At 37.3% G+C, this 72,089-nt stretch overlaps 2 protein-coding genes and 1 pseudogene across 2 annotated transcripts in view; all 3 read right to left on the bottom strand.

Moving 5' to 3' along the window:
* Positions 1-603, bottom strand: part of LOC132270587 (protein FAR1-RELATED SEQUENCE 5-like) — a 4,351-nt gene extending 3,748 nt beyond the window's left edge. The window contains exons 1-2 of the mRNA XM_059771766.1: positions 396-603; positions 1-302 (exon numbers count right to left, since the gene is read on the bottom strand). The exon at positions 1-302 is cut by the window's left edge and continues 288 nt beyond it. Coding sequence (XP_059627749.1) covers positions 1-302; positions 396-603 — 510 coding nt within the window. The remainder of the gene's footprint in view (positions 303-395) is intronic.
* A 16,862-nt stretch (positions 604-17,465) lies between these two features.
* LOC132268266 (BTB/POZ and MATH domain-containing protein 4-like) lies at positions 17,466-55,964 on the bottom strand. Its single transcript, XM_059769093.1, has 4 exons — positions 55,282-55,964; positions 36,455-36,800; positions 35,964-36,240; positions 17,466-18,025 (listed from the first exon to the last, which is right to left on the bottom strand). Exons 1-4 carry the CDS (start codon positions 55,674-55,676, stop codon positions 17,838-17,840), a joined length of 1,206 nt encoding a protein of 401 aa, XP_059625076.1. The 5' UTR covers positions 55,677-55,964; the 3' UTR covers positions 17,466-17,837.
* Positions 55,965-65,010: 9,046 nt separating this feature from the next.
* Positions 65,011-65,109, bottom strand: LOC132272018 (small nucleolar RNA R71; annotated as a pseudogene).
* Between the last annotated feature and the right edge of the window lie 6,980 nt (positions 65,110-72,089).

Below are 72,089 nucleotides of genomic sequence, written 5' to 3'. Positions count from 1 at the left end.
CGTATTCATTTGCTCAGTATCCAGTTGCAAGGAATAGAAGAACGAAGGATCTTCACAACCACGCATCTCAAAATAATCCACAAGCCATGCCGCCTCTCCATAAAGAAGTTCATTTTGTCTTTGCGTCCTTAGATAATTTTTAAGATCCATTTTCAAGTATCCAACTGATTCTTTGCCACCAGACTGCCTTCCCATCAACTCATATGCATTACAAACCGAAACTCCTAAATCCAAAGCCAACTCAACATCAATGGCCTGGACTGAGGAAATTCGTCGCTGGGACGGCATCATGTGGCTGTATTCTGCAATTATGAATGAATGGTTGTGACTTTCTACAAATTTAGAAACTACGTACTTTGCCTCTGTCTTGTCATATATAATAACCATTCATGCACCGCAATTGGTTAGTGTTTCAGCCCGGGGAGTCTTTCTAAATACATCCCGTTTGTCAGTCCCCTTCACACCTTCCTCGCTACAAATAAACGCCCTCGATGTAATTCTTCCATTAACTATATTGCCATACTCCTTCCGGATGCTAAAACCAATTCGACCACCATATGCATTGTAAAAATCATATGCCTTTTCCTCACTATCAAACTCCATTTTATACCTTGGTTTCCATTTCATCACTTCGGTTTTATAACAGCAACATTTCGTCTGTTTGTTGTGTTTTAAATATTATTTACTTCACCTTCCATCTGAACGACTCAAATACAAAACCTTTTCTCACATATGCACAAAATATTGAATTAACAAAAAATAATTTTACTTCTACATCCCAAGTATGTTCCATCTCAATGTCTCAAATACAAAACATTTTCACATGTATGACCAATCAAATAAAAAACCTTTTCACATGTATGAGAAATTAAATTTGACATATATATATCTCATTCATTTCATTTCTTTGCATGTATCAATCAAGTATATCCCAGACAAACAACGATAAAAATCCTCGTTGGCACAACAGAACATATATGTCCAACCAACTAATGCTAATTTCACATACACTTTCTGAACATGTTGGGATTAATATTACGCAAAATTTGGGATTTACGTTACCAAACAGTTGGGATTCACCTTACGAAATAGTTAGGACTCACCTTAGGAAAAATTTGGGATGTACCTTTCAAGAAGTTGGGATATAATTTACGAAACCTTTGGGATTCACATTAGGAAAATTTTGGGATTCACATTAGGAAAATGTTTGGATATATTACACAAATACTTTGGGATTTAAATTACGAAAATTTTAGTATGTAAGCTAGGAAAATGTTGTGACTTACTTTACAAAAATATTAGAATGTAGATAAGGAAGAATTTGGGATGCTTTTTAGGAGAAATTTCGGATCCAACTTAGGAAAATGTTGCGATGTAAGCCCAATGACCAAACATTTTCTTCACATTGTAACATTCACACTCTGAAACACTCTTTTCCAGCCAGTCATGTACCCTAAAAATCCTCTCATTTTTTATCCTCACAAATAAACATTCAAACCCCTCATAACTGCACAATAAAATAGCGATCAATTCAAATTCACCAATAATTTTCTATTTCTGGGTTTTGGGATGTACACTAAGAAAATATTGTGACTCACTTTACAAAATTATTGGAATGTAAATAAGGAAGAGTTTAGGATGCTTATAAGGAGAAAGTTGGGATGCACTAAGAAAAATGTTGCGATGTAACCCCAACGACCAAACATTTTCTTAACATTGTTACACTCACACTCTGAAACATTCTTTTCCAGCCAGTCATGTATCCTACAAAGCCTCTCATTTTTTATCCTCACAAATAAATATGGAAACCCCTAATAACTGAACAATAAAATAGCGATCAATTAAATTCACCAATAATTTTCTATTTCTGGGTTTCTTACCAAAATTGTGTTTATATATATTTGTTTCTGCCATTCAGTTCATATGGAAATCAGATGATTTCCTAAAAAAGTCAAATCTCAAAATTATGAATCATACCTGATTAGAGTTGGAAACAAGGCGATTTCCTGCTTCGATTTGGAAATGCATTCCCGCTTAGCTTTGGAAATACACTGCTGCTTCATTTTGGAAGGAAATCAAAATCTGCAATTTCATTGCGACTGACAGAACCGCGGCTTCTATTTGGAAATAATTTGTAAAATCCAAATTTTGGGTTGATTCACACAACAATCGCTGCTTCTGGATTCTATTTGGAAAGAAATAAATTTCTAAAATGCCTTCATTCATATTGTGGGAGAGACGAAAGCTCAGGCGGGATTTTATTTCTATTTCAAATGTCGCCTAAAATGAGGGAGGGAGGAGGAAGAAGAAATAAGGGAGGGAACACAAAATGGGTATTCTACAACAGTATGTACACATATATATATATACACCAAAATTCTGTATTCTAAAAATATATTTTTTACCCAAATATAGTTAACACTATTCATTGACCCAAATGGAGGAAATGGGACACTGATACAGAGAGGTGATCCTGGTCCAAACACGTGTGTGTGTGTGCTGCGCGCGTCCGCGTTCGTGTGCACGTGTAGGTGCGTGGATATACACATCATTATCATCATCATCATCACGATGCTCTCTCTGTATCAGTCTCACATCTATTCCCACTTTCTCTTTATTCATTTTCTCTTTCTATATCACCACCACCTTTTCTTCACAACTCTGCCACTCCAACCTCCCACCACCATTACCACCACCCACCACCATCACTGTCACCCACTACCCACCATTAGAACCTAACATCTAATGAGCCCATCTCAACAACGGTTGTAGAGAGAGAAAGAGCAACACTCAACTATTTTTTCTTCTTTCTAACCAAAATCAATGACTTTGTAAACCTTCAAGATTCATTAATTAATTTCCACCAACCCCCAAATCAAACCCCTCTACCTTATTTTCTCTCTCCTCCTCATCACATTTGTAAGTACCTGTCATTCGAGAAGCTGACCACCATGAACGTGGATCCCACCATGAACGGTTTGATGGTGATTGGCTACAAGAGCCAAACCGATCACATTCACATCTATTTATGGGTTTGTTGAAGATGTAGTGAATAAATTATAAATGGGTGAATCTGTTTCATGAACGAATTAGAAGGTTTGGTTCATCAGTTTAAACATGGTTCATTGTTTCTTGGTGGCAAAGATACGACAAAGTACACAGTTAGAGAAAGAGATGATGAGGAGAAAACTAAAATCAATTACTTTTGGGAAGTAGCACATGATGAGATTAGGACCTTATGCAATAAAAGTGAATATAGTGAGATAAATGATATACAAATATATATTTTTTCAAATGGGAGTGAGATAAAAGTTGCACACGATGAGTTAATACCAGGACCTTATAAGACAAAAGAGTAATATAGTGAAATAAAAGTTATACAAATATATTTATTTCAAATAAGAGTGAGATCAAAGTTGCACATTCTGAGATAGTAGCAGGACCTCACGGGATAAAAGATGAACATAGTCAGATATAAGTTATACAAGTCAAGATTTTTATTTTTTTTGCACTGGTGCAAATTTAGTATTTCTTAATGATGGCATTCAGAATTATTTGGCAGCAGAAATAGTGCACCGATGTTACATTTTTTTGTACTAGTCCAACTTGATTTTGTAGGTTGTTGGTGAATTAAAAGTTGCACACACTGAAATAACAGTACAAAATTTGGGGATAAATGTTGAAACAGTGCAGTAAAATTTGTACATATATATTTTTCGTCTTTCATACATTGAGAGTAGAAGGATTCATTTTCTCCGGCGACCATCTCTCTGTGTGTATACATATATACACACGCGCATACACATTTATGTATATAAATACTAACACCGACCAGAACCCACCCATTATCTCTACTCCACTTTCTCTGTACTGATTTTAGCTCACTGGTTGTGACTTTGAAACCTCAGAGGTGGGCCTTGACAGCTTGGAGCTCCCAGTTGGGTCAATCGAGGTTCACCGGAAATGGGTGGGAAGAGCTAGTTGTTGGGTCTGTCTTCACTGGAGCAGAAGGATTTGGCCAATTAATAGAGTATGGGAGAAAAAAGATTAAGAAATTATTGGATTATTTTATTAGATAAGATGTGGTGGTTGCCGGAGATGGGTTCCACGGGTCATCAGGATGTCTTGCCGATAGGTGGTGGTCGAGGGTGGTGGTGGATTTTTTTTTTCCCTTTATACATTTTGATAGCCCCTAATAAGAATAATTGGTAATTACAATGGTGGTGGGTAGCGATGATGGTAGTGGGTGGTTGGAGTGATATAGAGAGAGAAAGTGGTGGTGATATGATTATATGGAGAAGACAATGAATAGATAGAAATAGTATATTTATATGAAGAGGGCATTTGGACCAAAATGGAGGGTATATGTGTAAATGACTCAAAAGTGATTAAGCGCAGTTTGGATTAAAATAGTAGAATTCCTTGTTTGGTAATTACTTTAATTTAGTGACTCTTTCTGTTGGGATTTGTATGCCCTGGCATAACGAATTTCTATTTGCATTAAAGTGACATATCTTCGTAACATATTTGAAATATTTATACTTTATACAATTAATGAATTCAATGTATTATGTTTCAATTCATTATAGAATTGACAATGTCCACTTGATTAAGAGATATTTATATGTATGTGATTACGATCAATACATGAACATAAATAGTAATCATAAATAATTCATAGTTGGTAATTATGGATGGGCTCATTATTAACTAAGACTTGAACCGAATCTGCTTTAAGTTGAGATATATTGCAAGAATTATCGTATGCAATTACTCCCTATCACTGTCATGGCATTTGACTCTTAAGCATGAGCGAAGTATAGACTCTTTATTAATTAGTAATTACTTTAATTTGTTCGGCGGATTCTTCGGAATCCATGGAACGGCATTTTGAGTAATTTTGTAATTAATAGTTAGAGAGTTAGAATTTCAATATTTGCATCATTGCTACTTGTATTTATTTTTAATTGATTATGATTTATTACAAAGTATATTCGAAGACTTTCGCGTATTTTAGACAAAATAATTTTCTATATATTTTTTTATTTAGATTATTATTTTTGTCAAACAAATGTTTTATTGTGATCAAGCCGGAAATAATCATAGGTACCAAAATAAATATATTAATTTAGTAGTCGGATTGATAGCTTTATTTATTTGATAACTAATTATGCATAGCAAAGTCAAAATGCAACATTAACTTAGAGGTTATTTATTATTTAATTGGAGTTCAATTAATTTATTTTAGTGGAGTAGAAATTAATTTATAAATTAATTGAATTGGGTCTATGGTATAATGGACTAGGCAATTCTTTATTTATTGTAACCAAGAAAATAATAAGCCCACAGGATTCTCACTCATATCCCAACTTGATATTGAAGGCCCATTAGATTTGAGTAATCACATGAATTTTAGGGATTGAGAAAAATATATTGTCTTCAATTATTATTTTTATTTTTCCTATATATACATGGGGTCCATGTATATTTTAGGTTACGCCTTTATGCATTAATTTTTGGAAGACAAGAAAAGATTTTTCTCTCTCTAAGATTTTAGGGTTAGTGTTCTCATCTCATGAAGGCTCCCACAAGCTAAGATCTCCAAGGTCATTCATGGAGACTTATGGGTGATTCCTAAAGGTAAGATCATTACCAAGAAGATGAAGATTCAAATAAAAAGCATTTAATTAAGGGATCTATAATAAGTAAAAACATTCACTCAAACCTTGATGTAAGTTTTATATCTCTAATTTAATGGATCATCATGTTCTTCATGCATAAAACTTGTCTTTACACATAAATGAAGATCTTTATTTAAAAATCTCTCTAAAAGTTTTTAAAACTTTCGTTTCCCCAATAGTGGTATCAAAGCTAGATTTGATTCATATCTAGAGATCAAATTTTTATTGAAGAAAATGATCAGTCATGGATCCAAATTTATATATATATATATAAATATATGATGATGATGTATGTATGTTTGTGAATGAGTGATGATGATGTATACTTGGGTCATGAATGAAGCTTATAGGTTAATTGAATGTAATTTTATCTTTGAATGAATTTAATTTTATCTTTGCTTTAGCCATTTGAAAGTTCAATGATGTAATTTTATTTTTTTTCCACTATATTTCAAATGTAAAATTTATTTAAAGCCTTGTAATATTCATCAAAGGATGCTATGAAGCTTTAAGAAGGTTCAAAAGGGTTTAAAATTTCTCTAGACAAATGAATTGATCGAGAGATTTAATTAAATCGTGGAGCATATGTTTGAGGCATATATCCTAGGTTTTGTGGATAATTGGAAGCGTTTATTTCACTTTTCAGTTTTTGTCTGTGGTAATGTTGGCACAAGGAGGTTGGATGACAACATTTGAGGTTTTGTATATTACATGTGCAGAACTCTCATTTGTTGGTTTGAAATGAAAGCAAAGGTTGTACAATCAGACCTTGACTTCATTTAAAGATACGTCGGAGAGAAATAATCTCATTTGTTATGGTCTACGCGCGGTTTTAAGGCGATTGTAGGATTTTGTAAATAGTAGAACTCGTATATTAAAGTTTTTCTATCAGGAAACAGTTGCTTGTGATGTCTTCTTTATAGGAAGCTATAAGATTGTTGGAGGAAGGTCACTTTTACTTATTAAAGTGACTTTTCGCGAATTGTGTTTATTAATTGAGGTGGTAGCCTATAGCTTAGTGTTACCAAATTGTTAGCGCTTGGTGCATAGAAGTTTTGTGCATCTATGCTATGGAACTTGGAGGAATATGGATCGCTACGCTTGTATAAATATTGGGTACAATTGAGTTGTTGTTAGATACAACCTGTGTGTCATACGGTTATTGGATTTCTTAAAAATATAGGAACCATGTAAATTATTTGATACATTGGAGTTAAGTGGCACCATCATAATGAGACTGAGTCTACTTGGGAACGGGAGGATGTCATTCGCTCACAGTTTTCAGAAATAATGGAAGAAAGTAAGGGCGAATTCTGAAGACGGAATTCTTTTTGTTAGGAGGAAAGAATGTAATACCCCTAATTTTAAAAGGATAGTCTCGGTATTTATTTATTTATTTTAATTGCATTTTTAATTGTTTAATTGGTTATTTGGCTAATTGCTTATGTGTTTAATTGATTTAAGTGTTACTTGGTTATTTGGCTACTTGTTTATATGATTAATTGAATTGATTCTTTAAATGTAAATTGTTTGCTTAAATGCTTGATTTGAATTATGCAATTTAACTGATGTACGTACTTAAATGATGTGTTATTAATTGTAATTATTTGTTAGATTATACATTTAAATGTTTGTTGTATTTTATATTTTAAAAGGAGATGAATTTGGATAGTAGTAATGGACCAACCCATGAGTAGCATGGACTACTTGAAAAGGAGGTTTAAATGGGTACAAATACTACACGTGGATAGTTATACATATATATATGGGTATTTATGTATATCTATGGATATTATAATTAATAATATTTTAAATGATTAATATTAATTATTATAGTTAGTTATCTATGTATAGTTATAAGTTAATTATATATATATATATATATATATATATATATATATTTATGTATCACGTTTGGGGCAGATGACCTATATGGTTATATATATATATATATATATATATATATATATATATATATATATATTCCTTTGTATTTTTACTTTTCTTTTCTTAGTCCTTAAGTCAGAGAATTGGTTTGGGACTAAGAAACGAAAAATAAAAATACAAAGGAATATATATATTATGTTCTGTGAGGGAGGCTAAATAATTTACGTTATATATATTACACATAGAGAGAGAGTAACAGAGAAGGGAAACGGAGAGAACTGAGAGGGAGAATAAGAAGAGATTCGGCCAAGAGGGCTGAACCAAGGAGGAGGAGGAAGAGGCTGGCTTATGGGTTGAACCAGAAGCAGCAAAGGGGCTTTGACGGTAGCCAAAGGTAGCCGGAAAAATTAGAAAAGAAAGAGGTTTGAGAGTTTCAATCTGAAAACCTTAAAGGTAAGTTATTCACTTACTCTCTCCCTTTGATTTCTGTTTCTATACATACCTAGGAGATTCCAGGTTACTTAAACAATTAAAACTAAATAATTATGCATGATTAATCGGATTAAAACAGAGGGTTGTATGATTTTATTTTCATATTCTTGTTTTCAAATGATTATTAAGTTTTGATGCAGGATTATATGTTTAAGTTCAATCTTTTTACGTTAAAACATCTAAAATGAATTAACATGGGCGTATGGGACTTGGATTGAAGCTTAGGACCCTTAACAATGGAGTTTTTAGGGTATACAGGGGCTGTAAAATGAAGAAGACGACTTTCAGCACTAACCAAGCTGACTCAGTTGGTAAATGAGCCAACTCGATTGGTAACCAAGCCGACTCAGTTGCAACCGAGCCTGCTCAATTGTAACAGAGCCTGCTCAGTTAGGCTGCTTCTTGGATTTTGGATTTTTTCTTGCCCAGATTTGTTTAAATTTAATTTTTATAACATTAATGGTTTTAATTGGACATGGGAGAGTTCCAGAATGCATAAAATACATATATATGCTAAGGATATGAATACTTTGGAAGTTAAATAACTTGTATGTTGTTTAATTTGATGGATGGATTAATTTAACTATTTAAACAAATTAAATAAATGTTTAAATAATCTTGAATGATAATTACAAATCTTTGTCTAATTTTATTTGAGATGTAGGTTAATTACTTGGAAAGTAAGTTAACTACATGCTATTTAAATTGTTGTATTTGCTTAAACAAATGCAAATGAAGTTGTTTAAATAGGATGAATTGATTTATTTAATTATTTTAACAATTGAAAGAAATGTTTAAATGATTTTATTCATGATTATGAGTTTATATAATTTATCAGAGATGTAGGTTAATTACTTGGAATGTAAGTTAACTACATGCTATTTAAATTGTTGTACTTACTTAAATAAATGCAAATGATTATCTGTATGATTTATATCATGTTATGTATGGTTTATTTGATGTGACATTATAACTGTAGCATCATTTATGGATTGTATGCATTATATGCACCAGTATGGGATGGTGGCATATTAGGGACAAATTAACTAAAAACGTTAAGTCCTACCTATTCATGTATATCCTACATATTTTCATGTCAGGTCAACTGAATCAGTTGGATGACATACCAGATATTTATTTTATGTTTGGATAGGACGAATTATATATATATAGTTATCTGCCGTGATACGAGCTTGAGTCTTAGGATCATGATTAGGGTGCGTATATTGCCTAGGATGGATAACTAGATATAGTAGACATCTGCGTGCCCTAGTAGGTCTGGGTACTCATGCCCACTTTATGTGCGATTTACATGTTATCTACTATTCAGGTTGAGACAGACCTATAGCCTTGTGAACATCCTGTAGTGTGCATATATATATATATATATATATATATATATATATATATATATATACAGACTATTAGTTATTGTTGGATTAATTATGATGTATACGTGTATCGGATCTCTGCTTGGACTGTAGTAGAGTATAACTTGTTTATGGGCTCGACCCACCATTATTTTTTAGGTGTTCGTCAGGAGTAGAGGTTGTTCGTGCTGAGCAGGGATCAGTCTACTTCCTTTTTCCAATTCTATTTAGGAGATCCGTTTATGTTTCAGTTTTCAGTTGCAGACATTATTTCAGTTACTTATTCAGTTTGGATTTTTTAGGGGCCACATACTATAGATTCCCGAGTTGTATTATTTTGGAGGATTAATTGTATCAGAAGGATTTATTAATCAATGAAAATTTATTCTGAGGTTTTCATTATTGGATTATCATTTTAATTTTCTATCAGTAATTTATTTATTCTTTTGTACTCTGTATTCGTTTATTACCAATTTGTTTTTTATATCCTCAGGTATTCAGGCGTAGGCCTGGCCAACCTGCATTCGGAAATCTGGGGTTATCACAGTTTATTTCGAATACGCTCCAAAGTTAACATTTGCATTATTTTATTTTCTTCAAGTATCATGTTAAATCTCAATGAGATGTTTTGGTGAGATTAGATAGAGCGCATGCCTAAGTACTATGCCAGACTTGAATACCATCAAGATAACCTAAAGAACTCCAGTAAGAGATCGTATTTTGAAAATGATTATTTATTATTGAAAATTAACTAGAGGTCAAAGGGCTGACTTGGGTGGTAAGTTTCAAGTTGACATGATTATTGCCTTGCTACCAAACTCATTCGACTCTTTTAGAGTTAACTACATAAGGAACCAGTTTGAGTTCACACTCACTGGTATTTTTATAGAGTTGGTAACATATGAAAGGATAATCAAAATTATGGGCGTTCCTATCAATCTAGCATAGTCTATACCATCTTCTTCTAGGCCCAAGTGGAAGGGCAAAGGAAAAGAAGAAGGATGACAATAGGACTTGGCTAGCACAAAATATAGGGATCCAAAAGGTTAAAGGCAATAAGGTAGTGTATGTTGAGGGCGAAGAAAACTGTTTCTTTTGCGGCCAACTAAGGCACTCAAGGATGAACTGTCTAAGCAATGATGTGACATAGGAAAATGTATATTTCATCATTCAGCCATGTTATGTGATTATATCTATTAATTTCTGATGGATAAATTCTGGAGCCACTAAACATGTTTGCAATTTGTTACAAGGATTTTAGAAATCCAGAAGCCTCGATGATATGGATATATATATATTTGTCTTTTGGACCTGATGTCAAGGTTGTAACTAAGTCAGTGAGAGTATTATATATGACATTAGAGAGTATGAAGGTATTAGTATTAGAGAACTATCTTTATGTACAAATATTTGACACAATCTCATTCTAGTTTCACTTTTGGTTTATAAAAACTGTGCTGTTACTTTTGGTAAAACTGCTTTTATAAAATTGAATAGACGTGCGATTACTTCTGGTGCATTGAAAGATGATTATTTGTTATTCCTGACTCATTGTATTTTTAGTGTCTATTATTGGGTTATAATCAGTCAAAATGAGATTCAAAGATTGGTCAAAGAAGATTTATTACCTAGTGAGGCAGGGGAACCTAAACCAACTTGTGAATCATGTATTGAAGGATAAATAACCCAAAGGGCTTTAATCAGCTAAATGAAATAGACATAAAGAACAATTAGAGTTGGTACACACTGATATGTGTGGTCTTATGAACATTCAAGCAAGATTACTCACGTTTTGGATACATTTACCTAAAGTGACACACAAGTCTTAAACTTTTGGTATATTCCGAGAGTGTTAAAACTGAGGTGGAGTACATATTAGGTAAACTTATCAAAACACTTCGATCTGATCGTGGACGATTTGATCGTGGATATAAGTATGTCTTGGGATAATACAAAGACTATATGGTCAATGAAGGTGTTGTGTACCAATTTTTCGCAATTGACTACCCTCAATGGATTGAGGTGTCAAAGAGGAAAACAGAATTCTGCTTAACATGGTTAAATCTATGATCAATTATGCTACATTATCTCTTTCATTTTAGAGTTTAGCCTCAATGATATCGATGCATATTATGAATTGCATTCCATCTTAGTCTGTCTTAAGAATACCTTTTAAGTTGTGTTTTTTACTAAATCTTAGTTTGAATCACATACACATTTGGGGTAGTCTTGCACATGTGCGCTTGATATGGACAAGTAAGTTGGAAGCAGATCATAGGCATGCTTGATTTGATGGCTACACTAAAGGCACTAGGATGGATTATTTTATGATCTCAATGATAAAAGTTAATTGTTAACACTCACTGTTTATATATAGAAGGATCATATTATAAATCACATACCTAGTAGCATAATAATGTTATAGGAGATAGTCGGAGTACCAATTGTACCACATATGAACACACTTATTATAGAGATTAAGAATTATATATGAATTCCCTATTGATGCGTCAACATCATCTAGTACACAGATTCCTGCATCGGTACATTGTTGTAGTAGGAGGATTATCATCCAATCTAATAGAATCATGTTTTTAGGTGAGACCTTTATGGACATCTTTGTTAAACATGAGTTGGACTCAGTAAGCTACACGGAAGCGTGAACCAATATGGATACAGATCGTTTTGGCAAGTTACTATGAAATCAGAGTTGGAATCTATGTATTCTAATAAAATATGAGATCTTGTAGAACTTCCTAGTAGGGTGATACCTATAGATGGCAAGTTAATCGACAAGAGGGTACTAAAAGATTTCTTAGTGAAAGACTTAAATGATCGTGTGGGCAAGTTGCAAAGGTTCATTTATGACCTTAAGCGAGCTTTACACAGTTGAAACATTCGTTTTGATCAGGCAGTCAAATTATTAACTTTGAACAAAACGTGAATGAATCATGAGTGTACATGGTAATGTCACTATTTTTCTTAATTATATATATAGATATATATATATATATATATATATATATATATATATATATATATTGATGACATCCTACTCATTTATAATGACGTGGAAGTTTCGTCATCAGTAAAGAAGTAGTCGTTCAATTACTTTGAAATGAAGGATTTTCATGATGTAAGCTATATTCCTAGGATCAAGCTTTTGCAAGATTGGGTTAAAAGAAAAATAGCCTTATCTTAACAATTCTACATTGATAAAGTTTTGACCAAGTTTGGTATGCAAAACTCAAAGAATGAGTTCTTGTTTTATTTACATGGATTGCTCTCTCTAGTAAGTAGTTTTCTAAGGCTAACAGAGGAGGTTGAGCAAATGAGACTGAAATAATACGCTTCGGCATGTGGGAGTCTCATATATGCCATAGTCTATACCAGACGGGATATCCGCTACAATGTAGGGATAGTCAGTAGATATCAGGCTAATCGCGGACTTGATAACTAGTTTGTTGTGAAAAATATCATAAAGTACCTTAGGAGAACCAATGATCTCATACGCATTTATGGATGTGATGATATGGTCCCAGTCGGGTATACTAGTTCTGATTTTTAATCAGATGTAAATAGTACGAGATTCATGACTTGGTGTATGTTTACTCAATGGAAGTGAAATTAGTTGGTAGAGTGTTAAGCAGATTTTGACTGCTGACTCAACCCTGAAGGTGGAGTACATTGCAGCCTTAAAGACAGCAAAGGAAGCATTTTGGTTTGATCTCACTAATTTAGAGGTTATGGAGCATACTAACCTGCCTATCAAGCTAAATTGCAACAATAGTGTAGAAGTAGCCCAAACCAATAACCCAAGATTCCATAGAGGAACAAGGTACATTGAGAGGAAGTATCATGTCCTACATGATATTGTCCAGTAAGAAAATGTACTCGTGGCTGAAAACATTGCATCGAAACACAACTTTGTTAATCCATTAACAAATATGTCATTGATTAATAGTTTTAATCATCAACTGGATAACATAGGAGTTAGATATGATACAAATTGGCTATGAGGGCAAGTGGGAGTTGTTGGGATTTGTATGCCCTGACATAGCGAATTCTTATTTGGATTAAAATGACATATGTTCCTAACATATCTGAAATATTTATGTTTTATACAATTAGTGAATTCAATGTATTATGTTTCGATTCATTATAGAATTGATAGTGTCCACTTGATTATAAGAGATATTTATATGTATGTGATTTCAATCAATACATGAACATAAATAGTAATCATAAATAGTTCATAGTCGGTAATTATTGATGGACTCATTATTAAAGAAGACTTAAACCGGATCCGCGTTAAGTTGAGATATATTGCAAGAGTGACGGGCCTCTTGCGAGTACCACCTTTATTGTGAGGTCGCTTCACAAGGTCAAAAATATGAATGTGGTTTTGGAAGCTTAGAAAGTCAAATTTACATTTATAAAACCACTACTATTACTAAGGAAGTATAGCAAGTAGGCATCTGTAGGAATTAAACACATAGTTAGAATCTAACTTCGACTCTAGTGTTTCACAAGATTGTAAAGAGACGATTTGTTTGGTTATTTACTCTAAAGTTCAATTAAATGTAAATGCAAGTAAATTAAACTAAGTGAGCTAGGGATTTAAGAGATAAGAAGAGAGGTCTTAGGGCATTGGAATCCTCCCTAAGCTCATTCACTAAACCACATACTTTCAACTAATTAGGGAAAACATTCTTGTAATTAAAATGTGATTATTAATTGTGATATTAAGTATGAACCATCAAATTCAAGTATGAATTGTCTACCTAACTACAAGTATGAATTAAGGTGAAGCACAACCCATCAAGTCTAAGTATAATCCATCAAAGTAGTCAACAATTGTAGCACACATCAATCTAAAGAATAATGAAATTTGCAATAATAAGCCATGGACTATCAAATTCAAGCATAGATTGTTTACCTAACAACAAGTAAACTAGGGTGTAGCATAACCCATCAAACATAAGCATAATCCATCAAATTAATTGACAATTCTATCCAATAAAAACCATGTATAGCCATCACTAAATACAATTACAAAAAGTATCTAGTGTAAAGCATAATTCTTAATTAATCACACATAGACATGCAACCAATATAGAGAATTAGTAGGTAGAATTTAACCATAGAAATCCTTGGTACAACCAAGTTTCATTATATACACAAGGCCATAACACTAATCATAAGATATAAATCCCCAAAAAGATGAAAGACAATGGTTTAGATTACAAGCTTAGGGCTCATCCAAGCCCCAAAGAGAAGTTTAGCCAATCATGGAGGAGGTGGATGTGGTCGTGGAACCCTAAAGGGCAATCCCCAAACATGGCTTCATCTTCTTCCTCTTCTTCTTGTTGAATTCTAGAGAGAGAGTGTGTGTAGATCTTGAGATGTTCTTTCTGGTGCCTCCATTCTCCTCTTTACTTCTAACCCTAATCTCTAACTTTTCTACAGAGAAAACTACAACTAAAAAAATAAAATATCTATGTAAAATGAAAGCTCATTTACAAAATAGTTCAACCCCCCTTTTATACATGACCCTTGGAGCCTAAAATAGGTCATAAATAAGCCCCAAAATAATTCAATCCCATAGCCATTTGGTAGGTGAAGTTCGGGCGAAACCGGGTGAAAAACAAGCTTCTACCAGCAAGGTTACAATCGATCACAGGGAGTTACGATCGATCGCAAGTTCCCTACGATCGATCGTAATGCTAACTGTACTTCTTATCTTATCCGCTAACAACTGGCCGCCTTATCTGCTGACTAAGATTTGCGATCGATCATGATAATGACGTGGCATGGCTAAATGGCTTATCCACTTGTGAACGATTGTAGAATATTGCGATCAATCGTGCCATGGCTACGATCGATCGTAGGCCATTTTGGCAGATTTCTGAACTGGATTTTTCTTGGTGTATTTGCTTGACTCCAAAAAGGGTTTAATAAACTGTTTTTAGCCTGTTTGAACCTTATTAACCTAAAATAAACAAAAACACAAATAAGAACTAAAACAGGATAATAAAGATAGATGCAAGGTTTAAAATACCCGAGATTAGAGCTAAAATGTGCAATATTTCAACACTTCTCACAGTCTTATGCCATTACTCCCTATCGCTATCATGGCATTTGACTTTTAAGCATGAGAGAAGTATAGACTCTTTTATTAATTAGTAATTACATTAATATGTTCGGCGGATTCTTCGGAATCCATAGACTGGCACTTTGGGTAATTATGTAATTAATAGTTAGAGGGTTATATTTTCAATATTTGCATAATTGCTACTTGTATTTATTTTGTATTGATTATGGTTGATCACAAAGTAAATTCGAAGGCCTTCGTGTGTTTTAGATAAAATGATTTTCTATATATTTATTTATTTAAATTATTATTTTTGTCAAACAAATGTTTTATTGCGATCAAGTCGGAAATAATTAAAGGTACCAAAATAAATATATTAATTCAGTTGTCGGATTGATAGCTTTATTTATCCGATAACTAATTATGCATGAGGGGTCAAAATGCAATATTGACTTAGAGGTTATTTATTATTTAATTGGAGTTCAATTAATTTCTTTTAGTGGAGTAAAAATTAATTTATGAATTAATTGAATTGGGTCTATAGTATAATGTACCGAGTTAATTATTAATTCATTGTAGCCAAGAAAATAATAAGTCCAAAGGATTCTCACTCATAGCCCAACTTGATATTGGAGGCCCATTAGATTTGAATAATCCCGTGAATTTTAGGGATTGAGAAAATATATTGTCTTCAATTATTATTTTTATTTTGCCTATATATACATGGTGTCCAAGTATATTTTAGGTTACGCCTTTGTGCATTAATTTTTGGAAAACAAGAAAAGATTTTTCCCTCTCTAAGATTTTAGGGTTAAATGTTCTCATCTCATGGAGGCTCCCACAAGTTAAGCTCTCCAAGGTCATTCATAGAGATTTATGGGTGATTTCTAAAGGCAAGATCATTACCAAGAAGATGAAGATCCAAGGAAGCGACATCTAACTAAAGGGTCTATAATGTTATAACATTCACTTTAGAGGAGAGATTTAATGTTTACTCAAACCTTAATGTAAGTTTTATATCTCTGACTTCATGTTCTTCATGCATAAAACTTATCTCTACACATGAATCAAGATTTTTATTTAAAAAATCCTCTAAAAGTTTTTTAAACTTCCGTTTCTCCAACACTTTCACACATAAAATATTTGGATACACTCGTATTTATATGAAGAGGGGATTTGAACCAAAATGGAGTGTATATGTGTAAATGTCTCAAAAGTGATTAAAAGGCAGTTTGGACCAAATTAGTAGAATTCCTTGTTTGGTAATTACTTTAATTTAGTGACTCTTTCACCCATAAAATATTTGGATACAGTCATATTTATATGAAAAGGGCGTTTGGGCGAAAATGGAAGGTATATGTGTAAATGACTCAAAGGTTATTAAAAAGGCAGTTTGGGCCAAAATAGTAGAATTCCTTATTTGGTAATTACTTTAATTTAGTAACACTCTTTCACCCATAAAATATTTGGGTAGAGTCATATTTGTAAGCACACACTAATAACTTGTCACTTATTAAAAAATTTCACAAATTTAAGAGGAGGAGGAGAGAGTGGAGAATGTTGTTTCATGCAATTTGCCATAAAACTATTAATTAATTGAACATTCTCCATTTAATGTATGGACAATAACCGTTTAAAGTCGTTTTTAAATTGTTTACGTGTTTATTCCAATGACTGTGTTTCTACCCATGGGACAACCATCAATACAGAAATCTTTAGCAATTTGGCACAAAAGTCGTCAAAAGCACACGAGTAGAATTGTACGAAGAGTCATAAAAAAACACTCGTTTAAATCCATCCCCAAGCTCCCACTCTCCCTCGACTATCCGAGTCAAGGTATAATAAATTCAAACCTATAAGGCTATAACTAACCCAGTCTGACCAATTTCGTTTTTTAAGAGTGACCAGACCAGCTATACCGTTAAATGCTGCCAAAGCCGCTAAATGCAAACAGATTAATATCTTGTTACAAAAAATAATTTATAGATACGGCCATTTTAGGAACTTCAGAGTGAGAATTTGTAGCCAGCGTTGCAAAGAAAATGGCACTTGGAATTTTATATGACCAAGTCTGGAGACGCATTAAACTACAACAAAAAACAGCCTTAAAGTCAGGTTACAGTGAAAACATTGCCATTAACATCAACCAGTAGTGTTCTGTGAGTACAACAGCATTTCATGAAGGCCATGGAAGAAAAGCTAAGGAATTAATCTTCCTGTTGTCATGTTAGCACTCTGTTCAAAATCACCTTTTCTTGACACAATCATAATGTGTTACACGAAAACAGCAACCATCAATTTCCTATCCAAAAGTCAGGTCCTCTGTCTTACCCTCCTGCCATTGGTATCAGCACCATCAGAAAGTTGGGCCCAAACACTTCGAGACTTTCCACCTCCACTGCTACAATCCTCCTCACAACCTGCTACCGTCTTTAGCAGCTCTGACTGCAGAGACGGGCAGTTATCTTTAAGATACAAAAAGCCGTCTGACCGCATAACCGCTGCAAAAGAAAAGCCAAATGGAGAATAAGAAATGCAAAGTTATGTACCTTAAATTTAAACAATAAAATCAGGCAGATTCCAAGGGCTGCTCTAAAGAATGAGAAATTCTATAAACATACTTGCACAGCAGGTGTCAGATTATTATTGTAACCATTAAATTTCTGGAAAATAAGGTTTTTACTATTCAGACTACACCTGACACCAAACCTCCCCCCCCCCCCAATCCCTACCCAAGCGAAATATAAGTGATCAGTGTCTTCACTTTCATCTCTTTAGGACTGCAACCTTGTTGCAAAATCTTTCAAGTCAACACAATTGCACAAAAATCAAATCTAAAATTTGTGTTCACCATAAATCTGATGAAATGGGTTCAAATTCCACCATATAACTAAAAAGATAAATGGTTAACACAAACAAAATTAAACCACAAAGTTGTGAAAATATTGATTTTGAATTACAAAATAATAATCTACTGAAAAAGTACACATTAAAAGCATTGAACTGTTGGATAATAGGATTGGTGAAGCATTACTGATATTGTTGTTTTCTCATCATGGATATCTAGTTCCAGTGTTCCACAAGTCAAAAATATTCAAGGAGTTACAGAAGTTCCTAGTTAGAAGGATATGACACTAACCATTTTACAGAGCGTTGGTGGTATATATTTATTTATTTACTTATTCGAGCGAACCCTTCAAAGAAATGTACAAGAGAAATATGATTCGAACGCAAAATCAATGAGCCAGAAATGAACAGAGGAACTAATAAATAAACATTATTGAAAGAGTTCCAACACTTCCTAGTGTCATGTATTACTTCTCATTAGCACTTCATGATGATTTGTGTCAATATATTAAGTTTTTACTCTGATGAACAAAATATATAGAGAGAAGAGTCATCGTGAACAGCAGTGGAAGGAGAAGTAATTCCCCCATACTCGACCAAATGAGCATCAGAACCAGTATGTGCTATTATGACAACACAACAGTTAGGTCACAACTTCACCCTAAAACTCTTCAAATTTTGGTCAATTTTTTCTTTTATAAGTATCCAAATTTTGGACAACAAATTATGTGTTTTCAAAGTACATTCAAGCCAAATTCTGTTTTAAAATTTTAGAAGGAAACGCACTTTAAATTAAGTATGTACCACTCCCTTCCCCCAGAAAAGAAAGAAAGGGGGGAAAATCATAAATAAAAAGAGGGGTCTTAAAAAAGGTAGAAAACGGATGGTAAAACCAAGAAGTTAAAATGAACTTTTGAGAATAACAAGTTTCCTCACAGGCTGAAGCAAACACAAAATGTAGCCGTTTTATTAACTATAGGGAATTGATCAGTCCAGCAAGAGGTAAAAGTCTACGTACTAAGGGAATGCTTCAGACAAGAAGAGAATGTGAGGGGGTGTTTTTATATAACAAATATAAATGGTGATATCAATATAACACAAATATGAGTGACCCAAGCAAACAATAAAATCTGAGGTGGACTGAGAGAGGTGGAAGCGCAGTCAAACTCGAGAGAGACAAGAGAATGAAGATGGCAGTGTTGTATTACACCATTTACTCCCTTGGTGAAGGTGCATGTAGAAAGCATGGGTGTGAGAGAGCATGAGAGTTCTCTATGTCTAGGAGGTTATTTCCTCCTCCCTTTTTGCTCTGCCCTTCTTGTCCTTGGAGTATCCCCTTATATAGGCCAAGTAAGAGGGTGGGTGATGTCATTCGATGACATCACATAAGACTTAATTAACATAATAATAAAGAGAGATGAATCTCTCAAATAATTATAAAGCAATATTAATTAAGATGGGGTTAATTTGTACGGGAGTCAAAATGGTATTTCTCTCTACAAGTAGGTCGAGGTTCGACCCGACAGACCCTGGACTTCAGCCACCAAACCAAGTACCTCAGACTGTCATGATGGAAAAACTGCAATCCCTTACCACTTCTTCGCAAACCAAATTTGTCAAAAGTTAGCACCTTATATGATATATCCAAACCAAATTTACGACAACTAAGGAAGTAAAAGTCATTCAATCTTAACCATTGAGGTGATAATTAATATGTGTGTGTGTGTGTGTGTGTTTACAATAAACCTTCAAATGCACTAGATGTCATGACTCAAAATATCTAGAAATTAACAGAAGGCTGTAATACTCCCTCCGTCCCATAAAAAGTGTCATGTTTGCGGAACCATGACTCACAATGACACTTTTTACGGGACGGAGGGAGTATCTGTTAGAGATGGAAGTTACAAGATTCTAGTCATGATAGGAAAATAGATATGGAAGTTGCTTGGAAGACTATGACATTCCACATGCTTCAAATCTCACATTAGGTAAATTACGGTAATTGAGACCTCAGAGGACTTAGGTTTCAAGGTGGAAATTTTAGTCAAAGATACAAACCTACCTTGGACTTCGGAATAATTGACTTTTTTTTGTGATAAAATATGTTAAGAAAATCCCTCTGTCCTTGTGAGTCATAGTTCCCAAAAAGGGACACCTTTTTTGGGACAGAGGGAGTATGTTAGATTGAAATTAATGTAAAGATTTGAATCAAAAAAGGTGCAGAGATTGCTAAACATGCAGGAAAGTTGTCCCCTTTGATTTTTCACAAAGTACAACTTGATGCAGTAATATTTGCACCAAAATGACTTTGTATATCAACTGATCCAACTTACTGCAGTTATGGATACAAGTGAAAAGTTCAATCAGTCAACCATAGACTATAGTCAATACGTTTTCAACTTATAGAATTCTAAATTTTAACCAGTACAAACCTAGACAGAAAATCATACCCTGAATACTGAAATTTAATTTTATAAATAGCAAAACTAATTAGGGTATACAAGAAAGCAAAGAATAATCATTTTCAATCAAAAACATCAGAACGGGTGGACAAGCCAAACCTGCTCCTCCATTCGGAGCCCTGTTTTCGGCTCCCTCATCATTACTCAAACGGAAATATGGGCTGTAGGGACAAGAGATTGGGAGACTACGTTCTTAGAAGAGAGATCTGGAAATTTTGTTCAGTACAACACATGCAAGTTGATCTTGCTTCATAATATCGAATATATTTGTCACTTGTTATTGAAATCTTTCGTGTAGAGTAGTTGATTGATGTAGAACACATATAAATTGTATAATTGGGTTGAATATAAATATAGGGTTAAATACACAAACCCCCTGTACTTTCATTTTTTTGGCACTACACCCCCATACTATCAAACCACCCATGCACTACCAAAAAGTTACATACAAGGACAAAATCATCACGGAACCGTTATTTAAAAGATGAAATTACCAAAATGGCCTTCCTTTATTTAAATAAATTTAAGGGTTAAATTCACAAAATCCCTCTATACTATTATTTTTTGACACTTCACCCCCGGTACTATCAAACCACCCCTGTACATACTATACACAAATTTAATTGGGTAAAATACAGTTTGACCCCATGTTTTGCCCTTAATACAATTAGCTCCCCCACCCCCGCCCCCCCCCCACCCCCCAAAACCTTTGCATAATTTCAGTTTCACCCCCTACTTTTTCAAACAAATAACAGGTTTCCCCCTCATGTAAGGGTCAAAGATACATTTTGCTGACATCATCAAAAAAAGTAATTTATACTGCCCAGTTTGCCCTCCAATTTCATTTAACAGTTTCTCCCCTCATTCCCTCCTATTTTACCAACGGTCATATTTGGCAGCCGTTTGACTTCATTTCAATGCATCTCTCTCACTCCTGAATCTCTCCCTCTATATTTCCCTCTCTAACACATATATATATATATATAGTGATATCTCAATCCATTAAACTTAAAAATCCAAATAAATAGTATTTACTATTTACCAGTGATTCAGAACCAACTGAATTTCTGAGATAGTATAAACTAGAAAAATGTTGAGCAAATAATGCAGATTATTAAAAGAAGGAAATTATCTCTATAGGTTAAAGTGCAAAAAAAACCCATGAATTATGTATGAATTTGCGAATAACCCCCTTCAAGTATATTTTGTGGACTATCACATTTTGTTGCAAAATGCCCCAATGCCTAGACTACTTTTCATTAAATAACCATTATGCCCTTTATTATGGAATTATAATTAAATCTATTTTTCTTGAAATAAATTATGAAAAAAAAAAAATCATACTAATTTGATGACATATTCTCCATTTAATTTGCATAAATTTACCTTTAATATTTTATATTAATTATTTAAATAATTTAGAAAAAAAAAAATGCATTATTTAAATAAAAATCTCAAGTAGAAAATTTTCTAACAATTGAATTAATTTATTGATTTTTCATGAATATATTGCATGAAAAAGAAGTTATTTTTAATTTAAGTAACTTATTAATTTTTCATGAATATTTGTAAGAGAAAGAAGATATTTTTCTACAGCAAAAAAATTTAAATTGATTATAATAAATTTTAATATTAATAATAATTTTTTTATAATAAGTTACAAATCTATTTTTTTTTTTCCATTTTTATGATAAATTGATACTAATAATAAAACTAAGGTAAATAGTATAATTAGTATTTAGATAAGAGGAAAGATAATAAAAATAATTTAATAACAAATGACAAATTTAATGAGAAAGGGTAAAATAGTCTTTTGTAATGAATTTGTCCTTAATTGCAACAAATCAATAGTTCAAGTAGGCAATTTGTAGTTCAGGGGTGTTATTTGCAAAATGGTACTGGTTTAGGGGGGTTTTTTGCACTTTACCTTATATTATAAGAAACCAAAATTATAACAAAACAAAATTTTACTTCATAAAATTATAGTTTTAAATCATTTTCCATGACTGTTAAATAGTTCAATTAAATCATTATATTACTATGAACAATATGGTGCCCCGAATTTCATCTATTTAGCCAATGAGAATATCTAGTTTTTTGGGAACGAAAACAAACACAAATTACTTAGCACTTTCTCTTTCCATTTCCTCACCAACCATGCGAAAATTATAAGACATACAGTAGAAATATAAAAAGAAGAGAAAGGAGAGAATTGCGTAAAGGCTTGAATGAGATTAATCACTTATTCACAACTCTAATATTTATAGATAAAAAGAGCACATACTCATATTACAAGAAGGAAACTAAATCAAATTAAAGCATATTCTATGGCATATTCTATAGTATAATCAAATCTCTGCTAATATGGTAAGTCATTCCATAAATCATGGCTATCATATCTGCTAACACTCCCTCTCAAGTTGATGCATGGATATTCGAAACACACAACTTGGACAATACACCTTCAAGCACGATCTTACTAGCACCCTTCTTCAAAATCTACATATTACAAAGTGCAAATCTGACTAGCGATGATTTTCTCTCAAATGAAGTGTCAATCAACAAATAAAAAATGTCTCATCAGACCATAAACAATTAATAATGTCTCCTCAGACCGTAAACAACCAATCACGTCTCCTCAGACGGTAAACAAACAACAATATGTCTCCTCAAACCATTCCCCTTCACATGTTTAAAACATGTAGATGGAAGACTCAACAATGTCTCCTCAGACCATTCCCCTTTATACATATGTTTAAACAATGTAGAAGAAAGAATCAACAATGTCTCCTCAGACCATTCCCCTTCATGCATATGTTTAAACAATGTAGATGAAAGAATCAACAATGTCTCCTTAGACCATGAAAAGAAACAACCATGTCTCCTCAGACCATTTCTGAATAGGTGGTGTCAAACTCGCAACACCCTCATTGAGGTCGGACCACCCTAGCTACCCGACACCTCCCAGATAGGCGATCTCACCTTAGACCATTTCCGAATGGGTGGTGCCGAACTCTCAATGCCCTCATTGTAGTCGGACCCCACCCTGACTCTGATACCAAGTAGAAATATAAAAAGAAGAGAAATGAGAGAATTGCGTAAAGGCTTGAATGAGATTAATCACTCATTCACAACTCTAGTATTTATAGATAAAGAGAGCACGTTGTCACGCCCCGCCTATGGAGGTTGTGCCACGCAGGCGACACGCAGACGCTAAGGAGGACGCTGCATGGCAACTGCATTGCAAGTGGAGTTTCTAGAGTCTTCCGGAGTAATCTAAAGTTGTGTGGAAGATTCTAGATATGTGTAGAAATATGTAGAAATGTGTGGAAGGTTCTAGAGTTCTCCAGAGTTGTGTGGAGTAGTATGGAGAGTTCTAGAATGTTGTAGATATGTATGGAGATGTGTAGAAGGTGGAAGAAGATTCTAGAGAATCAATCTCCACCGTTGGTTAGAATGCATCCTAGCCATCCATTAGGGATGGGGATACCTATAAATAGGAGTAGGACTTCATTTTGCAACCAACAAGTCCTAGAGTGAGTCTTGAGAGCCTTGTAGAGAGCTTGAGTGCTAGCCTTGTACAAAGCATTCTTTGAAGTAATAGAAGTGTTCTTTCCTTGCCAACTTAAGTGTCTTAGTGTGTGTGAGTGTGCAAGCCAAGTGAGGAGAGGGCGAGTGCAACTACAACACTAGTAAGCGCACGAGGGGAGTGTGTTGGCTAAGGTGTGCACGGGAATTAGGCTGACCAAGTACTTGCGAGAGTGGGAGCAACGTCTTGGTGCCGCACGGGAGCAACTAGAGTGGTGCTGAAACTCTAAGCCCGTGACAGTTGGTATCAGAGCCAGGTTCGTCAAGGGAGCTTTGTTGGAGTAGACATGGCTAGCGGAGGAGACCACCAAGTCCACATCTTAGAGCAGAGCTTGGAGGAGAAGCTTGCCACACACTTGGTCTACACGGAGACCAAGTTTAATAGGCTCGAGAGAAGGATGGCGGAGCTCTACGAGCTGATTGATGGCATCGCCAACAAGGCGCAAGAGAAAGAAAGGGACTTGCATGATTGGGTAGACGACTTGCGCATGGAGATTGCCGAGTGTAAGAAGGAGTTCTCCCAAGCGCGCGAGGTCGTGGTGAAGCCAAGGAAGAAGAAGGCGCCGGAGCCCAAGGAGTACGATGGGGAAAGGAATGCGCGCCAGATTGACAACTTCTTTTGGCACATGGAGCGGTACTTCGAGTGCATGGAGATCGAGGATGATGAGGAGAAGGTGCAAACAGGCACTATGTACCTCACAGACACCGCCGCTCTATGGTGGAGGCAGCGCTTCACCGGTAGGGGCGCAAGAGCAGTTGATACATGGAAAGAGTTCAAAAGGCAGCTCAAGAGGCAGTTCTACCCTGAGTGCGTTGAGGACCTCGCCATGATCAATCTAAGGCGCCTGAAGCAGAAGGGCAGCATAAGGGAGTATGTGAAGGAGTACTCCAACTTGATGCTGGAGATCCCAGAGATGCCGGAGCAGCAACGCGTGTGCTTGTTCATTGATGGGTTGCAGTCTTGGGTAGCCACAGAGCTAAGAAGGAGGGAGCCTAGAGACTTGGCATCCGCAATGGCTATAGCGGAGCGCCTTGAAGACTTTAGGCGCGATGACAAGAGGGCCACGTCTCCCAGGAGGGACCACGGCAAAGGTGGGGGTGACCGTCGCTTCAAGAAAAGGGGCTCACCCAAGTCAAGTGATGATGAGCACAGCGATGAAGAGAGACGCCCACGCCATGATATGGGCAAGGACCATGGGGAGAGGTCTAAGGCTAGTGGCAAAGGAGAGCGCCGCGATAAGGGCAAGTGGGAGCCGAAGTGCTACTTGTGCGAAGGGCCGCACATATTGCGACACTGCCCCAACAAGAAGACCATGAGCGCCCTTGTGAAGGATAAGGGCAAGGGCAAGGTGGACGATGCGGGCAGCGATAAAGATAGGTGCATGGGGGCTATGCAGATGCTGAGTAGCATGGCGCATGACACCAAGAAGAAGGGCAAGGCAAAGAAGGTAGCTAGGGTGCGCTATGTGGATGCGCAGGTTGGTGGCAAAGCCGTGCAAGCGTTGGTGGACACGGGCGCCACACACAACTTCATTACCCCAGAGGAGGCGCAACGACTTGGCTTGGAGAGGCGCAAGACGGAGGGATGGATCAAGGCCGTCAACTCAGAGGAGGCACGCGTGAGTAGAGTGTGCAAAGAGGTGGAGCTATGCATGCAAGGATGGAAGGGCAAGGCCGACTTCCAAGTTGCGGAGATGGACGACCATGACATGGTGCTGGGGTTGGAGTTCATGGACAGGAACAACGCTGCGCCACTACCATGCCTTGGTGCGTTGATGATACTTGGAGGTGAAGAAGGCAAGGCCGCATGCATGGTGCCGCTCGTGGGCAGGAAGGAGAGTCCAGAGGTGGCAGTCAACACGATGGAGCTCGTGAGGACCTCACATCTCCCGAAGGGCGCTAGTACGTTTGGGCCAAGGACATATGCGCAAGTGCTGATGACCTGCGAGAGGCTGGGTCAGCTGAAGAAACCGTGACGAGAGCATCACGGAAATGGGTGGGGGAGAATGTCACGCCCCGCCTATGGAGGTTGTGCCACGCAGGCGACACGTAGACGCTGAGGAGGACGCTGCATGGCAACTGCATGGCAAGTGGAGTTTCTAGAGTCTTCCGGAGTAGTCTAGAGTTGTGTGGAAGATTCTAGATATGTGTAGAAATATGTAGAAATGTGTGGAAGGTTCTAGAGTTCTCCAGAGTTGTGTGGAGTAGTATGGAGAGTTCTAGAATGTTGTAGATATGTATGGAGATGTGTAGAAGGTGGAAGAAGATTCTAAAGAATCAATCTCCACCGTTGGTTAGAATGCATCCTAGCCATCCATTAGGGATGGGGATACCTATAAATAGAAGTAGGACTTCATTTTGCAACCAACAAGTCCTAGAGTGAGTCTTGAGAGCCTTGTAGAGAGCTTGAGTGCTAGCCTTGTACAAAGCATTCTTTGAAGTAATAGAAGTGTTCTTTCCTTGCCAACTTAAGTGTCTTAGTGTGTGTGAGTGTGCAAGCCAAGTGAGGAGAGGGCGAGTGCAACTATAACACTAGTAAGCGCACGAGGGGAGAGTGTTGGCTAAGGTGTGCACGGGAATTAGGCTGACCAAGTACTTGCGAGAGTGGGAGCAACGTCTTGGTGCCACACGGGAGCAGCTAGAGTGGTGCTGAAACTCTAAGCTCGTGACAACGTGCTCATATTACAAGAAGGAAACTAAATCAAATCAAAGCATATTCTATGGCATATTCTATAACATAATCAAATCTTTACTAATATGGTAAGTCATTCTATAAATCGTGGCTATCATATCTGCCAACACATACTATGTATCACAATCACAACACTGAACCAATCCAATTAAGCTCATTAAGAATCCAATATATTGAATTTTACGTAGATGTAAAACCTTCCCAAATATCATAAATTGAAGTGTAACTACATTGCAAAGAATCTCAAGAGGCTCGTTATAAATAAGAGGAATAATGACTATTGGAGTTTGATTATTGTCCTGTGGCTCACGACTGTTGGAGTTTGATTTTTGGTCTATTTGGTATTCATTTGGGTAGCTAAATTTGTGATGTATTACATATCTGTCCATAAAGGGACACAATAATTATATTCAAACTCATATTCAAAAGATACTTGTGAAGGGTTGGTGCAACCTGAAGAAGTCTTGGTGACGTACTTACTGAGCAATTGTTTACGAGCTTGAGAAGCTATGTAAGGGTTACACTTCACCTTGAATGAAAGATTTGTAAGGGGTTTGCTTTTCACCCGAAGAAAAGCAGTTAAGTGAAATCTTGAAAGTGCTCGAGTCGTGGATGTAGGTAAGAGGGGTTTGCCGAACCACGTAAAATCCTGGTGTTCTTGAATTTGTCTCTCTTTACTCTATGTTTGGACGAAAAATAATTTAAAGTTGGGTACACGGGCGGGCCAGGATTCTTGCCAAATCCAAGGAAGACCAAACAATATTCCAGATATTGTTTTGGTAGAGTTGATTTTCAGGAGACTATGGAAGGGTCTGGAATGACCACCCTTCAAAGGGTTCGTTTTTTGCCTTTTTCAAGGACTTCAGAATTGTGAAAATGGTGAAAGAAGGAATTAACTAAAGAAAGTGATAAAGGGATTAAAAGACTAAATTTAAAGGAACTAGAAGAAGGATAAAATTTCATTAATCTAGGAATTGAAATACATGTGGTATGAGAAAACTAGGCTACTTGCTGAAAATTAAATGCTACACTATACATTTAAAGTGTAAGATTACACTGGGAAATGTAAAGACATGACATGAAATGAAAAAGGTAAGTAAAGTAACGATGTTGTCCGGGGAGACATTCAAATGCCAATAAATAAGCAGTTTCTTCTGCATGGGAATTGCCAATAACAAATAATCAGCCATATTCTCCCACTATTTGGTAACAATTGGTAACCGTCGGCCGTTTTCTCCTAACAGTATGGTTACAGCCCATAACCGTCGGCCATTTTCTCCAACTTCCACTGAAAATCTCAAACGCGTGCCATGTTCCCAAGGAAGTTTATCTGACTCCTAAAGTTTTTCCCACATGATAACAGTTAAAACTAACTTGAAGCCACTGAAGGGCGATTTTAGGCGATTTTTTTAGGATGAGGCAACTTTGACTAAAGACACACACATCGAGGAGTTAATTTATATTCATATATTATGTTATGAAGAAGACCTTTTTGGATGTAGCGAGTCTACCACGCCTCACAACAAAGGGCGAAATCGAGTCTTTCCCAACCAAAGAGGGTCATGTGTTTAGGGTTGATAAGCATAGTCTCAAGATACGTGAAGATGTGTTGAAATCCTGCTTGGTCGGCCGTTTCGATAAGGATGTGGGAAGCATCGAGTGGATTTCGGAATGGGCGGCGAAGACGAGGAGGATTTCTTGTGAGGTGAGGGTTTCAGCCTTGCCTGACGGCCTTCTTCTGTTCAGATTGCCGTCGGAATCAGAGGCACGACAGGTACTAACTTCTGGGAAAAGGACTTAGGGCGATTGTTATTTGTCAATTGATGTGTGGTACTTTGCGGTTGGTTGTTCGGCGGTGAGAACAAGGCATAGGAGAAGAAGAGTGGTTTTGTATGGGTTACCTCTACATCTTTGTGGCGTGGACGTAGGCCCTAGTGGCTGAACCACGTAATATATTTGTTCTCCTAGTTTCATTTTTCTCTTCACTTTTATTTCATTATTTACAACAAATATATATACATATATATAATGCTATATATGGGTATACTGGATGACTACATGAATACACACACACACACACACACACAGATATATAAGCATTATATCTATAGGAACACATGAATTTGAATAACCTTAGATATAGGTAGGGTTGAGAAATAAGAAATTTTACATGATTATTCGTACAGATATGCGCACACACACATTTATATACACACACACAACATATATGTTATATGATTCTTCAAAGTAGGTGAAGTACCCATGTCGAACACAATATGCGGACAAAGCCCCGGGACCTGTTGTCGATAGAGATAGGATTGAGAATCCTTTCACTGAAGAAGAAGTTCTTAAAGCTTTATCAAGTTGTAATGGGGACAAAGCCCCGGGACCTGATGGCTTCACTATGCGATTTTTGTCGGAAAGTTGGGCGGTTGTAAGAAATGAAGTAATGGGCACTTTCCAGGAGTTTCATTCTTCTGGCGTCTTTGAGAAGTCGCTTAATGCCTCATTCATTGCCCTTATCCCAAAAAAGAGAGGCGCCTCTGACATAAAGGATTTTCGTCCTATTAGCTTAGTGGGTTGTATGTACAAACTTATTGCTAAGGTGCTCGCCTTAAGAATGAAGGAAGTTATGGATGGGATTATTTCGGACCCTCAGAATGCTTTTGTTAGTGGACGACAAATTCTTAATTCTGTTCTTATCGCTGGTGAATGCGTGGATTCCAGATTGCGGAGTGGTATTCCTGGAGTTTTATGCAAACTTGATATTGAAAAAGCATATGATCATGTGAATTGGAACTTCCTATTGTATTTGTTACAACGAATGGGGTTTGGCAGTAAATGGAGGAAGTGGATTGAGACCTGTCTTTCATCTGTCAAGTTTTCAGTTCTTGTGAATGGCTCTCCTGCTGGTTTCTTCAGTTGTTCCAGGGGTATTAGACAAGGAGATCCTTTGTCTTCTTTTCTTTTTCTTGTTGTGATGGAGGGGTTAAGTAGACTTATGCGCAGGGCAGAGGATCTTGGTTTTATAAAGGGTTTCAGAGTGGGCAGAGATTCAGCCCATCAATTGGAGATTTCCCACTTACTCTTTGCAGATGATACCTTGGTTTTCTGTGATGCCGATGCGTCTCAACTACGATATTTGAGGTGCGTCTTTACTTGTTTTCAGGCTGTTTCCGGGCTTAAGGTCAATGTGGCTAAAAGTGTGCTTGTCCCAGTAGGAAATGTTCAGGATATTTCCTCTTTAGCTGCTGTCCTTGGATGCAGGGTGGGCTCATTCCCTATTCCTTATTTGGGCTTGCCCCTAGGGGTCTCCTCAAGCCTAGTGGGGTGTTGGGATTCCGTGATTGACAGGTATGCAAAGAGATTGGTAGGTTGGAAGAAGCAATACTTGTCAAAAGGGGGTAAAGTAACTCTTATCAAGAGTACGTTGTCGAGCCTTCCCACTTATTTTCTTTCTTTGTTCCAAATCCCTTGTTCTGTTACAGATAGGATTGAAAAAATTCAAAGGGATTTCCTTTGGGGAGGTAAGGGCGATGAGTTCAAGTACCACCTTGTTAGATGGGAGGAAGTTTGCAAACCGTGAAATTGGGTGGACTTGGAATAAGACGTTTAGTTCCTTTCAATCAAGCTCTCCTGGGTAAATGGTTATGGAGATATGGAAGGGAAAGACATCGTCCATGACGGAGGTTAGTGTCTTGTCGGTATGGGGAAGAGGCTGGAGGTTGGTCTACTCGTCCGGTTACCCTGACGGGAGGAGTCGGTATGTGGAAGGCTATTCGGAAGGGATGGGATGTTTTTTCAGCTCATATCAGATTTAAACTTCGTGACGGTCGTTGTATAAGGTTTTGGGAAGATCTCTGGTGTGGGGAACAACCACTATCTTGTGCATTTCCCAATTTAGTATTGTTGTTGATAAACACGCCTACGTAGTTGACTGTTGTCGGCTTGATAGCAGCGGGATTATATGGGATGTGCTTTTTCGACGCTCTTTTCAGGATTGGGAGATGGACGAGGTATGTGCTTTTCTAGATCTTCTGTATCGGCAGGAAGGCGTAGGCAGTGGTAATGATGTTTTATTATGGGCTCCTTCTTCCCATGGTCGCTTTGAAGTTAGATCATTGTTCTTATGTTTGTCAAATTTTGCTAATCGTGATTTCCCGTGGAAAACTATTTGGCGATCTATGGCTCCAACTAGGGTGACTTTTTTTGTTTGGACTGCAGTGTGGGGAAAGATTCTGACAATTGATAATTTAAGAAGAAGGGGCAATTGTATTGTTAATCGATGTTGTCTATGCAAGGATGATGAGGAGTCCGTTGATCACCTCCTTTTGCATTGCCCTGTGGCGAACAACTGTTGGAATCTCATTATTAGGTTGTTTGGCATGTGTTGGGTTATTCCACGTTCTACTAAGGAATTAATTCATATTTGGAGAGGCTGTCGAGTGAGAAGAGACTTTCGCGATTTCTGGAGAATTGTGCCACATTGTGTATGGTGGTGTATTTGGAAGGAGAGAAATAATAGGATGTTCGAAGGGAATGAGACGCCTACAGCTATGATCAAACTTTACATTCTTCGTTCTCTTTTCAATTATGTGAAGAGGAACTTTTGTTCTTCTTCTGATGATTTAATTACTTTCTTGGATTCTTTAGGGCCTTAACCCCGGTTCCTCTTTTGTAATTGGGACGCGTTCCCCTTTTGAACACCTTTTTTAATGCTATTTTTACTTATCAAAAAAAATATATGTGGACATGTGTATGGGATATGTGTCTGACGCTTTTAGCTGGAGATGAACCTAAAAAACATATCCAATCATTCAATTTTGTAAACAAGTGAAATGCTATATTGAACACTACGTTAATATTTAGCAATGTCCTTGAATCCTTTTAGTTGACAGTTTGACACTGATACTTGGATACATACCCGCACTTGACACACATAACCAAGTCCATTTAACATAGATATATGGATATGAAAATGGTTTCAGTGTAGATATATGGATATGAAAATGGTTTCGGTGAACCATAGTTGGATTGTAAGTTTCAAACCAAGGTATCTTCAATTACCCTCATTACATAACCTTAATCTCTAATCTATAGAATCCTTTGATTGTAAGGGGATCTTTCATTGAGTTTGCAACATTTTGTGGATAACGTTGAGGCATGGATATGCCTTGTCAATGTTAGATGCGAAAACAAGTGCTTGCTGTGGGGAGTTGAGGTGTGGTGCTGAGGAAGTGGATGGGTGTTTGTAGCCAGAGTACCGTAGGCTGTCGCCTTTTTCTGAAGAGGGACCTGAAGTTGACTACTATCGGCTTGATAGCAGGAAAACAACTTGGGACGTGCGCTTTTCGCAGAATTTTCAGGATTGGGACATTGAGGACATCATCAGCTTGTTGGAGACGTTGTATCGACATGAGATTGTTAGTGGAGTTTCTGACTCTTGGGTGTGGGTTCCCTCCCCTTGTGGATGTTTTGATGTCCGATCCTTCTTTAGGTGTCTTTCGGATGTTCCTGGAGATCCCTTCCCCTGGAAGGCTATTTGGCGGACTAAGGCCGCTCTCAAGGTGGCTTTCTTTGCTTGGACATCTGTTTTTGGAAAGATATTGACTCAGGATAACCTAAGGAGGAGAATACAGGTGGTGATCAACTATTGCTATATGTGTAAGAGAGATAGGAAACAGTGGATCACCTTCTTTTGCATTGTCCCGGAGCTTGGGATTGCTGGGTTATGCTTTTGGTTTGTTTGGATTCCAGTGGGTTATGCCCAAGACCTCGAGAGACTTGGTGGAGGCTTGGAGAGGATGTATAGAGGGGGGCCAAGTTTGCGATTTCTGGAAGGTTGCACCTTTGTGCATTTGGTGGTGTTTATGGCTCAAAAGAAATACGAGATCCTTTGATGGAAAGGAAAATCCTATTGGTGCGCTTAAGTTCTCCATTATTAGCACTCTTTTTTGTTGGGTTCTAGAGAGAACTTGTAAATTCATGGAGGAGAAAGTTGATTTTTTGGATTCATTGAGAGTTTAGAGGCCCTATTTGGCCTTTTGTTGCTTGTGAGAGGTGTGTTGCCTGTTCCCAACTAAAGGGCGCAGAAACTTTACAATCTTACTTATCGAAAAAAAAAAAAAAAGGGGGGGGGGGGGGGGGACCTGAAGGTGGAACAGAGGAAGAAAGTGGTGAGGATGTCTGATTTTCAGAGAACACGGGTCATTTCATGCTTTGATTCCAATGCTGATTCTCAGAATGGTGGGCAGATGACAATTTTCACTAGCAGAAAGGATGGCAGTTTTATATTGTGCATGGGAAGGGGGACTCAATTATTGATAGACAAGAATTGGCTGAGGCTCTGCGTGCTAATTTAAAACTCGACTCCGCAGGGTTTAAGGAGCAATCAGAGGCTCCAAAGATGTGGGAAATTGGCGAAGTCGTGGAGGATAGGGGTCTGTGCAGGTCTTCTGAAGGGGACAAGGATGTTTCAATGGCTGAAGTTTGCAATATAACAGTACTGTTTCTGAGTGTGCTCCAGTCTTGGACCTTCCAGCTCCCGTGTGGGAGGATAGTGGAACTGTTGGGATTGATACTCCATTGGCAGCAATCAGGGATCTACAGTGAGCCATTCATATGGATGAGAATACTGGGAACTCGTTCATGGAATGCATTGAAGAGGCTGGAGTAGATGGTTGTTAACTGAGGGCAAAACCCCTTTGCGTTTGGTGGTCCATTTGGGAGGAGAGGAATAGAAGATCTTTTTATGGGGAAGAATCTTCCATTGGGACGCTGAAATTTTCTATTATTAGTCCTCTTTTTAGTTGGGTGATGGGGAGAGATTGTATATCTATAGATGAAATTGTGGATTTTGTGGGTTCTTTGGGTCCCTAGGACCCTCTCTTTGGCTTCAGCCCTTGTATAGCCTTCGGGATGCGTTCCCCTTTTGAACGAGCTCTAATATACTTTTATCAAAATAAATAAATAAGAGTAGGATAATCACCCCAAAAAAGCAGTTTGAAGATAGGGTAGGTATCTCCAACCACAAAAAATATAAAAAAACTAGAACAAATCAAGGAAATAAGGAGTCCAAACCATGCAAGTTTAGTCCCACACACTGCAACCTTCCCAAACAAGCATCAGAAATAATAATGATGTCAGATCGATTAATTGATGTTGGAATAAAGTCATGCTCTAAATTTTGGTATTTGATAAGATGCTCCTATATCTAAATTTTGGGGGCATGACAAGAGACTTTTCAACAGGTTAAACTTGGAAGTTCAACTAGTACGACTGTTGACATGAATGGTTAAATCGATCTAAATCTGATGTTCAGCCAATCGAATTTGTCTGATGTGTGAACATGCTAACTACAGAATTTCCTAATTCAAATAAAACTCTGCCAAGTTTAATTCAACTAAGTTTTCCAAAAAATCCCAATAGTTTCAAAGTTTCAAGTTTTGGAATGGAACAAGTACGAAATCTCCCTGAATAGGATCAAAGTTGAGTCCACATCGGCAAATAAATTGGAGTGAATGATGACCCACTCGTGACTCATGAATAAGATCAAACCTTTATTCGATGGTTTTGCCTCATTCTGCGCTTCCATTGATCAGTTAGCAAGACTAGGCATATAAAATTGGGAACAAGAGAGAAAGAGAGAGGAGATCAGGTTTTGCACAAAGTGGTATGTAAATGGAGATCTAGGTATATATATAATTATATACAAATTTAATATAAACCCTAGATATTTATGTGCTTGTGTGTGTATAAAGAGATAAGAGAGGGGGAAGAAAATCTTGCATACGATCATCAAGAGCCAAAGTGCTTGAAAATAGCTAGACTGCTAAAGAGCGGAGAGATGCAATCGCAACTTAAGGACAGGATAGGGAGAGACAGAGAAATAGATATAGAATAAAATCTAAAACGTAGATATAGATATATATATATATATATATATGTATATGGAGAGAGAGAACTGCTGCTTGAGAAGACGAACAATCATAGGTAGCCAAGAACATATAGTTGGAGAGTGGAGAACGAAGCACTGTCGCTTAGATTGAGCGAAAGATGAACTGAACGAAACCGTAGCAAATAAGGATATACTATGCATAAGGGTAAGTAACTAAAGAATAGTAACACATAATAAGGGTAAGGTTGTCATTTGATATTAAAAAAAAAGGGCCGGAAGGTCGGGGACAGGGGTGGGACACTCCTTTACCCGTGCCAACCCCAAACCTGGATCAAATTCAACTTTGTTTTCCTAGCCCTCCCATTTAATATTTCACCATACCAGTTCCATCATGGAGTAAAAGCCACATCCCTGATCTAGACTATCCAAGTCGAACAAGGTAGGAGAAACACCACAGCTATAGGAAAGGAACTTCAGATCGTGTGTTGAATGTAGTCTATTATGGTGTTGCCACATCACAAGGGCTTGTGTCATCTTAGGAGTTGAGTGATCTCTCTCTCCTCCAGCCAGATCAAAGAGATATCACTGACAAACTGCACTTTCACCACCAAGTCGGATACCTTTAAGATATGGATGGCACTTAAGTCCAACAATATGCTTTTCATTGCATTTTGTCAACATGAAAGTGAATAAATAATGCTAAATATAGAATGCAACCTTTACATTTGAGTTAGTTACCAAATCCAGCTCAAGCAAAGGTGCAAAGAAACAAGATTGATTCAACAAAGTCAAGTGAAAAGGAAATATCTAGCAAGAAAATGTTTAATGAAAAGAGTCTGCAGTTGAAGTTATGTAGAAAGGGTTCTGTTGCAATGAAGCTATGTAGAAGTCTTAATATTAATGAAACTAATTAGTGGGGGTGCGGGGTGTTCATTTTGGAAACTGAAACTTACCTGCAAGGTTTTCAGCTGCAAATCTTAGACAAACAGCTTTTAGTTCTGTGGCATGATAAAGGTCTGCCAAAGCTAGTGTCTTTGCAACAGAGTTGACAGAAATATCCTTGCAGAGGTGAGACTCACACATCCGTCTGAGTCTTCCGAGCTCATACTTATCAGATGCTGCTAACAATTTTGCCGTTAATGTGTCAGATACAGATGATGCACAAGATGAACTCGAAGCTAACAACTCATCTTCCATAAGAGCATCTCTGTATATGAAATACAGCATAGCCTGTTGGACATCAGACAATTTCAGGACTACTACTCAATAATAGCAATAATGAAGAATCTTTCGTTTTTCATTTGAAAACAGAATCTTTCATTTTTTATTTGGAACAGAAGAATTAAAATAGTTGCAGTCATGAAGTGCAGAAATTCTTCAGAAGACTACAAATACGACCTACTATTTTAGTGGAACCAGGAGAAAAATGAGAATAAGCTTTTACCTTGAAAACCTTGGGTTCCATATCTGAAACAACAATCTCCTGCTTATCACCCTCTAATCCATCAAAAAATTCAGATCGAAATACAGGGGAACGAGCAGCCAATACCAACTTATGAGCGTGAAAATTTTCCCCATCCACGTTAAAAATAACATCTGAACCTTCCATATTTTCCAGTAGAATACCAAACTGTGCTCCAATATCTGAATCCGGAACCTGAATTGAGTATAGTCTTGAACAGTCTATTGCAGAAACTACAACTCCAACAGTGCAGTTGATTTTCAAGCAATCATCTTTAAGATAATCTGAAGATTCAAGCAAAGCTCTTCTAAAAAAACGTTTGTATCCCCTATATCATAGCACAAAAGAACCATGTTTGTGTTTAGAAAATTAAAATGAAGCACAAAAGGAAAATATTAATGTTTAGATGATGATGATGGAAAACAGAACATTATTGAGGATGATGTCGATGATGAGGAGCAGGAGGAAACTCAATGAAAATTTTCTGCTTGTGTCCTCTGGTTGTAGCATAAACTAATGAATTATTTCCCATCCACAGTTAACCCATACCGAAAGAAAATCAGGTTCAAAGGAAAATAAAAATCAATGACTGGTTTTCAAAAATACTAATAATAAATATAAATAAAAATAAAATAAAACAATATGGAAGTAACCAAGGAAAATACATTTAAGCAGAAGTAAACCCCTTTTGTTTTTCTTACAGGTCCATTATTTCCTTTAGTTGCATTAATTTACCTCAAAACACCATACTCCACCCCACCCAATGAAGATAGTGATCAAGCTACTGTATGGTACAGAATCTCTCTCATGGAAGACATCAAGTAAGTTTTACCAAACCTCTTATGGAATCTTCACAAATCCATCCTTACACTAAGAAAAAATCAAGCACTACAAAAAAAGACCTTGATCAATCATACTGCATACGTTGAGGGTGGAACAGAAAATGACAAAGATAATCATTTATATTTGATTGCAAAGTTGTGAAATGTGTAAAGCCAAATGGACAGTGATTTGAGGAACAAAGGCCTTTACAGAAGTTTCGAAGATGCAAAATTACAAATTGAGTATTCAAGGATGCAAGTGGAGGTAGGGTTCAAGCTAGGATGGAGTACTTCAGATCATCTTTAGCTGAAAGATTGATACACATTTGGGTGCTTACAACCTGTGGCAGAGTACATGACAAGGCTAAGAAGGCAACCACAGGAGTTTCCAGGCTACCTCACTCTTTACTCTTGTTCACTCTTGTTCTTTCTTCCCCCAACAAAGGAAACAGAGTGGATGTGAAGGGGACAGTGAAAAGATGGCAATGCTGTTCTTACACTCAATTTTGGTTTTTAGGATTGGGCACTCACTCATGTTATGAAGACGCAATGAGAGTGGTTTTCATAGTCGGACTGTCCCTCCATCTATGATGCCTGAATATGTTCAAGGTGTTCAGAGACTAGTGTGGTGGGCTTGCTAATGAGGCAAATTTGTCATCAATATACACAGAATCTGAAAATTGATTTAGGAGCAGATCTTGCATCCTAGATACAATCTTGCTCACGGTCAACTCCTTTTGCTACAAAATCCAATTAATTCCAAAGATCACACTGACAGCAGTTGAGTTTCCAATTGAACAACATAATCGGGCTCCATCATTGTTCAATCCCCATGAACATGATTCCCTTTTTGGTTTCGGTTTTTGTATAGCTCTTGGGACACGTTCCCCTTTTGAACGCTTTCTAATACAGTTTTACTTGTCAAAAATAAATAAATAAACATGATTCTTCAAAGTTTTACGGAAAAGGAGAGATTGAGCAGGGACATATAAGACATGTAAGTGGGAAGGGTTCAGAAACCCTGAAAGATATTTGGTATGCAAATTAATGAGAGGGTAAAATAGGCACTAGAAAGGAAGTCCTTTTTCCTTGTTTGGTTACTATGGAAATAGGAAGGAAAAGAAAATGTTAGGAGTGTAAAAGACAACATGGCTGTTCTCCTGCAAAGGTGATAAATGGCAGCAAAATTCAACACATACGTGAACATGTCAAGCAGCTGAGGGGCAAAGGCGTTTACAAGCTGGGCCAAAAGATATCAACTTCAGTATTGCACCAAGGAGACCACAGCTAAGTTGGGTGGGAAAGACTGAGCCCACACCAAGGCATAATCCACATCAGTTTGGGAAAGACTGAGCCCACACCAAGGCATAATCCACATCAGTTTTTCTTTCTGGCCATATCAGGAGAGGATTTAAACACGAGCCCTTTCCATTGGCAGGCTTAAAAACCCAGAAAAATATTTTTTTGAGACAAGCTGACAAACTGAAAGGAGAGCTTTAGGACAAGAAATGCTGCAGATGTTGTTTAGGCAAGGGCTTAGCAGCGTCGATTCGGTGCGACCATCCAAGAGATTTGACCAATGTGGTGTTTTCCTCAAGTTGTCTTCTCAGGCTGAGAAGGAAGACCTCATGAAGGGCATACAGGTTAATTTGCTTTAAGAAATGGGCCAGGTAGCAACAACCCAGTGAAAGAATGCTTCTTCAGGCCAACAGAGTTCAACGAAGTTCAGCCAGGCATGACAACTGACTAGAAAATTAACTGTGGATATAATAATCCATTCGTCCTCCATTTTTACTGAAAAAGTACTCCCCTTGTGATGTACATACGAAACCCCCAATGTGCATGCTCATATGCAAAGGGACTGTCAAATTTATACCCTGCCGCTGGACATTACTCACTCCTTAACCTTGATGGTCCACGGGAAGGCTTTTTATGACTAGTATAATTACAATACAAAATACCAAATATAGGTGTGTCTCAAGTCCTCCCACTCTAGGACCCTGCCCAGGTGGGACCACAACTAGGTAATGCCCTTCTATCATTCTAAGCCACAAAGCAACATCACAATAACCTTATACAAACCCCCTGTTAGGTAACCTTCTAATTAGGGCTGCAAATGAACCGAGTCGAGCCGAGGAGTCTGTTTGGGATCAGCTTGTTCATTTGTGGGCTGAGCTTGGGCTCGCCTCGTCATTTTTTGAAAAGCTTGTGCTCGACTCATTTGATAATAGAAGTCGTTCGGGCTCAGCATGTTTAATAATAGAAGTCGTTCGGGCTAGATTTGAGCTCATGTTCAAGATCACTTTGACTCGTTATTATATGAGCCTACATAAGACTATGTTCATGAACCTACATTCATGAATCCATACAGGCCTATATTTATGAACATGTTCATGAGCTTATACGAGCCTATTTCATGAACATGTTCATGAGCTTATACGAGCCTATTTCATGAACTAATGTTCATGAGCCTACGTTCATGATTTCATACAAACCTGTGTTTACGAACCTGTTCATCAGCCCATACGAGCCTATGTTCATGAACATATACAAGCCTAGATGAGCTCATATTCATGAGCCTAGATGAGTCAAACCCAATACTGTTCGGGATTGGCTCATTTACAAAACAAGCTTAGAAATCGAGCTCTAGTTCAGCTCATTTACTTAACGAACGAGCCCGAGCCGAGCCAAAAAGCTCGCTTCATTTGCAGCATTACTTCCAATAAAAAATTATATAAATATATATATCATGTTAGGTATAGAAGTCATATGTTGGCAACTGAGTGATATGAGTTCATGCTTCCATTAAAGACAAGGCAAACACAACTTTGCAAATAACACGGCCTAAAAACCACATCCTTAATGATATATCTAGAGCACAGGTAAATTAACCTTAGAATTACCTAATTTGACCTAGATTGATCTTAGAGGCTCAAAGTTTTATTTTAGAAGTGATTTTGAAAATGATTCTTTAATGGTATGAAATATAAATATTTTTCAAAGTTTTTTGATAAACAACACGGTACATCGATCGATAATCCAATCGATTGAGCAAGAAACTGAGACTATCAATCATAGGTTGATTAATCAAGGGTCTATCTAAATTTGCAAGGTTGAATTACAGGAAGAATCAATCAAAGTAGCTCCAAAAGCTATCAATCGAAGGCTCCATCAATGAACCCTTTGGACATGTATTCTTGGAAACTCGCTCAAAATAAAATTTTACAAGGATTCAACTTCCTAAAACATATGGGCTACCTATATTGACTATAAATATGGGGTTATGGTTATGGTTGGTTTAGGTTATTATTTGAAGCCTCTAATCATCTGGAGAGAAAAAGAACTTAAGAGAGGATGATATATCTAATTACTCAATCTAAGGTTTCCTTAGACACCATTATATGTGATTGAATTTTTATCGATTCAATTCAAATTAACCATTCAGAATTCAAAGCAGAGGAATGGACAATTAGTAGACAAACGGATTTGTGGAAAACGAAATCCATTGACGAGTGGACCTACGGCTTGAGACATGATCGGAGAGTTTGGCGTCAATCTATGTTAAGAGGTAACTAGGGATTCTAAGCTTTAGGAACTATCAACCTATTTGTAAGTTGTGACTTCATTCTCATTTAGTGGATTGTGCCTATAAAGACTAAGTACCATGGTTGTTCTCTCTACTCTATTTTATTTTCAAATTGATGCAACATTGTGTGCATAATGATGTATATTGAAAAGTAACAAAGGGCTAGCCCAATGCACGAGGCTCCAACCATTGTGAGGCCATGGGAGGGTCATATGTATGCAGCCTTACCTCCGCATAAGAAGAGATTGTTTCCTTTTTGAACCCGTGACCATGTCACAATGGAGTGACCTTACCATTACACCAAGGCTCACATTGTAGCCCCTCCACCCCCCTCCTCTAGGTCTATTTCACAACTCACACTTTGACGCATCAGAGCCTTGGATATGACCTCTCACAAACTATCCACCCCACAAATTTAACTAGTTGAAAGTACTTCAATTCAAATGCTCCCCTACTCTTGGAAACAAGCAATTAAGATCTTCTCAAACTCCCACTGCACATGCAAAGAATTGAATGTAGTGAAAACAATTGAGTTAACATCTCCAAGCACCACAAGAAAAGGCAATTGTATTACCATTAATGTCAAAAACATTATCCCCATTACAGCTTTTGAAAGCCTCCGCACCTCTTCCTCAATAGATGGTCCCTCTATCAAGGCCTTGTCCACCTCTACCTTGTCAAATATTCAAGCCCTAACCTTACTGATCAAAAAAAAAAAAAAAAAAAAAAAAAATTATTCAAGCCCTAACCTCAATATCCATTTAGATGATTCATAAAAATGCTTTTTATAAAATTGAACAATGCTCCTCTGGATATCTTTTGCCTCAACCTCACCTTCTCACAAGAACAATCCATCCTCACAAATCTTTCATCTCTTCTTCACTTGACCCTCCATTCCCTCTTTTCATTCAAAACTTTAATTTCGTTCTTTTCCACTCAAAATTACCAATAACTTCCTTATTCAATATTTTCATATCTACCTCATCTTTATTCTGCATGCTAGAGAACAATATATATATATATATATATATATATATATATAAACATAACCCATATTGGGATCAAGCACTTTTTTTCTTTTCTTTTTTTTTTTTTTTTTTTTTTTTTTTTTTTTTGATAAGTAGATCAAGCCCATAACCGAAAATAAGATTCCAACAGTCATTCGTCACAGGGCAATGCATAAAGAAAAGGGGCAATTGTATTGTTAATCGGTGATGTCTATGCAAGAAAGATAGGGAGTCTGTTAATCACCTCCTTATGCATTGCCCTGTGACGAATAATTGTTGGAATCTTATTTTCGGGTTGTTTGGCATGTGTTGGGTAATGCCACGATCTACTAAGGAATTGATTCATGTATGGAGAGGATGTCGCGTGAGAAGGGATGTACGCGATTTCTGGAGAGTTATCCCACATTGTGTTTGCTGGTATAATTGGAAGGAGAGAAATAGTAGAATGTTTGAAGATAAAGAGTCGTCTACAGCAATGGTGAAATATTACATTCTTCTTTCTCTATTCAATTATGTGAAGAGGAGCTCTTGCTCTTCGTCTGATGATTTTATTATATTTTTGGATTCTTTGGTGCCTTAGTCCCGGTTCCATCTTTGTATAAGGGACGCGTTCGCCTTTTGAACACCTTTTTATGTTATAATTACTTATCAAAAAAAAGTAGATCAAGCCCATTTTTTCAATCTTCATAACTATATTAACAATAATAGATCCAAGATTTCTAGAGTCAATGCAAGGGAGTCACATCTCCCCTGCGACATGAGTTATTTACTATTGAAGATTTGGTGTTACTGGAGGAATCAGTGAAGAAAAATCCTCCTTGTTTCCTATTTTCTAATTCTTTCCATTCTCATAATTTGTTCTCCCATATAAAGGAGCCTCCACCATTGTATTGTATATGAGTTGAGAGATTATAATAAAAGTGATGTAGCCCTTTGGGTTCTTTGGGCCGTGGATGTAGACCCTAGTGGCTGAACCATGTAATATATATGCGTTCTTCTTGTTTCATTTTTCTCTTCATTTTCTATTTCATTATTTGCAACATGGTATCAAAACCTAATTTCTCTTCCTAGGTTCGGAACCCTATTTTGGGGTGTTCCCTTAGCATCTAAAATGTTGCTAAGGGTTTCTAGGTGCTATAATGACTTGTTTGGGATGCTGGTTTGTTCGGCAGTAATGTTCTTTGCCTTTGTCGTGTCTCTGGCAGTTTTTACTCACTTGTTTGGGCTGCCGGTGTATTCAGTAGCATTATCTTCGTCTTTGCCGTGTCTACGGCAATTTTTATCAACTTGTTTGGGTTGCCAATGTGTTCGGTAGCATTGTCATCGCCTTTTCTATGTCTCCGGCAGTTTTTTGTTGACTTGTTTAGGCTACAAGTGTGTTCGGTAACATTGTTCTTCATCTTCTCTCTTCTCTCTTAATTATTCAAACTTCTTGTTACTCGTCATCTCAATGGCAAGTTGGGCATTCATGCTCCAACAATGCCCAACTTGCCGGGGAGTATTGAAGATTTAATGGAGGCATCAGTGGAGGAAAATCTTTCAGTAATTGATGATGTTTCCTACTATTGAAGATTTGGTGTTATTAAAGGAATCAGTGGAGAAAAATCCTCCTTGTTTTCTATTTTCTAATTCTTTCCATTCTCATATTATTCTTCTCGTATATAAAGAAGCCTCCACCATTGTATTGTGTATGAATTGAGAGTATTATAAAAGTGATGTAGCTCTTTGGGCTATGGAGGCTGAACCACGTAATATATGTGTGTGCTACTTGTTTTATTTATCTCTTCGCTTCCGTTTTATGCTTTACAACATTTAAAATATATATATATATATAATGGTAATACAATGCAAACCAAGGGCAATTCTCACGATATAGTAGCAACTAACTTTGAATGGCGTATTTCGCCAGGGAGCCACAAATTGGACGAAAAGCACGGGACGTTGGGAGAGGAGGTGCAGTCGGCATTGGCATCCGTGGTAGAATGGTATGCGGTGCTGTTTCCGGCGGCGGGGATACGGTTGTGTCAATCAAGGATCATTTGTCCTTGCGCAACCAGTTCTTCTTCTTTTTTGCCATGCTTTTGATAAGTGTTTGCACAGTATAAGAATCAAGAAACATATAAGCTTAATTATGAATTCCATGACAAATATAATGTTGGTCATGGACTTCGACTCATGCGCATCATGTGCTGGTGGAGGTGGCGCATAGGGGGTGAGAGATGGTGGGGATAGTGAAAGAGGGGCGCTTTGCAAGAGCTGCTCCTCTCATTGTAGTGAGATAAAGGAGACAGAGAAAGGGGGAGAGGGATATAAATTCTAAGACGTGTGTAATCTCTAGGTTCCATGTGCTTAGTATAATCATTTAAGAGACGTATAATGATTATGCTAAGCAAGTATAATAATTTTTGTCATATAATGATTATAAATTCTAGGGTTAATTACAATGACACCCCCTGAGGTTTGCCATATTAACAACCATATACAACTTACCCCTTTTTTGAACAAAGACACCCCCTGTGAGAATTTCTGATCCAAGCAAGCCCTTAAAACATTTGAAAAGACGAAATTGCCCTTCAATGTTTAATTATTTTTATGGTAAAATTTCATAACTCATGAAAAGTCAAATTTGCCCTTATATATATTCACTATTACATCACTACCATTATATATATATATATATATATATATATGTATATATATATATATATACATATAACCAATCTCAAAGCCTCCTTCATCCAGATCCACCACTGCCCATCCAGATTCGCCACCGTCACTATCTTGATCCGTCGTCTCCTCTGCGTCTTGATCCGCCGTCGTCGCCGCCGCCTCTTGATCCGCCGCCATCTTGATCCGCCATCGTCGTCGCCACTACGTCTTGATCCACTGCCGTCACCGCTTCATGATCAACAACAGCCGTCGTCACCCTTCTCAACAAAAGCCGTCGCCGCCCTTCTCAACCACAGCCGTCGCTGTCGCCGCCCTTCTCAATAGCCGTCGTCTCTCCGACGCCAACAACAGCCGCCATCTCTCCGAAGCCAACAATAGCCGCTGCCTCTCCCCAACAACCACAGCCACCGCCGCCACCATCGCACCAACGCCAACAACAGCCACCGCAGCCTCTCCCCGACAACCATAACCGCTGCCATCGCACCGACGCTAACCCACCACCAAACAAAAGCTTATGATCCAACCGTGATTCCCGACGACAGCAACGACCAGTGGAAGCTTCGACGAAGGCGACCATCAAACCAGACAACGTTGACGACTGGAGAAATTCCCGACAACGACCCGATGCTGAGGCTCCACTGCTCCGGCGAACCGACGCTAACCCACCACCAAACAAAAGCTTGTGATCCAACCGTGATTCTCGACGACGGCGATGACTAGTGGAAGCTTCGACGAAGGCGACCATCATACCAGACAACGTTGACGGCTAGAGAAATTCCCGACAACGACCCGATGCCGAGGCTCCACTGCTCCTGCGAGAAGAACGATGATGGCGGTGGTGGTTCAATTAATCACAATCTATATACATACATACATACATACATACATACATACACACACATATATATATATTTACACACACATATATATATATATATATGTGTGTGTATGTATGTATGTGCAGGAAGGAGATAGATTACAGGAATTTGGGGAAAGTGGATTTGGGAAAGAAGATGGATTACGGGTTATAAATACACAATATATGTTCGTATATTATACAGAGAGATTAGGAGTTGATCTTTGCACTTTCTATTTTGTATTTTGTGATACTTGATAGCTTTATTTCGAGCACCATGGCGGTGGCAGTGGCGGTGGCGGTAGGGCGGTGAAATGGTGGTGGTGGGTGTGAACTAGTATGAGTATAGTTTCTAGGGAATTTTGGTCAATAAAAAATAGTTGTATTGGGTAAATTGGTAATTGAATGTGTCAAAGGACAATAATGTCAATTCACGACCATTGGGGTGTCTTTGTTAACTTTATCAAATTTAAGGGGGTGTCTTTGTTCAAAAAACGGCTAAGTTGTATATGACTGTTAATATGGTAAACCTCAAGGGGTTTCGTTGTAATTAACCCTAAATTCTAAGACGTGTCTAATCTCTAGGATGTTTTGTCCATAATAAGTTTGTGGGTTCCATGTGCTTAGAATAATCATTTTAGATAACAAAATATCTTTTTTCCTGTGACAAAATTGTCCCTTCACTAAAATGATTATACTAAGCACATGAAACCCAGATATTAGACATAGGTCTTAGAATTTGTATACAACACTCTGTCTCTCCCTCTCCCCCTCTCTCTGTCTCCTTTGTCTTAGTACAATTAGAGGAGCAGCTCCATATGTGACTGTTAACCCCTCCCTCCCTAACCCCCACACCCAACCAACTCTTCCACTATCTCTCACCCCCTATGCACCACCTCCGCCCCCACATGATGCGCATGAATCGAAGTCCATGACCAACACTATATCAGTCATAGGCTTCATAATTATACTTCTCTGTTTCTTGATGCTTATACTATGCAAATACCGGTCGAAGCATGGCAAAGAAGAAGAAGAGCCAACTGCACAAGGACAAACGATTCCTAAAAATACCAATGCATACCATTCTGCTATTGATGCCAATGCCGACTACACCTCCTCTCCCGGCGCCCCGTGCTTTCTCTCCAATTTTGTGAACTACACCGTTCAAATTCAATTGCTACTATATTGTGAGAATTGCCCTTGGTCTGCACCGTATATATACATATTATAAATAACACATTTCATACGGGACTCCCCTGTACTGACTCTAGAAATCTTGGATCTATTATTGTTAATATAGTTATGAACATTGAAAAAATGGGCTTGATCCCAATATGGGTTATGTTTATATATATATATATATATATATATATATATATATATATATATTGTGCTTATAAAGTCTGAACAACATGGAAGTCCAAAGCATAGGATAAACCCACAAAGGAGTAAAGATAACTAGTGCCACCCTCTCGATGACTCTCCCAATTCGTGGTGGGCAAGGCAAGGGAACCACATCCCTAGGTCTAACACAACTACAAAAATGACTTTATAATAGGAGGGGTTGGTCAACCTACTAAAGGAGAAATTAAACAAAAGTCTGTCTTTAACTTACTATGGTTCAAGTTCTAACTTTACCGCCAAAGTACACCCAGTCGGCACCACGTCGGTGCCAGCATCTGTCACCTCTTCTCTTCTCTTCTCTTACATGAAAAACGTCATACGTCAAATCATGCTGAATTATGCATCACTAGTTAGCATTGTGTGTGGGAAACATACACAAGTGCAGGGGATAGCTAGTTCATGCAAGATTTCGATGATAGAGAACCTGATGTCCTAGACGATTATAAGGTGTCGCAGTGCCGGAACAACAGATCCTCCGTCACTATGGAACCCGCATGATGGGTCTCCACATCAAGATCCCTCATCCATCATACTAGGGGGCAGAACAAAGAATCGTATGATAACAATCTGTGAATGATGACAAGGCTCAAAAGGCTTGGCACATCAACCTTGTTATACCAAGCCAGTAAAGTGCCTGATCTCCATCGCCGACCAAGTGCCCAATCTCCCTCACCAGCCAATGTCTAGTCTTCCACGCCAACCAAGTGCCTGCTCTACCACGCAAACCAAGAAACTGGCCTCCCGTGCGAGTCAAATGCCCTGTTTCTCACGCTAGCTAAGTGCCTTGTTTCTCTTTCATAAAGTGTCTAATCTCTCTCGCCAATCAGTGCCTAGCCTCTCTCACCAACAAGTACCTGGCCCCTCGAGCTACGAAGGCCTGATTGTCCAATACCAAGGTTCAGTCATCCAATACCATGGTTAGTCACTCCACACCTAGCTTTGTAGGTCTCTACACACCAAGGTCTTTCGACACCAAGGAGGTTTCCATGCCCGGGGAGGACTCTACATCTTGGTTGGCCCATGCCCAAGGAAGCTCTTATCCGCTGATCACCACGCTCTCATCTCTCGATCACCAAGCCCTCATCCATTAGGCACTAAGCCTATCTCATCCACATTAAGCATGGGAGTCTCAGACTCAAGCAAAAGACCTAGGTCTTAGAACGCCCAAAAAAAAAAGAAAAAAACCCTTAAGACTTGTCTCAGGAGAAAAGTCGTCAAGTCTTAGACCAGTATCGAGACCATCAGCTCTTGGAAACCGAGAGCGCGACACTCATCTAAGGGCATCCTCAAGAAACCCGGGTAAATCGAAATGGCAAGCTACACCTAAGGCTACTACCTCTCGAGGCTACTCCCCTCCTTATTACAGGGACAACCAAACAAACCTTGGTACAATCACTACCCCTTACTAAAGGGGTTTCCCTTATTAAAGGGCAGATTGAGTAAAGCCTGAGACCTTTGGCACATCCTCACTGAAGGGGCGGGATAAATGAAACCAAAGGTACACCTCCTACCCTCATCAAAGGGACGAGAGGTCGACTGCACCTCCTTCCCTCATTATTAATGGGGCGAGAGGCCGAGTACACCTCCTTCCCTTATTATAGAGATGAGACGGCAACTACCCATTTAATAAGGGTGAGACAGTTGAAGCTCAATCAACTATCCCTCTTGTTGTACACTATTGTATGAGTTGTCACACGTGTATAGTTAGTATTATATGAGTTGTCACCTACCCCTCATTACCATATACAAAATTACCATGTATAGGGTTTTCTTGTTCTCCACTCACCTACTCTCATAGCTTCTCCTATATAACACCATTGTATTAATATATTACTTACTCAATAACATATACGTTTTCATATATTCTCTTTCTCTCTCTCTCTCAACATGGTATCAAAAAGGAAATCGATCCCTCTTTAAATTTTTTTTAGTCTTATTCAGACTCCGATCTTTTTTTTTTCATAATTGTGGTTGTATTAAAGAAAAGAAATTATGTACAAAGTCACAGAGGGCATTTCCTCAGAAAATAAAAACACCTAAGAGAGAAATGGATACAGACATCCAATCTCAGCAACTCCGATAACAGAAATAAAGGATCAAAAGGCAAAATTTCACTTTCAAAACTAGACCACTAATCAGCCAAATCTGAAAGAAGAACCTTGTGAATATCCAACACCTCCAGCAGCAAATTTCTTGCCACAACCTCTGGAGTAGTAGCATTTCCATAAATTCTAGCATTTCTCTCATGCCAAATCCCCCAAAGTACAGCAGCAAACAAGGTTCTATGAAACCCCATAGTAGACAAATCCTGAAACCAGATAAACAAATCCCCTAGAGACTCTACATCAGCAAACTGTTGCATATTCCACTTCAAAGTATCTCCCAACCATCTCCAAAAATCTTGAGAAAAACGGCATCCAATAAAAATATGTTCTGTTGTATCAACAGCTCTTTGACACAAAGAACACCTAGCCACCAAACATACCTTTCTTCTTTGAAGAATCACCATAGAAGGAATTCTATTCTGCAGCACAAATACTGCACTAACAGACATCTAGGCCTTGCTTGGCCCCAACAGAACCTATGCCAGCTAACCTCATCTGCTTGAATTCTACAAGTTTGCCAAGCTTTTTTGAAAGAAAATTTGCCATTGTCCCACAAAAGCTTATCTTCAGAATTGTGTATGGGTACCTGCACCAGAAAATCTCTAAACTGATGTACATCTTGTCCTGAAGAAGTCTCAAATTCCATCTACCGTTTTCCATTAAACTATCCAATGAAGCAGTTTTGGGAACATTTAGTGATCTAAACACTCTATGTCTAAACTTATAAGCAATTGTCAAACCATCACACCATGGATCCTGAAGTAAAACTGAGCTACCATTCCCAATATAAAAATTAACATGTTGCAGCATTCTATCTCTCATCTCCACAACAGATTTCCAAATAATAGAGTGAGTAATCCAAGGAATAACAGACCAGTAAGAAGCATGAGGAGTATATTTACTTTTAAACCAGGACACCCACGGCCTATCTTTGCTTGTCAGAAAATCCCAAGCTAAAACAACCTTCGATGCAGCTTGAATATCCACAAGCTTCCTCAGACTCCGATCTTGATTCCATCTCAGCTTTCTCTCAATCTCTTCTCTCCTCGGTGATCTCAATTCTCATCTCAACAATCTCTCTCGGATCCCTCTTCAGCTCTCTCCTCGATAATTTCTCTCAAGTTCATCTCGGTTAGATCTTGGTTCTCGTATCTCGGCTCCCTCTCACTACTATATCTCATTTATTCGGCAACTCTTGTGATGGATACTAAGGAATCCCATCTTCTTGGGTCAATCGCCAGCACCAAACTAGTAAAGCATGAGTGTGCAAATCAGCCCTCCTCCACCGCTACTATCGTTACTTTAGGTAATACGTGTCTCCATGCTTCATCTTCTACACTTTGGATCATTGATTCAGGGGCATCCGATCACATGACAGGTAACCCATCTCTTCTTTCTGATATTTCTCATGTTTTCTCACCATCGGTTGTTACTATAGCGAATGGTGCCAAATCACCTGTCCATGGAATTGGTACCTTCCGCTCTTCGGGTCTCACTTTTTCATCAGTTTCATATATCCCTCAATTTTCATTCAATTTATTGTTAGTTCGCAAAATCATATCAAATTTAAATTGCTCAGTTACTTTTTCTCCTTCCCGTTATGTCTTTCATGATCTCAAAATAAAGAAAACGATTGGTGGGGGGTTTGAGAAGGATGGTCTTTACTACTTCCAGCCAACTACTGCTTCGACAGCTCTACATTCCACCTCCTCTTCAGCTTACCAGTGGCATTGCCGCCTTGGACATCCCTCTTCAAATAGTCTTCGAGCCTTGGTCCCTTCTTTAGTTGATTTTTCAAATTTAATTGTACTACTTGTGAAATTAGTAAACATCGTCGGGCTACTTTTAAGTCTCGTTTTGATAATAAAAGTTTAAAACCTTTGGAGTTAGTACATTCAAATGTTTGGGGACCAGCTCGTACTACTAGTTTATTTGGTGCTCGTTATTTTGTGTCATTTATTGATTATTAATTACGTTTAACTTGGGTTTATATTCTTAAAGATAGATCTCAAGTATTCTCTATTTTTCAATCCTTTTATGCTAAAATTCAAAATCAGTTTGATGCAAAATTACTTGTTCTTAGAACTGACAATGCCCTTGAATATTTTTTTTTGATAAGTAACAATGCCCTTGAATATAAACTTAATGTTTTTCAAAAGTTTCTTGAGTCGAGGGGCATTATCCATCAAACATCTTGTGTTGATACCCCTCAACAAAATGGAGTTGTTAAACGAAAGAATGGCCCACTCCTAGCTATCGCTCGTGCCTCAATAATTCAAATGCAAGTTCCAAAACATTTTTGGGCAAATGCAGTTCTGGTTGCTGCTTATCTTTTAAACCGCATGCCTTCTAGGGTCCGTTAAGGAAAATCACCCTTCCAAATGATGTTTTCTAACAAAAAAAACCCTTTTTCCATTCCTCCAAAGGTGTTTGGGTGTGTCAATTTTTCATTCTGACATCCCACCAACTCTTCGTGTCTATGCTCGTCGCCGGAAAAGAGAAGTTAATCATATTCCAACGACTGAAGTAGTAAACCCAGCCTTGCCACTTCCACAAGTCGCTTCAACGCCTAGAGATTCTCCCATCTCTCCAGACTCTGATCTTGATCAACCTTTGGAAAGGTAAACGATCTTGTACCAATCACCCTATCTCTAATTTTGTATCATTTAATAAATTGTCCTCCTCCCTTTAAGCTTTTTCTTTGTCATTATCTTGTATTGCTCTTCCTAAGTCCTACAGGGAGGCACTTTCTCATCTAGGGTGGAGGAAAGCTATGGAAGAAGAAATAAACGCTTTAAAATTGAATCATACTTGGGACCTTGTTCCTAAGCCTGCTGATACTCAGGTTGTTGGTTGTCGTTGGGTTTTTACTGCTAAACAGAAGCCTGATAGTACTATTGACCATCTCAAAGCTCGACTTGTTGCTAAAGGCTACACTTAGACTTATGGCCTTGATTATACTGAGACGTTCTCTCCTGTGGCCAAACTGAATTATGTTCGTGTGATAATCTCTCTTGCAGCTAATCTAGACTGGCCACTTCATCAACTTAATGTTAAAAATGCCTTTCTGCATGGTGACCTTATTGACACATTCTATATGACTCAACCACTTGGGTTTGAGTATAAGGGGGAGTGTGTGTATCATCTCAAAAAGTCTATCTATGATCTCAAACAGTCCCCTCGTGCATGGTTTGATAAGTTCAGTAAAGCAATGGTAGTTAACTTCATGGTATGACCAGAAGCCAAGCTGACCACTCTCTTTTTTTTAAGAAAACGAAACGTGGTATTGTGGTTCTTGTGGTGTATGTTAATGATATCACTATCACCGACAGTAACAAAGATGGGATACAAGTTCTAATCCATCACTTGAGTTCTAGCTTCCTTACTAAAGATTTCGGCAAACTTGGGTATTTTCTAGGAATTGAGGTCGCTTGGTCAAAGCAAGGCATTAGTCTTTCTCAGCGGAAGTATACTCTTGATCTTTTACAGGATACTGAATATCTTGGTTCAAAACTTGTAGCTACACCCATGGAGACTAATGTAAAACTTAAGGTGGATAATGGTGACCCAGTCGATGATCCAAAGATGTATCGAAGACTTGTAGGTAAACTTATTTACCTCACAATCACTCGTCCAGACATCTCCTTTGCAGTCAGTGTTGTGAGCCAGTTCATGACCAGTCCTCGGGTACCTCACATGGAGGCAGTTGTACGCATCTTGAAGTATCTCAAGGTGCTCGAGGACGTGGTCTTCTTTATCGATCTTCTAGACATCTTGGGATTGAGGGATACACAATGCAGATTGTGTCGATTCTCCTTCTGATTGGCGGTCCACCACGGGTTACTGCACCTTCATAAGAAGAAATCCAGTAACTTGGAGGAGTAAGAAATAGTCAGTTGTGGCTCGTTCCAGTGCTGAAGCAGAGTATCGTGCAATGGTACACATTGCCTGTGAGCTTACTTGGTTGAAAACTCTTTTACAGGAACTTGGGATTTTAGTCCTATACCCAATTCCCTCCATTGTGACAACCAGACAGCTATTCATATTCCTAGCAATCCAGTCTACAATGAGAGGACTAAACACATTGAAGTAGATTGCCATTTCATTCGATCTAAAGTTCACTCGAATGAGATTGTTACACCTTTTGTTCCTTCTCATAGACAGCTGGCAGACATCTTCACTAAGGTGCTTCCCAAGAACTCTATTGACTCCATATGTAGCAAGCTGGGAGTTATTGACATTTACTCTCCAGCTTAAGGGGGAGTGTTGTACAGTATTGTATGAGTTGTCACACGTGTACAGTTAGTATTGTATAAGTTGTCACCTACCCCTCATTACGATATATAAAATTACCATGTATAGGGTTTTCTCGTTCTCCACTCACTTACTCCCAGAGTTTCTCCTATATAAACACCATTGCATTATTGTATTTTTTTTTTTTTTTGATAAGTAAAAATTAAATAAAAAGGCGTTCAAAAGGAGAACACATCCCAATTACAAGATTGGAATCGAGGCTAAGGCCTCAAAGAATCCAAGAAAGTAATTAAATCATCGGAAGAAGAGCAAGAACTCCTCTTGACATAATTAAAAAGAGAGCGAATAATAAAGAGTTTTAGCGTCGTCATAGACGACTCCTTCCCTTCGAACATTCTGTTATTTCTCTACTTCAAGATGCACCACCACACGCAATGTGGAATGACTCTCCAGTAATCACTTACATCTCTCCGCACACGACATTCTCTCCAAGCATGAATCAACTCCTTTGAAGAACTTGGCATTACCCAACGATGCCAAACAACCCAAAAATAAAAGTCCAACAGTCATGTGCCATGGGACAATGCATAAGGATATGATCAATTGACTCACTATCTTGCTTGCATAGGCAGCACCAATTGACAAGAAAATTTTCCCTTTTCCTCAAATTATCAATGGTCAAAATCTTACCCCAAACAACGGTCCATAAAAAAAATGCCACCCGAGTTAGAGCCATAAAGCACCAAATGGTCTTCCACGGAAAGTCCAGGCGATCAAAATTAGATAAGCATAAGAATAAAGATCGCACTTCAAAGCGACCATGGGAAGAGGGAATCCATATCAGATTGTCACTTCCTCTGCCTACACCTTCCTGCCGATACAACTGATCCAGGAAGACACAAACCTCATTCAACTCCCAATCCTGAAAAGAGCGTCGAAAGTGCACATTCCACGTAAACCCACTGCTATCAAGTCGATAACAATCAGCTACGTATGCATGCCTATCAACTGCAATACTAAATAGTCTAGAAAAGTACGAGATAATGGTTGATCACCACACACCATTGTATTATTGTATTACTTACTCAATAACATATACGTTTTCATATATTCTCTTTCTCTCTCTCTCTTTCAACACCTCTTATTAGAGAGTAGAAGTCGTGGCAATCATCTATGTCGACTCAACATTTGTGCCAAACATAAGCGATCAAAGATAGGGTAATTCCAAGCTCGACCTCAAATCAAGAAGGTGCTCGAGGAACACAATACCCGAGTAGGCGCACTGCTTGAAGGGGCTTGCCTCCATCACATTTTGCAACTTAGAGAGACTTTTCTGCTTCTCCACTTCATTGCACATAGCGATTACAATTGGTCCTTTTCCAATCAAAATTACCGAAAACTTCCTTATTCAATATTTTCATAGCTACCTAGAGTGTCTTTATTCTTCATGCTAGACAACACTATTCTCGACTAACCATTGACCCAATCTCTAAACTATCCTCGTTGGGCTCAAACCTTAAAAAAAACCACGCCCATCCTAATTTCTCAACTAGGCATTTCTTGCAGAAGACTGACTTAATTCTTAATGTCAAAGCTTTTAGATGAAAAGCATTAGAAAGCAAATCCAAGTTTTGAGAGCAACCATTTTATGCAACATAATGTCACAAAATAATATCAAAGGTTAGGTTGCCTCTAATGTTTACCTCCCAAATAAACGGGAAATACTGGATAACACCCTTTAGACGTTTAATACAAACCCTAGTTAGTTTGATTGGGTTAGCTTACATCCAATGACACCAACTGATTTAAAATAAGTGCGCTTTAGTGTACCTAAGGAATACCAAGAATCGAAATAGCATATTAGTAATTTATGACATTACCTCAAAACTCCAGTTAGTTACAAACCATTACGAAGAAAAACAGTTGAATTATGATGCCATAACGAGGTTTTAGACCAATTAAGTGAAAATTTAGAAGTCAAGAACGTATTTACATATAAATCTTTACAATGGTTCGCACGACACAACAGAGTTATGCACATTAAGGTGACGATCTACAAAATTAAGCCAAACAAGACATCGAAATTAAGCAGTCAAAAAGACCTACCACATGCTGCCTCTGTACTTCAACGTATACGGCCCGCTCTCCAGTGAGCGATCGAAATGGCTGTGAACCTTATGCTTCCCTTTCCCACTTTGATCAACCAGAGTCAATTCGAACAACGCTCTCACATCAGTGCCCTCGCTCGCCAACGCGATGAAAACCGAAACGTATGTCGAATTGTCCTCCGGGTTCTTCCCATCCGGATAGAAGTAGATGGCCCACTGGTACCCACCCACCGTGAAATTGTCGCTGGCGATGTGCTTCCCAACGCCCATGCCTTTGGCCAGAGAGTAGCCTTGGATTTCGAACCGGTGAGAGCCGTTCACTGTCTCCGTCACCGACCGAGAGCTCGTCGGCGACGCCAGGGGGTTCTTCTCGGCTGTGGCTGTGTCCGACATTGTTGTATAGCTAAGAAACTATGGAGTTCATGGAAGGAAGGTTCGTCCTGAGATTCTTCTACAAACAGACTCTTTCGGAAGTGAATTCGAGGAATTGATAGAGAGAGACTGAAAAATGGTGGGAGATGATTAGAGTTGGGGATTTGAATCGGATGATGATGTCGACGATTATGAGGTGAGGAGAAAGATACCTATATAGGGTTTTCTCTCTAGAAATTTTTCTTTTTTTCTTTTTTTCTCTCTTTTAGAACGATGAGAGAAACGACGCGGTGGAAAGAAAGTGGCAGTTTCTGCAGCAATGTTGGTCAAATTAAAATCCCAAAAAAAAAATTTTTTTTTGTTTTGCACCTTGGATTCATACGTACTAGCTTAGCAAGCAAATTACTCCCTCCGTCCAAAGTTGGACGCTTTGGAATTACTTTAAGTTCTCAAAGCGCCTAACTATTTTGAAACAAAAGGAGTGACGCTTTGGAATTACTTTAAGTTCTCAAAGCACCTAACTATTTTGAAACAAAAGGAGTGATTAAACTGGAAATGTTTCGAGTTTATTTATTACTGGTCAAATTAAATAAAATTTAAAAATAAGTATGGAAATTTTTAAATGATAATTAAAAAATATATATTTTAAGAGTTTAATTTTAAGTGATAATTAAAAAATAAATATTTTAAGAGTTGAATTTTATAATGACCCGAGTTTTATTTAACCCGGTGGGTCAGTGATGAACCGAAGATTGACTCGATAACGAATCCAGATGCGGAAGCAAAAAACAAAACAACGGCTTCCCAAGGCACTACACGCCTCTAAGACACTTTGATGACCTTCCATGAGGTTGTGTAACTCAATGAGAACTGACGCGGAGACAAAAGATCGGAATTATGACAAGTAAGCCCCCAGGGGCAAATTAGTCATTTCAAAAACTATGGATTCTGATACCACCGGGCACACCGCTAGAAAGGCAATGAAAAACTAATCGAGATGGGCTCAAGAATCGCATGATTCGGAGTTCAACGAAGAAGAAACGACAAGATGAAGAGAAACGAGCAAAACCCATTAATCAAGGGCAAAATGGTCAATTTACAATTAAGAATGGAGATTTGACTCTAAACAAGTCAAATGAAATCCACACAACCTAAACTAATCGTTTCACAACATTCTAAGAGGTTCCAAGAACATTAGACAAGAATCCCATAAAATGCCTATTTCCGATTTAAACAAAATCTGACACTGTCTCACTAAAATATAAATAACTCCCACTGTGATTTGAATCTGAAAATGGCATAGGTACCATTGGAAAGCTGACTCAAAATTCATAAATTTAGGCTCAAGAATCACCCCATTTGGGTTAGAAATGAAGGAGATATGGCCATTTGATGTCAGAACTTCGATGTTGAAACATATCTGAGTTGCTGTATGAAAACAAGCTATTTCGGTCGACCGAAATAGAGTTTCGGTCAACCAAACTGGACAAAATTATGCTGAAAACACATGTTTTGAAGGGAGGTTGGTTTGGTAGAGCGAAATGAATCATCGGTCGACCAAAATAAGCCATCGATCAACCGAATTGGTCCTGAACAGTGAAAATGACTACTGGAATTGATGATTTACTGTGCAATAAAGATCCCAAAAGCCATCGGTCAACCTAAATGGAGTTTCGATCGACCGAAACACCTCGAAAAGCTGTTGTAAGGTCTGCTATGAACAAAAATTGTTGAGGCTTCACCCAAGCCTCAAACCCCAACATGAGATTGGTCCAAAAACATGATTTTAAACTATGTAAGCATGTCAACAAGCGTACTTTAAGTGTTGGAGTGTGTTACAATGGCCCATGGTCTAATTACATAACATTTACAAGATTTTACATGTCAAACCTCCAAGGTTGGTAAAAATACATTTCAAATGCAAAACTTGAAATTTAAATACATACACTTGAACTTTAAAGTTTGTAGCCCTTGGCCTCATGTCATACATATCAAATAGGTACCAAATAGTGTATCTAAGTACACTTTACATGTCATTAGGCAAAAATGAAATATTGAACCTAATTAAGTATTACAACTTTAAAGGTAAAACTTGAACATGCTAACACTTGCATGTGAACAAGAATGCATTAAAAGAAACTTCAAATCTCCAAATCACCCTAGGCAAGTCCAAATCTCTGAGTCTTGAATCCTGTACCTGAACAAATCCCCCAGTAACTTCGAGGTGAGTAAACAAGTTTACTCGTAGAGAATGAGCATGCATCGACTCGATTTCTTTCAGATTTTTAGATTAACATGAAACACTTCAAAAAGGATCATGTCACCTAACGTCTATGTCAAAGTGAGACTCAGGGATCATCCTAAGCTACCTTAGAGTGTAAATCAATAAGAATCATGATATATATACATATATGAAATGAATCAAGGTTGGGATAATCCAAAGAACACGACAAGAAGGATGCTTGAGTACATATCAACATGAATTGCATTTTTAATACAATTAAACAAGGTTTGGAATAATCCATACAACACGACAAGAGAATACTAGAATATAAGAATCACCTTGTCAATGCAATTTACACGATTGGAACATACCAATTAACACGATAGGAGTGATACATGGAATTAAAGATAAGGCATAATATCTATGCAATAAAACAAGGATGAGTATTCCATGAAGCACGAAAAGAGTTATACATGAAATCATGAACAAGGCATAATATCTATGTAAGTAAACAAGATTGAAACATTTCACATAACACGACAAGAAGTATACTTGAAATCACGAATAAGGCATAATATCTATGCAAATAACAAGATTGGAGCATTTCACATATCATGACAAATTTTAAATCTTCAAGAAATAGCAACTTGAAATTTAAGGAGTGAAATTAACCAATGTGGAAACTCGGATGTCGCTCGGATTAAAATCGTACTCTTGGGGTCACTTTAGGGCTACTAACCCATGGGTACTTTCCCCTAGTGCGCACTATAGTGTAGAGAGCTCTCTGTCTCCTGTACCAGAACCAAGTCCTAGCCATGTCAATTCTTAATTCATATCCCAAGTCCCAAAATCAACAAGTTGTGCAAGTCAAGATAATATCAAAATACAAGAAATGCATTAACCGCGTTTCATGCACAACCAAGATTTTGGAACACACAAGTTATGCCCTAAGTTCTCGATCAATTACAATGGCATGCGAAATGTCAAGAAATCATAGTGTGCATCTATATAAACTAGAACCAAGATATATAGTACAAGAAATCTATTGAAGTAAATATACCACAAGTATAAGATATATGATTCGATTACATACTAAACAACGCATGTGTAATTAAACCATTTCAAGACAAATGTGCATGTTTATTAAGTACATTAATGAAACTAAGTTACAAGAAGTCATGATGCTTGATAAAAAGACAAGGGTCCATGAAACACAAGTCCAATTCACAAGTTTAACAAGAATTCAATATCAAGGCATGATTAACTCGATGGAAGCATAAAAAGGAAATTTAATCTACTTAACGGATTAAATTATTAAGATTACAAGGTAAGTCCAAATGATCTCAAATTAATGTGCGTTATACAACATGTCAAGACTTGATTTAAAAGTATGATACAAGTGAATTCTAAGCGAGATACGGCTATAAGTATTAAACTTTAATATTAGAAAAATAATAAATGAAAGATTTCAAAACCTAATCAAATATTCTAAATTTAATATATGTAAAAGTATATGGCATACACATCAATAATATCAAGTCAGAATTCAAATGAAGTGAATAGTACACATGGAATAAATTAATTAATCAATTAATTAAATATTCTTTAGATTTTAAAACACCTCTGATTACTCTCATATTCACCTATGTTGAAGAGCATGTTAGGGTCTAATATAATATGCTAACACATATTGATTTCAAACTAGTTAAGGCCACATGAATTAATCTTTCACTTAAGAAAAATATTAAATAAAATCTTCATTACTTGTTCAAATGCTCTCAATTTAATATATGTCAATGAACATATCAAGGGGTAATATTCTATCATGCCACATGTTTAAACCAAGTTATAATTCACTGGGAAAATCAAATCTCATACAAGAAAAATAAATAATAAAATCTCTAGATTTGATATCAAAGCAAGTAAACAAGTTGTATATGCATCAATAGCATGCAATATAACAAGAAAATAAATTATAACACCCCCTACCTCAATTTAAGATGAAAATCTCAAATCCCCATCGAAAGAAAAGTGCTCCGAATCCGACGATACCGTAGGGCTTTGTTGGGGACAACACGGTGAACAAGAATCCCCAAGAAGCCCCATGAAAATCACAACTTGAATTCAAAGCCGAACTCAAAAATTGGCTAAAAACGGGTTCTAATAAGGGGGAAAGGTAGAGCATGACAAGGCGAACAATAAACGTTAAGGCCGAAGACTTTCCACTAAGGAAATCAAGTAGAGGAGAAGAAAGAATGAAGGCAGCCCCTTGGGCTCTTATGGTTGCCAGCCAAGAGGGGGAAGAAGATGAAGAAATTTAACTTTTTGACTTAAGACTCCCTTATTTATAGAAAATCTCAAAAAGTGCCCCGAACGGGTCCCGCCCGGTCCAGAAAAGTGGATTTTGAGCAGACGCGCTTAAACGGTGAAACTTCGTGAATGAAAAAGATTCAAAATGAGAACATATGAACAACAGAAGAAATGACATCAAAAACCAAGTCCTGAGCAGAGAGATATTCCCCAAACAAGTTCGGCAGCAACTGGTGTCAGAAATTCCTAAAACTGGGGAAAACGTCCAGGAGGAAATTCTAAGAGTCCATGACTTAACGAAAAGTGAAAATGAATCCCGTACAAGGATCCAAGCTTAAAACAAGGTATTTTGCAATAACTTTCGTTAGTTGCACAATGGCCCATATAAAAAGGGTTAACTGCAAAACTGCCCCAGAATGAAAATATCTTCCAAAAGATATTTTCTTAGATACCCCTGAAATAAAATATCTTCAAAAGTTATTTATGAAAAACACCCCGAGAAAAGAAAAAGATTCTAATAAACTGTGCATCCATGCCCCTATGGACACCGGGAGCAACTAGGGTACTTTTCTACAAAAGTAAAGAAACGTATTTCGTGGAAACCACTTAGAATGAAGATACGTGAAGTCAAAAATCAACTCCGAGCACGATAAGTGAGGTTATGCCAACAAAGTAACAAATAAAGAAAAGACAAAATAAGAAAAAAGGATGAAAAGTGAATAGTGTCTAGAAAGTGAACATGCGAAAATGACTCAGTCCTTAAAAGAAGTTGTCAATCAAAATGAAAGAGTCTCATAAATCATTTTCGAGCACTCGAGACGACACTATATGATGAGAAACGGAACTCAGAAAAGAAAATTAAACGGAAAAAATTTATCCGTAAAATTTCAGAAAAAAGAAAAGGAAGGAAAATGACCGGGTCATTACAAATTTTAAGAGCTAAAATTTTAAGTAATAATTAAAAAATAAATATTTTTTAATATATTTTTTTAAAAATTATCATTCAATGATAAGTGATGATCTTGTCACTTAAAATTTTATTTCATTAATTATATAGTGTTTTGAGATATCATTGTTTGCATACTTGTTATAATCTTCGTGATAAAATCCTCTCTAAATGTCATATTTTCCAACTTAAAAGAATGAGTATTTTTGCTAATGTTTGTGGGTATCATTTTTGGTTAACCCTTATGAGACTCTACTCGTCCTCTAGAGATACTTAGGAGTTTAAAAGGCTTATTGCATATGCTAAATGCAATCGTCACTTCCACAAAAGAGGGGATGTTTTTTTGTTTTTACTAAGGGACTAGCAAAAAGTAAGTTTGGGGGTCTGATAAGCGTCGAATATTGCATATTCAAACTTCTTTAATTGCATGGTTTAGTCTATTTAGCATGTTAATAAAATGTATATTACATACTTTCGTGTATATCTGTTATTTTCAGGGTTTATCTCTAAAATGGCGTAAAAATAGGATTTTAAGGGCTTTTAATGAATAAGGCGTTTGGCGAGCTATGGAACCCGGCAAAATGGACCTAAGTCCAAAAGCATACTTAGCCTAGGAAAGAAGTCAAGCCCGTGAAGTTAAATAAGAAAGAAAGAAGTCAGCCTTAAAGCATCAGGCTTGGTGTCCGGAAGAAAGTTCCATGACCATTTATGGCGAATGTAAATCGGGACCAACAAATTCAATTTAACAAAAGTTGAAATTCCAATAGCCAGACAAAATTGCGTCCAAACACTCAGTCATGCGTCTGGACACCCAGTGCACAAGCCAGTGCCTAACGCGCGCCATAATAAACATTTGGACACTTGATAAGCGCTGAAAAATGCGCATTTAAACCCCTTAATCTTGAATGTTCTAGGACCTTATTCTATCTTATTTTTCCGTTTTAGTCTAATTTCATGTTATTCCCCTTTTCAGGCACTTATCCCTAAAACATGTCAATCAGCTGAATTAGAGCATTGAAGGAAGCAATCTAAAGTCTAGTGGAAGAAAGGAGCAAAGTGGAAGTAAAGTGTGAAAAATTCCTCTTCGATTGATCGAACCAAGCTATGATCGATCGCATTATGATCGTTCCAACCCAGCCACAATGGATCGAACCCTTGTCCTTATCCTCGGGAAAATTTCCTATTCAATCGATCCAACCTTTCATTCAATCGATCGAACCTTTTGATCTTATTCTCATAACCACTTTTGTCCTTTTTACCAAAAATATCTCAGCCTTTGTCCTTATCCAAATAATTGCGTCGCTATACTTCGATCGATTGGAGCAACCATGTGATCGATCGAACTGCCTCAAAATGCGCGCAAAACAAATTTCAAGCCGTATTGAAGGTGTACTCGTGGTGCAATCATTTGGAGGTCGTAGTGCACGAGGTCTGACCATTGGGTGTGACATTTGAGCTATCTATATAAGGAATTTGGCTATTTTTAGTTAAGAGGTTGGTTAGTTAGAGAAAGAATTGGCTAGAGATTAGAGAGAGAAATTACATTTTGAGAAAGTTCTTCCACTCTTCTAGGGTTTCTACCATGAACACCAAAGGATGAGGATGAATTCAACCATAAAGAGAGCCATTGAGTGCTGGATAACAACAACCATAAGTGGCTAGACTATTCTCTTAGGGCTAGAGATAGCCCTAAGCATGCCTCATAAACTTTGATGTTTATAATTAATGGGGATTTGTGTTGTAATTCTTGTTTTGGCCTCATATATATATAAATCTTATTTATACTTGATTTGTGTAGTTTAATACTTCTAATTGATCTTTTAATTCTATTCATATGTCTATGTATGTTAGAATGAATGGTCATATGCTTTACACTTGATTTTTTACATTTGATGCATGTCATGTGTATTACAATGATGGGTCTAGTGTGGGTCAAGGCATGGTGCTTAATGGATAACTCTTGTGGTTTATTTGATGGTTCATACTTATTTCTTGATGAACTATGCCACCTCCTTAGTTTAATTTTCATGTCTTTAGCATAGTTGTAGTGTAATTGCTTTAATTTCCCAGATAGGTGGACAATCCATTTTTTTTATTTGATGATCTATGCTTATGAGTGCAAGTAGTATATTTCTCTAAATTCTTGAGTGTGCATTAATTGTGGGCTTATGGAAGGATTAATGGTTTAATTTGATATGTTGTGCTATTCACTAGATTGATTAGACAATGTATGCTTGTTTAGCCATCCAAGTTTAATATTTCAATTAATTGCACACACTTCTTTTACAATATATAATCCCTCTAATTTATCAAATATTGAATGTCTAGGAAGGCAATGCTTAGTGGTGAACTTTATGTTCCAAGAACCCTCTCTCATTCTTTACATCTCACTTGTTTAAGTTGTTTTACATTGCATTACTTTAGCTTAAATTGTAGTATAACTCAACTAACAAAACCCTCTTTTGATCATTTGACCTACTAATCCAACATTGATTCCGGAATACCTTTCTCATCCCTTGGGACGATCCCTACTCACTCTTGCTACTTTAGTAGTTAGTAGTGGTAGTAGCATTTTACAAATTTAAACTTGGCCACATTATCATATCGAGCTTTGGTTGACACCAAGTTTTGGCGCCGTTGCCGGGGATGCGCAACGTCGTATTTGGAATTAATTAGGAATTAGTACTCCTTTGATCTTGTTTTTACTTTGTTTTACTTTGTTTACTTATTGTGTTTGTTCTTGATTGACTAGGTACTTGGAGCCAAGTAAAGCACAGCAAAGAAACTTCAAAGCAAAGAAGTAAACTAAGCTAAACAAAGCATAAAAAGCAAAAATAAAAAAATAAAAAATTACAAAGCGAAGCAAGGCAAAGCTAAAAATATTTTTAAGTTACTTAAGGACCTTTTGTGAGCTATTCTAACTCCCTTTGCTTAGTTAAACCGTCGGCCCGCGTGGAGGCAATTCTTATTTGCATTAGTTAAATCGTCAGCCCGTGTGGAGGCAATTTATTTCTTGCATTTGTTGAAAGCATGGGAGTATGGGACCAGTGTATGTGGAGGTTTGTTGTTGATTGATTTGTTGCGGAGGAGAAGTGTTTTGCTACTTGCTAGTTGTTGAGTTGTTGTTTGTTTTGATTTGTATTGTGCATGCATGGTCGTAGGTCTTTGAATCATACTTTTGTCCTATTGAATTTTAATCTTGAATCGGTTGTTCGTAATCCAAGGGAAAGGGGTAATTCAAATGACTCCATTTTATCAATGGATGACGATAATGGGGACCATGTTGAAGACCTTGGTCACATCAACCAACAAGGCATTCTTCACCCTAATGTGCATCAACAACATGATAATATTCAAGTACCATTAGGTATGCCTAGAACTTTCATTCCACAACAACAACGCCAAGTTCCAATGGGAATGCTAAGGCCATTCTTTGTACCACCACATCCACCTCCCGTTGTTCAAGCAAATTACGGGGCTTACATAGAGCCACCGGTTGTGAATCCTCCCCTTGCTTTAAGAGACCATTATGTGCCAAATGAGTATAATGCACTAACATGCATTCAACTCCCTCCATTTAGAGCACACCATTATAAGATTAAACCACAAATAATTCAAATGCTTCCTAATTACCATGTGCTACCTAATGAAGAACCTTATAAGCATTTGGATGAATTTCTTGAAGTGTGTTCCACCTTGAAATACACGGACATGCTGTAAGAAGTTTTGAGGTTAAAATTCTTCCCTTTCACCCTAAAGGATAAAGCAAAATACTGGTTTAACAATTTGAGACATTTTTTTATAAGTACTTAGGCAGAGATGCAACAAGAGTTCTTGAAGAAGTACTATTCGGTGTCTAAAACCAATGCAATGAGAACTTCAATTTGTGAATTCTTATAAGGGGATGGGGAAATGCTTCATGAGGCATGGGAACGATTAAACGATTTGCTTAGGAAATGTCCTCACCATGACATCCCTAAATGACAATTAGTTCAATAATTTTTTGAAAGTTTGTCAGACAACCATAAGAGTATGGTTGATGCTTTTATGGGTGGTTCTTATCTTGATAACCATGAAGATAATGTGTAGCGCTTATATGAGAGCATGAGTGAAAACTCAATGCACCGATCTTTATCATCTAAAAATGATAGAAATGTAGATGGAAGGAAAAATGTAGGCTCATATCAAGTTGATAATTTTAATGATATAGTTGCCAAAGTAAAGTCTCAATCCCAAAGGTTTGATCAATTTTTGATCAACCAAAACTCGGCCCATCAAGTGTCTTCCTCCCCTAATCATGTTTATCATCCTTCTAATGAATCATGCATGACTTGTTCTAGTGTTTTGCATTCTACTTCCAATTTTTCACATGGATATGCGTATAGTGAACACTATGAGTAAGTAAATGCCGCTTTTGTTAACCATAGGAATAATCCCTATGGCACTTACTATAATCCCGGGTGGAGGAACCATCCAAATTTCTCTTAAAAAAGCCAACGGGAAGGCTCAAACCCTCCCCAAAGTGGTTTCCAAATTAAGTATGTTCCGCCCCTATGCAAGGCCAAGGTTTCCAAGGTTATCGTTCATCTTACCAAGCATCAAATGGAAATCAATTTTCCAACTCTAATTTTCCAAACCAATCATTATATTCTCAAGGTAACTTAAGAAGTCCCGCATTTGAAGAGAAAGTTTTATCCGCTTTGGGTATTTTAGAGGCAAATACTCAATTGCTTCATTCTCACTCCCAATCAATTGCAAAACTAGAAACCCAAGTAGGGCAAATAGCTAGCATGTTGAATGCAAGGGAGAAAGGAAAAATGCATTTGAATCCCCCACCTAAGCAATAATTCTTTGTGGAGACCAATTCCTCTTCGGAAGGTCATACACTTGAACATGTGAATGCGGTGACCACTTTAAGAAGTGGGAGAGTTGTTGACAACCAAGTTGGTGTTTCCAATGAAGAGAGCGAACAGGTGCAACCTAGTGTTGACACCCGTTCCATCTCATATCCCACTCCTCCTTCATTGAATGTGAAAAATCCCATTGTTAAAAATGTTTTAAAGAATGTTTTTGAAAAACTTTTGAGCCTAAAGCTCCATTTCCTGATACTTTAAAAGCATCCACCTCTCTTGAAAAACAATAAAAGAAGGCTAATGAAATCATTGATGTGTTTAGGCAAGTAAAAGTCAATCTTCCTCTCTTGGATGCAATTCGACAAATTCTGGTTTATGCCAAATTTTTGAAAGATCTTTGCACCTTAAAAAGGAAAAACAAAAGCCAAGTACCGAGAAAAGTTGTTTTAACCAAACAAGTGAGCTCTATTTTATAACACAACACCCTCCCAAAATTCAAAGACCCCGGTTCACCAACCACTTCATGCACTATTGGTGATCATGTTATCAATCGGGCTCTTTTGGATTTAGGAGTGAGTGTGAATCTTTTCCCCTATTCAGTTTATGTTCAATTGGGCTTAGGTGATTTGAAACCGACGTCGGTAGTTTTATAACTAGCCTCCCGATCAATTAAGAAGCCCTAGGGTATCATCGAAGATGTTTTGATTAAAATTGACAAGTTCTTCTTCCCGGTCAATTTAGTTGTCATTGACACGGAGCCGAATCCCAAATTATAAGAGCCAAATTCCTGTTACCCTTGGCCGTCCTTTCTTGGCTACTGCCAATGCCAACATCAATTGTAGGACGGGGATAATGAAGATTTCATTTGGTCACATGAAAGTGAAGTTGAACATTTTTAATCTAACCCCCAACTCTATTGACAAACATGAACCAATGGGCCAGTGGCCTAGCGGTATCAGCCTCTTATTTCCTAAAGGGAGTTCAGGAGTTCAAGTATCAGAAGAGATATGTGTGTGTGAGTAACAACTAGGAAAAAAAAAATATTGACAAACTTGAAGATATATGTGTTGTTGAAAAAATTTTTGCAAATGAATTTGAAAAGAATGAGTCATTGCTTGGTGTAGAAACATCAAATGGTTGGCCTTCAAAAAAGATTTCAAAAGAAGTTATTTTCAAGTCTAATGTTGAATGGGTATGGAAGCCTTAAAGTTTTGTTAACCAAAGGCCATCAATTTTACTTGAACCAAATCCAACAAGTTCCTTAGGGAATAATTTGTTGGGTGGGGTTCGAAGTTCCATTCACCTCATACTATGATATTTGATCCGAGCTAAAAGAACCCAACGTCTTGCTAAAGACGTTAAACAGTAGTATTTCTTAGGGTTTTCCAACCCTATTCCTCCCTCATTTCTTTTTATTTTTCACTTCTTGCATCGTCTAGATACAACCTAGGATCACCTATGTTATTTTGAGGTATCGATAGGGAATGTATGCACTATCATCTCCAAATTAGGCATTTAGTACCTGTACAATCGATCACAAGAGCATCCTTGATCGATCGAGCATCTCTGCAGTCACTTCTCTGCAGATTTTCAGGTCTCTATCCATCGTTCGAACTTTCTGTTCAATCGTTCCAAGTAGTCTTTGATCAATCCAGTGTTCCTGTGAACGATCGCACTTTCATACTTGGAAAAATTTTGAAGCTCTGAAAATTTCATGTCTCTGTCCCATCATTCGAGCTTCTCTGCAGATTTTTAGTCCACTGTCCATCGTTCGAACTTTTAGAACGATCGAAGTTCGATCGATCATGCTCTGATCGTTCAGAGTTCCCTGTTGACTTTCTGTTGACCTTGACTTTTCAAAATTCAAAATTCAATTTTTTTTTTTTTTCAAAAATTCAAAAATATTTTTCAATTTTAAAATTTCAAAAAATTTTCAAAAAATTTTATTGTTTTGCAAGTTTGATCGATCCGAGAATCTTTATGAACGATCGAAATTCGATAGATCCAATGGACCTCGTGATCGATCACATATGTCAGATGTAGTTTTTAAAAATAAACGATCCAAGACCCCCCTCTCATCTTCAAGTCCCTGTCATCTTCCCCATCTTCATTGAACCTTTGGTGACATCCAAATCTTCCATCTCCTCTCTCCTTTTTTCTCTCCCTCCGCTTCTCTCATCCATCTTAGGTAAGTTTCTTCATTTCATTTCAACTTTTGATTTTGTTTTATGATTAATCTTACTTGCCATACTAAGATGTGAAGGTTTCAAAGTTGATCTTGTTTCCATTTTTGGATTGTGAACATGTGTATATATATGTATGTATTTATTTTGTTTCCGAATATGAAATTGGGGGTCACGTGCCGTTTTAAGTGACCATTTGTGCTTTGTTGAGGTGTATAGGGGGTCACGAGTCTTGAAGTGACCATTAGGATTCACCCCGTGTCTTCCACATCACGAATGGGGGACTTTTCAACTGTCAGCAGGTTCGATCGATCACACCAGTGCTTAGCCGTGTCATCGGACCAAAGCACAAAAGTGGTGTGAAATTTAGTGTGGCCAAGTTTGAATTTATAGAATGCCAATACCACTACTAAATATTAATGTAGTTAGAATAAGTAGGGATCGTCCTAAGGGAAAGGAGCGGCACTTTGGAATCAATGTTGGATTAGTAGGTCGAATGATCAAAAGAGAGTTTATTGGTTGAATTATACTACACTTTAAACTAAAGAAATGTAATGTAAAACAACTAAAACAAATAAGGTATAGAGAATATGAAAGAGGAGTCTTGGGTTATAAAGTTCACTACTAAACATTACATTTCTAGACATTCAATATTTGATGGATTAAGGGGATTGTGTATTGTAAATGAAAGTGTGTGCCATTAATTGAAATATTAAACATGAATGGCCAAGTAAGCATACATTGTCTAGTCAATCTAGTAAATAGTACAACATATCAAATTAAGCTATTAATCCTTCCATAAGTCCACAATTAATGCACATTCATTAGCTTAGAGAAATATACCACTTGCATTTATAAGCATGGAACATCAAACAACAAGAATAGATTGTCCACCTATCTAAGAAAGTAAGGCAATTACACTACAACTAAGCTAGTGACATGAAAATTAAACTAATTAAACTAAGGAGGTGGCAGAATCCATCAAGAAATAAGTATGAACCATCAAATAAACCACAAGAGTAATTCATTTAAGCACCATGCCATGATCATCACTAGATTCATAATATCAACACACATAGACATGCATGAATGTCACAAAATCAAGAGATAAACACATGAACATTCATTCTAGCATACATAGACATATGAATAGAATTAAATGATCAATTGGAAGTATTAAACTACACAAATCATTGTAGAAACAAGATATATATATATATATATATATATATATATATAATATGTTAAGATAAGAAATACAACACAAATCCCTATTAATTACAAAACATCATAGTCTAAGAGGCTTACTTAGGGCTATCTCTAGCCCCAAGAGAATGGTTTAGCCACTCATTGATGTTGTCATCCAACCCGGTAAGGGCTATCTCAATGGTAGAATTCATCCTCCTCCTCTTGTGTTCTTGGTAAAAACCCTCGATGAGTGGAAGAACTTTCCCAAATTGTATGTTTTTCTCTCTAATCTCTAGCCAAGTCTCTCTCTCTAACTAATCTCTTTTACTAAAAATAGCCAAAATCCTTATATAGGTAGCCAAATGTCACATCCAATGGTCAGACCTCGTGCACTAGGACTTTCAAATGATTGCACCACGAGCACACCTTTAATTTGGCTTGAACTCTATTTTCACGCAATTCGAGGCTGTTTGATCAATCACATGGTTGCTTGGATCGACCGAACCATGGCGGCACACTTTTTGGATAAGGACAAGACATATATTTTTGGAAAAAGGATAAAAGTGGTAGGTGAGGATAAGATCAAAAGGGTTCGATCGATTGGAGGAAAGGTTGGATCGATCGAATAGGAAATTTTCCTGAGGATAAGGACAAAGGGCTTGATCCATCATGTTAGGGTTGGAACGATCACAGTGTGATCGATCGTAGCTTGGTTCAATCGATCAGAGAAGGTTTTTTTCACCACTTTGCTTCTACTTTGCTCTTTTATTTTACTAGGCTTGAGGTTGCTTCTTTTAATTCTCCAATTCAGCTGAATTTACTTATTTTGGGGACAAGTGTCTGAAAAGGGAAATAACATGAAATTAGACTAAAACGGGAAAATAAGAAAGAGTAAGGTCCTAGAACATTCAAGATTAAGGATTTTAAATGCGCACTTTTCATTATCATACCCCCAAACTTAAATATTGCTAGTCCCTAGCAATGAACTACGAAAAAAATAAAGAAATGATCGAACAATTATACAACTATGAATTAGAAAGCAATAAATGGATAACGCCACTTTCGTAGGGAATACAATTGTATTTAGCACATGTAACAAGCCTTTTAAACCCCTAGGTTACCCCTAGTGAATAAGTGAAGTCTCATGAGGATTTCCAGAAATGATACCCACAAACATTAAGCTCTTTCTCGCAAAAGAGGCACCAATATTCCAAACAAGTATTAGGAGAAAATTACCTCAAGTATGCAATTTTTCAACCATTTCTAAGCAATCTCCCAAAATTTTAACATTAACCAAGCAATTATAGTCCTCCACACATCAAGACAATGATCATGTAAATCAAAACAACTCTAGAATCCTTTTTAAGTGAACCGGCATCAAATATGTTGCTACCTAAGCTAACTAGAGAAATGATCACATCCAGCCTCAAACTAGAATACAAATCTAATACCGATCATCAAGCCAAAGAATGGACCTTTTATTAAAGCTTTATTTAACTAGGTGCACTTATTCTTTTCACTTGATTTTTTTTTTTTTTTTTTTTTTATGGTTTTTTTTTTAACTAACCTAGTGGATTAAAAATGGAAGCATAGTGCAATGTGTTGATCTATTAAGCTTTCTAGCGATTCATGAGGTCGAGCGTTAGGTCAATGACTCCCAAACCAGACAACTTTAGGGCGTTAGGTGTTTAAACACCCCTAAGGACTTACAAGCTCAAATCAACTGGGTTACAAATCAAAACAACATCCACTTAATCATTTCCCACTTCTCGCCTTTTGGGAGAAGTCCTCACTTTTTTATTTGCTTTTGCAACAATTTTTTTTTTTTTTTTTTTTACCTAGAGTTTGGGCTCTCCACCTTTCAGCACGAGAAATTCAGTGCTTGATGAGGTTAGAATCCCGGCTATTTAGTGAAAAGGGTTTGTTATCCACCTTTATCAATAATGAAAGCTTTCAATGCACTACTATCTCAATTGAAATATAATCAAATCAGTAATCAACAAAGCATGTGCCCCCTAAATGAATGTTAGTGTGCGACTGTACTAGTGTAAAATCCTAGAGTGAATCTCAAAACAATCACAAGATCAAGATGATGTGGACCATAAGTGCAAGCAAGATATCAATCTTTTAAAAAATTTACTCCTAAATGGCATCCACAAAACAAACATGGAGTATTGGACTCTCAAGTTAAGCAATTTTTAAATTATAAGCAATATAATCCTCAAAAGATCAAAATCATAGCTAACATAGACCAATCATAGTAAATCTCTTAAATACACAATGAATGCTCAAAATCTTGAATCGAATGCAAAGAACACACATTACCCCCAAACTTAAACTGCACAATGTCTTCAATGTGCAATGAGAACAAAAGAAAGAGGAAAGAGTATACCAGTGTAGCTATGGCGATGAATGGTCGGGACACAAGTATCCAAAGTGGGTGGTATAACCCCCCCAAACTTGGGATTAACTGTGGTCCTGAAAAGATGGCACTGGGACAAACCGCATCAAATAATAAAATGAGATAAATAATGGTGCATAGTGGACATGCTAGTGTAAGTGGGATAATAAATGAAAGAAAGAGAGGGATAAGGATGGTCCTGAAAAATATGGGCTGCACTTTCTCACTGAAGTCACTGGCATGCACCTGATAATGGAGTCAACATAAACAGATATATCAAAATATGAACCTGACATCCAAAATATCCAAAAATAAAGAAAGTATACTGT

This window comes from Cornus florida, unplaced genomic scaffold (assembly GCF_030987335.1).
Source record: "Cornus florida cultivar Cherokee Brave unplaced genomic scaffold, ASM3098733v1 CherokeeBrave_3.0.0_Hap2_Chr08, whole genome shotgun sequence".
In the NCBI taxonomy this organism is placed as follows: Eukaryota; Viridiplantae; Streptophyta; class Magnoliopsida; order Cornales; family Cornaceae; genus Cornus; species Cornus florida.
This window is presented reverse-complemented; position numbering and strand designations above follow the sequence as displayed.

What these genes read in the sequence shown, in the direction of transcription:
- LOC132268266 (XM_059769093.1), bottom strand. Translation starts at nt 55,676, where the DNA reads ATGTCGGACACAGCCACAGCCGAGAAGAACCCCCTGGCGTCGCCGACG. An exon ending in AAGTACAGAGGCAGCATGTG is followed by an intron (nt 36,801 to 55,281) that starts GTAGGTCTTTTT and finishes GCTATGATATAG; the next exon opens with GGGATACAAACGTTTTTTTA. An exon ending in TGGAACCCAAGGTTTTCAAG is followed by an intron (nt 36,241 to 36,454) that starts GTAAAAGCTTAT and finishes GATGTCCAACAG; the next exon opens with GCTATGCTGTATTTCATATA.